Source organism: Schistocerca americana, unplaced genomic scaffold (assembly GCF_021461395.2).
Source record: "Schistocerca americana isolate TAMUIC-IGC-003095 unplaced genomic scaffold, iqSchAmer2.1 HiC_scaffold_15, whole genome shotgun sequence".
Classification (NCBI taxonomy): Eukaryota; Metazoa; Arthropoda; class Insecta; order Orthoptera; family Acrididae; genus Schistocerca; species Schistocerca americana.
The window spans coordinates 7201945-7274033 of NW_025725583.1; the positions used below are offsets into that span (position 1 = coordinate 7201945).

General features: G+C 40.4%; 4 non-coding genes across 4 annotated transcripts; all 4 read left to right on the plus strand.

Moving 5' to 3' along the window:
• Nucleotides 1–28127: 28127 nt before the first annotated feature.
• Trnat-ugu lies at nt 28128–28200 on the plus strand. The gene has a single exon. It is a non-coding gene; the product is annotated as a tRNA-Thr (tRNA).
• A 730-nt stretch (nt 28201–28930) lies between these two features.
• On the plus strand, nt 28931–29003 carry Trnat-ugu. Its single transcript has one exon. It is a non-coding gene; the product is annotated as a tRNA-Thr (tRNA).
• A 694-nt stretch (nt 29004–29697) lies between these two features.
• On the plus strand, nt 29698–29770 carry Trnat-ugu. Its single transcript has one exon. It is a non-coding gene; the product is annotated as a tRNA-Thr (tRNA).
• Nucleotides 29771–48050: 18280 nt separating this feature from the next.
• Nucleotides 48051–48123, plus strand: Trnat-ugu. The gene has a single exon. It is a non-coding gene; the product is annotated as a tRNA-Thr (tRNA).
• The last annotated feature ends 23966 nt before the right edge of the window (nt 48124–72089 follow it).

The following is a 72089-nucleotide window of genomic DNA, read 5'->3' on the forward strand; positions in this document are numbered from 1 at the left end:
AAAGGTGAGCGATTGCACAATAAAGAGCAACCAGCTCCACAGTCAAAACACTGTTCCCACAAGGGAGGGAATTCTGCTCAACGTAGTCGCCGTGGATGAAAGCAAACCCAGTGCATCCATCAACCACAGAACCATTGGTGTAGACTGTATCTGCACCGCGAAACGAGGCAAGAAGAGCCAGGAATTGTTGACGAAGACTGGCAGGTGGAACAGAGGACTTGGAGTCGCAGGACAAATCCAAGCAAAGCGCAAGTGAGGGAGGGGACCAAGGAGGGGTAGAAGAAGAGGGCCAGAAGGATGGAGGAAGGGGAAAGGACTCTGGTGACGAGGGAAGGGAACGAACGCGGACCGTGATCGGGAGACCCGACCTAGGCCGCCGTCGTGGGGAAGGGGAGCGCAGAAGATGGAAAAAGGAGCCTGCAGTTTGGTCGGTCGAGCGAGGCATGGACGTGGGCGATGTACGACGCAAGCAACTGTTGTTGGCGGAATCGTCGGGGAGGGATTCCACCTTCTACAAGAAGGCTACTCACCGGACTAGTGCCGAAGGCACCTGTCGCCAGTCTGACGCCACAATGGAGAATCGGGTCAAGGATCTGCAACGTTGAAGGTGCTGCTGAGTCTTACACCACAGTCCTGTAGTCGAGACAGGACTGGACTAAGGCCTTATAGAGCTGTAGGAGGGTTGTTCGTGCAGCCCCCAAAATGGTGTGGCTGAGGCAGCGAAGGATGTTGAGGTGCCGCCAGCACCATTGTTTAAGCTCACGAAGATGAGGTGTCCAAGTGAGCTGAGCATTAAACAGCATGCCAAGGAAGCAATGCGTCTCCTCAATACCAAGGAGTTCATTGGCAAGGTAGAGCTCCGGATGGGGGTAGACCGTTCGACGATGATAGAAATGCATCACTCAGGTCTTAGAGGCTGAAAACTGAAAACCATGGTTTGATGCCCAAAAATGTGCCTTACAGATAGCTCCCTGGAGCTGCCGTCCAGCGACTATGACGCTTGGGGAACTGTAATAAAGACATAAGTCATCGGCATATAGAGAGGAACAGACCGATGGACCCACCGCAGCCGCAAGACCATTAATTGCCACCAGAAAGAGGGAACACTGAGAACCAAGCCTTGCGGGACACCATTCTCCTGAATATGAGCAGAGCTAAAATATGTGCCAACTCTAACCCGAAAGGAGCGATTGGAGAGAAAATTCCGTAGATAAATCGGAAGTGGACCCCGTAAGCCCCATTCGTGAAGTGTAGCAAGGATATGATTGCGCCAGGTAGTACCATATGCCTTCTGAAGATCAAAGAAAACAGCAACTAGATGTACTCGCCGAGTAAAAGCTGTACGAATAGCCGACTCTATCGAGACTAAATTGTCGATCGCTGAGCGGCACTGACGGAAGCCCCCCTGTTGCTGGGCTAGGAGTCTCCAAGCTTCAAGGATCCCCATGAGCCGCCAACTCACCATCCATTCCAGGAGTTTGCACATAACTTTGGTAAGGCTGACAGGGCGATAGCTATCAACCACCAGCGGATCTGCACCAGGTTTCAGCACTGGGATTGTAATGCTATCCTGCCACCGAGTTGGGAAAACTCCCTCCATCCAGATGCGGTTAAACAGGGCGAATAATTCACCCTGACAGTGCGCCAAGACATGGCGAAGAAACTGGTTGTGAATTCGGTCTGGATGTGGAGATGTATCGGGGCAAGGTGTAAGGGCACTTTGGAACTCCCATTCACTAAACGGGGCGCTGCATCGTTCCCAACGGTGCATGTGAAATGGCAGCTGCGTATGCTCAGCCTGCTCTTTAATGGCGCGGAATTCAGTACAAAGCCTACTTTCGCAGAAATACGAGGGAAGTACTCTGCCAGATGTTCGGTGAGGGCGACTGGGGCAGTACAAAGTGTACCCCCAAAGAGAAAGGCAAGGGACAGACGCATGAGAGCGAAAGCCAAAAATGCGCCAAACCCGCGACCACACCTGACGTGGGGAGGTGCGAGAACTTATGGTGGCAACATATTGTTCCCAGCAGTCCTGTTTGCTCTGCAGGATTAACCGCCGAGCCCGGGCCCACAGCCGTTTAAAAGCAACCAGATTCTCTAGGGAAGGATGACGCCGGTGTCGTTGCAGGGCTCGCCAGCGGTCCCGGATAGCTTCTGCAATCTCTGGTGTCCACTAAGGGACTGACTTACGCCTTAAGGTACTTTAAGAGCGAGGGACAGTTGCCCCGGCAGCAGAAACAATGGCCATAGTGACCTCGTCCCCTGCCAAATCAATGTCACCAGGAAGCGGAGCAATGGCCATAGTAGCTGAGGTGTAGGCTGCCCAATCAGCTCCATGAAGAAACCATCGTGGCAGCTGGTCAGGGGATTGGGATTGAAGAAGAGAAACCAGGATAGGAAAGTGGTCGCTACCACAGAGGTCATCGTGGACCCTCCAACTGAGGTATGGAAGAAGACCTGGGCTACTAAGAGAGAGGTCAATGGCTGCGTATGTGCCGTGAGTCAAGCTAAAATATGTGGGAGCACCAGTGTTAAGCAGGCAAACGTCCTGCTGTGCCAAGAGAACCTCAACGTTCCTACCCTGGCCCAAGATCTGGGCCTCGCCCCATAAAGTGTGGTGGGCATTAGTCCCCCAAAAGGAAGAATGGCGAGAGAGGGGGGGGGGAGATCGCCCACTAGCAACTGTTCTACCTCAACAGCCATGCATCTCCTCAGCGCGCAGCACACCTTGCGATTGAGGTTTTTTTTTTTTTTTTTTTTTTTTTTAATAGAGGTTTATACCATCCTCGCGACCCAGGCAGTTAAACCAAGATACCCAGGCTCTGTACTGTTGTGCCATACGGTGGTCGTTGAAGCACACTCAGAGTTTACAGTATTGAGGACTGATGGCACTTCCCAGTCCCCAGTTCAGGCACCCCGGGGTCGCCAAGCCCGTACCCAGCAACTAAATGCTGAGCCCCCTGAGGGGAGGGGATAAGGTGTCAGTGTGTAACATGCAGTGTCTTTTAGTTACATACTATTCATATGAACACTCCATTCTTAGCTGTGGCATTCTTTGTTGGGGAACAAATGCACAAAATATCAACACAATTTTAAATCTCCAGAAAAGAGCCATAAGAATAATAACCAAAAGTAGTAGTTGAGCTGACTGCAAATATCTGTTTAAAACACTGGGGATTTTAACTCCTCCATGTGAATACATTTGCAAGTATATTGTACACATCAAAAATAAAATTCGTAATTACTGCACAGACAGCCCTGCCCACGACCATGGAACCACAGCTAGACTCAAATTTACCAAGAAATAGTAAATATAAAACTCAAAACAGCATTTTCTACCAAGGAATAAAACTGTTCAATAAATTACCAAAAGAGATTAAAGAAATTGCAAAAATACACTTATATAAAAAGGAAGCTGAAAAGTACCTGTTATGCAATACATTTTATACATTGCAGGAATACTCAGCTAAAACAGAGTAGGTGTTTGATAGAAGCAAGTTACACAAATGAATCATAATAGTGATTATAAAACACCCAACTCTCCATATAACATCTTCACACTATGTTTTTTCCTTCTTTTTTTCTTTTCTAGAAAATCTTACCCCCAAGCTATGCATAGCACAATACTAACACCTCTTCCTCTTTCTGAGCTCAACATCTCACTCATTGTAGAGGGACGCCAACTTAGTTTTTCAGGATAGCAAATGGGAAGTTGCAGTACAGAAAATGGCCCAGAGATAAACAATGTGTGTGTGTGTGTGTGTGTGTGTGTGTGTGTGTGTGTGTGTGTGTGTGTGTGTGTGTGTGTAGTAAGTGAAGAGTTATGAAACAATGTGTGTATAGTGTGTGCAGTGACTGATAGTGAGATATGAGTGAACAGTGTGCAGTGTGGCATTACATTACTTAATAAGTTATTTGTAAAAAAAAATATTGCATACTAGGAGTAAATCTAATGATTGTCTCAACTAGAAGTCTGTAAATATATGCGTATAAAAATTAGCTTATTTTAAACTGGTCTAAACTTGTAAATACTTTGACATGTCATATATCCTTGTAAAAAGGTATCTACAGACCAATAAAGCAGCAGCTACTACTACTACTACTACTACTACTGAAAATGATATGTATTTCATACAGTATTCACCTACATTTTCAAAGCATGGGATACAAGTGCTGCATTCCCTTTTTCCAGGTAAATAATAAATCCAAAAAAGGCAAGAAAGTGCACGTTTCAGTTTCCCAAATGTGTGATGTTGAGAAATCGCTGGATTGTAGCTGTTCTCAGACAGGAACTTGGGCCTACGCATCATTAGAGGGTAAGTAAATGATGAAAAATTTATAACGTGTTATTTGTTTCCATAGCACCACATTTATCAATTGTTTTTAGAAGCAGTTATGTATGATGTACCAGTATCATTTCTTTCTTAATTCTGAACTGTTGGTGCGAGGTTAATATCAATCTGGCTGTGAAATGTCTCTCATTAATGCAACTATTGTCACACAGAATAGTTATATTAATTAGTGCTGTGCTGATACAAATGTGACACAAACATTTCCAACCGGAAGTATTGTATGGACAGCAAACTGCTTTGATGAGAAGGCAGGATGGATTTTAACTGTATATATTGAATGACTGAGGATGAAAGGTGGATGCATTCCATCAATATTTCCTGGTTGTCCTTCATACCTGTCATTGCAACTGGCTTTCCGGTAATCACCTGATGAAAACTGGATGCGTCTGGAAGCAGCACAACTTCAGAAAGCAGTGAGCGAGAGTGTGAATCCTGCTGATCAATACAAAAGTGATAACAAAATTTGAACTATATCTCACTTAACAGGGCAGGGGGGCGGGGGCGCATAAAATCAACTTTTCTTCATTCTGGACTGTCATCAGCAAAACAAACAGTGAAATTAGGTACAGATCCAGTTGTCTCAATGTTAACAAAAATTAATATTACTCTTTAGTTATTAATGAACAGTTGGCAGTTTCAGTTTTTTATAAAGGAGTATCCACGAATAACTTCTAGAACAGATATGAGTTTCCTAGAAAAATAAATTATTTTCATGATATTGAAAATATACTGATATCTGTTAAAAAGAGTGCATCTCCAGATTATGATGATAAGAGCATCTATTAGAGATAAAAGTTCTCATGATAGAGGCTTTTTTCAGTTTGTGAAATCTCAACTGCAACTTGTGAGAAGCAGGCACAGACTAAGGTACAAACCAAAAGATTTCTTGTTTTTTTCCCTCTTTTACAAATTATTTCTCCAGCTGTCTATTGGTTCATGAGGGAATCCGGAAACCTGGTAATGCCCCATTAAAGCACAATAAGGAGACTTTGTTCTGCACTTAATGTTGGTCTTGAATTAGAAAAACTTCACAGCAATTTCTTATTTTACATTGAGAGTAAAGTTCCTCTTTTGCAGTCCCAGGATATGTTTGTAACTTTAATGGTTGATGAGATCCATATTAAGCAGTATCATGATTATAAACATGGTTATGTTATTGGAAGTGCTTTTGATTCTCTAGAGTTAGCTACTAGAGCACACACATTTATGATAAGTAGTATTGTATCTCCACTCATATGTTGTACACATTTTGCCTGTTCAGGCTATAACTGCTGAAACATTGCACAAACTTTTGAAGAAGGTAGTCCTTCGCTTGAAAGTGCTTGCAGTTGTATGTAATAATAATTGTGTAAACAGGAAGGCTATGACATATTTCTCAAACAAGCCCAAGCTGAGTATTCTGCATCCACGCCCTGCCCAAGGTCCCTCTTTTTTTGTAATTGATTCTGTGCACTTATTGAAGTGTGTCAAAAATAATTGGCTTAACCAGAAAACTGATTGGTATACTTTCAAATTTCCTCCATTTGATGGAAATTTAGATTCACTTTTGGAAGCTTCATTCTCAGATGTATGGACTCTGTACAGTTTTGAATTTGACAAATTATTGAAATATGGTTATGGGTTGTCACTGAAAGCACTATCCATCTTCCCTAGAAAAGCAAAATGTGAAATTAGCAGTCCAAATTTTCAATGATTGCATTGTGGAAGCAATAAAGACATTGGGTCCATGTAATAATTTGAACAGAGGTACAGCACAGTTCATCAAGAAAATTTTGAATGTTAAGACTCCTCACAAAGGCGTATTGAAGAGGGATCAAATGCAGGAACCTTTGACTAATTCAGATACAAATGAGCGGTACATGATATTAAATATTTTTTTAGCTTGGTTAGATAAGTGGGAAGAGTTGGCAAAATGTATATGAATCTCTACAAAAGAAACATTATTTGCTCTGAAGGTGTCTACACATTCTATTATTGAGATCACAAATTACTGTGTGGATGAATTTTCTTTAAAATACGTTTTGCCTGGAAAATTTCAAACTGACCTTCGTGAGGACAGGTTTGGAAAGTACAGGCTCGGAGCAGCACAATACCATGTGTAAATCAGGCATATTTTTGCAGTGGAGAAAAAACTGATTTTCTATAATTTTAAGGATTTCTTTAAAATCTGGAATAGGTGGACCAATCAAAGTAAATCATTTTGATGGTTTAGAACCATGGATGGAATACTATGCAGAACATACACCATTTTCACACAATTTTGCTTCTCTCTGTGTAATGGTCTCTGACATTACTGGAATTAGCAGGCTACTGTGCATACACAGTCACAAGAAAATTGAAGTGTGATGTTTGCAAGGAGAGTTTGGTTTTTCAAACAGTCATGCATTATGGGGAGGTCTTTCAGCTTATAAGAAACTTAGATCAAGGAGGTTTGGGGCCTGATCACCTTAGAAGTTAAGTCCAATAGTGCTCAGAGCCATCAAGGTGGTTTACTCTATCCATGCCCATTTGCTGTTAATGCTGTCATATAACAGTTATATCACTATTTCTAAGCTCCTTAGACCTGAAAATGAAAAACAATTCCTGTGCAAGCGAAACCAAAGGCTACAGGCTATCAGTCTGATACTACATAATTTGTCTTGAAATGTGGAGCAGTTTGATTTATGTGGCAGCCATATAACTGAAAACATTCTCAAAATGATTATATGCATTACAACAAATTCATTGTTGGGAAACTAATGCAATAAAAAATTAACAGAGTATATCTAGTCAAAAGGTGGGGAAGCGAAAGCTGAAAACACTAAAAAAGAGAGAGTTCTCTTGCATAATGTTCCAGAACCAGTGCTCTGTTGTCAGAGATGACAGACAGCTACAGCTGCTATAAAGTTAGCTGTGATGAGCATGGATTTGGGGGAGGAAGGGGGTTTCTTATTGGTTTTCTTGTAATGCTGTGTTTCATAAGTAATTCTCTGTGTGTTTATTGCTATTTTACTTATTCACTCATTGATACATCGTGTTTCATAGATCTTTTTGGTCTTCTGTGGATAGATATAATCAGATTTGGTTTTCATGGGCTGGAAGAACTCTTTAAATGCATAAGTTACTGCCATTTCTAATAATCCAGGCTGCCATCTACTGTTGACCGAGCTGTTTGAAAATTTGTACTTATTTATAACACTTTTTGTTAATACAAACAATGTTAGGAAACTTCTTTTTGCATAAAGTTCATAACCAGTAATCTGTTGTCAGAGATCACAGACAGCTACAGCTGCTTGAAAGCTTGCTATGATTATAATGGATTGAGAGGTTGGGATGATGGTTTCTAAGTGCTTTTCTTGTGTTTCTGTGTCTTATACTTAATTTTCTTTGTGCTTTTTGTTATTATACTTATTCACTCATTGATACACCATGTTTAGTAAATCTTAATTTGCCAAACAAGTCAAGACATACATTAACAGAAAGATGGAGCCACTGTATGCTATTCTTGTAAAGTACACAAATAACAAAAATAATGACAGAAGAAAGTAGTAGTTGTGAAGAAAAAAAAAGCCAAAACACCTGCTTTTGTGATATCTCATATCCAGTTGCTATTTGTGTCTACTAAGTTTTTGCCAATCATTTATGTAACCTTTCACATTATCATTCATCTATTCATTGGCACAATGACAAACTACTTAAGATGAGCATTAGTGTAAACTAGAAGCTACAAATCTGAGTCCAAATATTCTGATAAAATATGGGACAGCTAGTACAGTATCCTTTTAGGTTGTTGTGAGTAACTAAGTGCCTTGTATCTGCCAGTAACATCTTAGGCTTTTTAATGAAAGTATGCTACAAATTTTTTCTCTGCTTCCACTTTAATTATTTCTGGGTTATTTTAAAGGTAAACTGGATTCATAGCATTTTTTGTGATAAATTTCTCATTTGCTGTGTGTCCTTGGCAAACTTCTTCCCATTGTTGATATAAGCAATTCTCTCTGGATGGTGAGAATGAGTCACCAAACAAGCCATTTAATACAGAGTTCACATGTGTTTCATGGAAAACAGATTTAGAAATGAATTATCGATCACTGTTGGACTCTGTCCTCATTTCTTAGTTGGGAATACTACTGTGGGGAAGAAACCAAATTCATGCAGTTGTGCAATGAATCACTACTTTCAGCAGAGTCAGCACTGTCCTCATGAAATTAATATTGAATATGCACTTACAGAGACTTCCTGGTTACTTTTACTAAGTATTATTAGTACTCTAATTGTCTGGTGAAGTTTTTAAAAAAATTAAATGGAGGGTCTCTAAACTGTCAGGTGCAAAATAACTTAATTGAAGTACTCAATAATGACAGTGGCCTGCAATTTTTTTCCACTTTCTATGTAAGCTATATAATCACCTCACCTTTCTTTATATTATATCTATGATAATGTGATGCTATTATTCCTTTTGGATTCTTTGTTCAATTTCTATGACTTTCAGATGATGTACAAATCAGTTACCTATTGTTATATGAGAAGCCTATCTTTCTTATGTATCACGCTTATGTTTGGTGAAAAAGTCCAAATACGTTTCATTAAGGTGTTTGACAAAGTCAGAGTAAGCACAGTTTTATTTCAATGTAGTGTGAATTGTATTTTGTGCACAACTTACTTCAACTAGCAGTGAGCCTAACAATGAAATGTGTGTCAAGTTTTCCATATAACTTGCCTACATTGTGTGCTCATATCTGAATCTGACATTCCCACTTCCAGTACCAGTGTATATTTTGGGTGAGTTAAATTGTGTTTGATGTATGTCGAGTAATTTTCAACCAGGTGTGTGTTTCTAGTAATCAAGAAATAAAATACTTTGTCTTCATTTTAATTATGTTCTGATGCAAGGAAATAACTTTGCTTCTACAGCGAGAGAAACATCTGAGTATCTTGTACTGTATTGCTACATGTGTGTTATGTATCTGTCAGAATTTTTATGATGGTTTACTGATTCATACTGCATACAAGTTTTCTGTTTTTAAGAATAAATTTCTGTTCACTCTGTGGCTGGAAAATGTTTAGTATTCCTTTTCATTCCTACCAGAATGAGCTTCCAGCACTTTTATTTGAAAGAGCTAAAGAATCATTTTGTTCAGTTTCACCAATATGGCTGTTCAGAAATAATTTCGAATTTAAATAAATTACCTCAGAAATTTGCTTTAATGAATGCAGTGTTCTACAGATTAAGCAGTATGGAAAGCAGAATTTCGAGGTAAGTGTACTATGATTAAATTAATAGCACTCTGTGACACGAACTTCAGTCGAGGATATAGGCGAAACAATCTTTTCATGTTTAAGGTCCCTACAGTTCTGGAGAAACAGGGAAATAAAATATTTTTCATATTTTTGATTTATTAAACATTATGTCAAGAGGTGCTCCATTCCACCGAATGATTTGAGTTTCGTGAGAGTTCAGTAAATTTTGAAGTGGAGAGGAAAATTTACGAAAATAACCAGGGAAACAAATTATTATACTCTGTAGGAGCTCCATCTGCTTTATTTAAAACCTAAAAAGTCTGCTTGTTGTTGCATATTACAACTTTTTTACTGCAAGAAAACTTAGTTCTTTAGACAGAACTAAAAATTACAAGTTGTCTTCAAGCCTAGAAATGGGCATTTAAGGTAAATCGTCAAAACAATTTTACATGCTCATATAATATAGGGCAGTTTTCAGTTTTGTTCAGTTACTTTATGCAATGATATAAATACCCATACTTTCTTTACAAGGCTATGTAGAAGAGGAACGCTGCTACATAGCGGTCATCAGTATGTGACGTCACAAGTGTGCGCGCAGGCCTGTAGTCCAGGTAGTGTAGTTCCAGGTAGAAAATCCAATCATGTGACCTCCCGCGTCACCACAGAAAAAGCTTGCCGCTGCCGTGTGCCGCTGTCTGGCAAGAACCAGCCTGTACGTCCTCTCCTAATAGATCACGATGAATTAATCTGTGAAGATAAGAAATATGGGTTAAAAAGAATCATTTTGTAACGTAGTGCTTTTTTATGAAAACGTCACACTGTTGTATACAATTTCGTCAAAGACGTCCTTCCTGTCGCCAGCCCGTTACGCCCCGGGAAGGAATACATGTACGCCAACTTTATGTAGTGTTATTCATGTCAAAGTGAGTGAAAGTTCAAAATCTTAAACGTGGCTGCGGGTCAGCAACTGTATGAATCTTATGAGGTTGAAAAAAATCAGCCAACCTGTTGCAAAACAAGGGTTTATTAGCCCTTACCTAAGTTTTGATATTTCTATAAATATCTTCTTCAGAAGAAGTGGGTCTTGTTACATCACATGGTGGTACATTACATTATCTGAAGCCGAGCAGCTCTTGTCACATATAAAACTGACGTAAAAACAAGAATTATCACATGCCATGGCTTTAGATAGCACCCCTATTATATTTAGCGTACTTCAGAATAAATACCCACTGGCAGAATATCTTGTCAACATAGAATTATATAAAATTGTAACAGGAGTCACAGAATAAAATATTTGGATAATTTAAGTGTACATCCTGCCAAATAAAAAGGCCAATAAAAATAAATTTTGTAACTGGTTATATATTTTCCTAGGGCCCACTCCTTCTGGGGAAGATATTTTTAGAAATATCGAAACCTAGGTTAAGGGCTAATAAACTTTTGTTTTTCAACTGGTTGACTGGTTTCTTCAACCTCTTCAGATTTATACAGTTACTGATTTGCAGCCATGTTTAAGATTTTGAAATATGTGCTTGCCCAGGTATCAAAGACTCTCACCAAATATATGGACATTTAATTTTAAATTCTTGAAAACTAGTATGGACATTGATTTTAATAAGCAATGTAAAAAGTTTAACTTGATGCCAGACTATGTGAAAGCTTTCACTAACATTAAGCAGTGTGAGAAAACGCCTTCAATGTAGAAGAAATTAGTGCAACAAGTTTTAGCTGACTGAACAGTAGAGCTGTACAAGAAGAAAGGTAGGCTGAATGGAGAAGCTTAAGATTTATATCTGGTTTTAACTAAAGCTTAAAAAAAAATACATTGCAAATTGTTGTTACATGGAAAGATATCAACGATCCATTGTATAATCTTAAATGTGAAATTGAAATTAGACACGAAAAGAAATTGACAAAAATTAAGAACAAGACATCGATAAATAATGATAACGTTACAGTAAATAACATAGCATCATTTTTTTGAAAGAGCATTAAGTAAAACTCAAATTAAGGTTCCGGAGGAAGAAGGCCTAATTTTATATTTAAAAAAAGGTTTAAAGTACAATGTAGACAATCGGCTTAGTGACTCTACAGTAATAGATAATTTTATGGTTGAACATAACTGGTCTAGACAGTGCTACAGTACATAAGACCCAACAAGTTAGGATAGCTCATGTATGTAACATCATCCTAGAAAAAGAAATCGCAGGCAAGTATGAGTAGCATTTGCACTAAAGAATCAAAAGTGATTCATAACATTAATTGTAAATTGAAAATTATGAACCTGTAATAAATAAGACTGATAAAGGTAATACAGTTGTCGTTGCCTATAAAATGAGTATGTAGACAAAACGGTACAAATTTTTGAGGAAAATTATATCACCGAAATTAGTACAGATCCCATCGTTACCCTGTAGAAACAAATTCGGAACTGTTTAAATAATACAGGAAAGTTGTTCGGGAAATTTCAGAAAAAAATGGTTAGTGGCACGAATTCAAAGCGTCCCATTTTAAGAAACCAACTCAAGCTTCACGGGAATCAGTATCCGATGCACCCGATCGTAAATAGCATAGGGAGTGTGCACCACAAGTTAGCTAGACATTTATACGGCAAACTCAAGAAATCTTTTACTTTTCACAGTAATTTTTCCGTTAAAAATGAGCAAGAACTGATTAGTAAAATAAAAACATTCAAATGCACACTTAATACTAGATTGTTGTCCTTTGATATTACAAGTCTTTACACGAATATTCCGATTGACGTGACACGCGAAATCTTTGAAAAGAACCTATACTGCATAAAAAGTTAACTCAGATGCAAATTACAGAACTGATGTTGTTAAAGGTAGTGCTCAAACACAATTATTTTACTTTTAACGGTAAACTGTATGTTCAGTCCTTTGGCCTTGCGATGGGTAGGCCCTTAGTTGGCATCCTAACTGACATTTTCATTAACTCCCTTGAAGATTGTTTTAAAGAAGCCAAGTCAGAATTAATGAGTAAAATGCGATTTTATGAGCGTTATGTAGACAACTAAAGTTTTTTATTTGATGGAACTGGCCAAGAACTATATTATTTAACACCTTCAACGGCTTCCACGAGAAAATTAAACTGACGAAAGAAATTCAAAATGAGAACGGTGACCCACATTTTCTCGATCTAAAATAACGCACATAGGACAGCAGTGCCACTTTTGATATTCATCGAGGGACAACATACTCTGATAATATTATTCCTTCAGATTCTTCCCACCCACAGGCTCATAAAGATACGTTTTTCCATTCAGCAATAAATCGTGCTTTAACAATACCACTTTCCACATACGATTTTCAGAACGAAATTAATTTTATTAAGACTATTGCTAGCAATAAAGGTTATAAACAAGACGTAGTCGACCAGATACCTAGAAACAAAAGGGCAAATAAAAACTGTTCAACACTAGGTGACAACAAACCGAAGAGCAACGAGCAGGGAAATAGTGAGATCATTTCGATACTAGTTCTAGGTCTTGTGTCCTACAGGACTGGCCGTCTTCTGACGAGAAAATACGGTGGTAAAGTCACCTTCTCTGCTAACAACAGTTTGAAGAAAAATTTAGTACATACATTAAAAACTGAAAAATATCATTCCACAAATTCAGGCGTCTATGAGATCATCAGCAAAGATTTCCCTAGCTATTACATAGGGCAGACCGTTAGAGCTATTACAGCCAAATATAAGGAGAGCCTGTTTGGTACGAAACGGGGAAATGTGCATAATTTTTCATTTGCTGCACGTTCACTTATTTCAGGGGGAGGGAGTAGAAGGAACCGCAGTTTTACGTAAGGAAATAAAAGGCTTTTATTGGATTAGAAGAACTTTAAATTTATAAACATCTTGCTAAGTGAGACAGTAACATTTTGAACGATCAGTTACATCTCGCGAGTAAGCTCTTCATGGATTTAAACTGCTGCTCACTGTCACATAACCCGTGTTTAACCATCTCCAATTTTCCTTATCGTTGAAGCTTCCATAGTGTTAAGCGGAAGTTTTTTTTCTTTTTAGTAACGTCGTTTTAGCTTATATTTGCTCTTCTTTCCCCATGCATTTGTAAGAGCGGTTCTTTGTACATAGAATTCTAGCTTCTGTACGCTGAATTTATCTGCAGTATCACTATGTCAGCATATGTATGGGTAATTTTATACATTATGCATACCAGCAAATCTATTACATTTTTGGTAGCCTTTTAGAGGAAATTTCATTCTTACTTTAATGTGAAATGCTGTTATTTAACAAAGCCAAGGCGCAGTTCTTACGCACATGCATTTAGCACTCTCGGCAGCCCAATTATTCGTGGTCGCTTGAGCCTGTATATTCGAACAGTTGGCCTTTACCTCTGACGTGATGTATACTTAACGTATGAAAAAATTATCCTGTGGCTCCTGTTATAATTTTATATTGACAAGAGCCTCTGGCAATGGGCATTTATTCTAAAGTACGCTAAATGTTATGTGGCTGCTATCTAAAGCCATGACATGTGATTACTTTTTTATGTCAGTTTTACGTATGACAAGAGCCGCTCGGCGTCAGCTAATCTAATGTACACCATGTGCTGTAATATGTGAGCATGTTTACCTCACAAATATTTTTCTATTATTAATATTTTCTTATGTCTTTAAAAATAATTTTTGTAACCAGTTATATACATTTTTAGGGCCTAAACCTTCTGAAGAAGATATTTTTAAAAATATCGAAACTTAGGTCAAGAGCTAACAAACCTTTGTTTGGTAACTGGCTGACTAATTTTTTAACCTCTTGAGTGAAAGCTTTCTACATGTTTGTGAATTGTGAAACTGAGTTGGGACTTCGGTACCAGCCCAGTATTCATCTAGTGGGATGTGGAAATACGCTTAAAAACCACATCCAGGCTGGCCAGCACACCAGCCCACATCGTTAATCCGCCAGCCTATTCCATTCAGGGCCAGCACTCTTCCCATCCACGAAGCGGAGCTTCAACAAGCACAGCTATCTGGATAGGTTCGTTCTCTGTATAATGTTAATTGACACAGTAAGTGTACGATGTAACAGAGTTGTTTCCCGAGTCTAGTACAATTATTTAATTGATTGTCATTTTGCTCGTTTGCATCTACTCAGGAGCCAAGTCAGTTTATGCATCATGTCTTCAGCAAGTTTCAGGAAGTATACTACACTAAAGAAAGGAAAGAAAATTAGATCAAGATGATCATAGACTGTGCATAAGCTTGGACTGTTGCAGTGATGGGGAAGGAAACCGGTCGATCCCTTTCAAAGGAACCATCCTGGAATTTGCCTGGAGTAGTTTAGGGACACCACAGAAAACCTAAATCTCAATGCCCAGACGTGAATTTGAACCGCCATCCTCCCGAATGCCAGTTCAGTATATTAGCCATGGTATACTACACTAGGTGATCAACTCTTGCTCACACATTTTAAGGCTGAGCATAACATAGTTGCTTACCCGCGATTTTTGTGCTTGTGAAATACACATTGTTTCCAATCATGTACACACTTCCTGTATTGCCCATTGTCGATGTCTGTACGCTGTTGAAAATATCTTGATAAGCACAGGAGCGAAACAAACTTATTTCATCGATAGTGAACTTCATTCAGTTATTACGTAACATGATGAACTAAATGCGATATTCAAAACATTAAACTGGCAACTGCTTGGGAAGGTATCAGCTACAACAATTTTTATTAGTAAACACAGGTTATTTTGAACTAAAATAGGAATCTTGGACAATTTAGAAAGCAACAGCAAAATTTAAACTGGTACATTAAGACTCACAGTGTTTAAACAACTGAAAGACAGACATAAAATAAACGTATGATTTAATAGCATAAAGAAATGGTGTTATCCACCATCGCTGGAGATTTCATGCGCTAAATGAAGAGAGCTCTGCGTTGTTATGTTTACAGCTGTTTTAGATATGTTTAGTCAAACGCACCTGCTGCAAATATGTCATCTGCATTGGACCTTTAGCAGCGAAGCTGGAACTATCATCTAAACCCATGTAATCTAAGCCATTGACTAATAATTAATATAGCCTCTGTAGACTGTTTTGCAACAATACATAAACAGCCATTTGCTTCAGAAGCCTATTTCAACTACTGAATTTTCAATTTAATTTTTTATCTCAGGTTAGCAGTTTCTGTGACGTGTGTCGATGTGAAATAAGAGTACTACGTAACTTGAAATTACGGATAAAAGTAAGTAAATTATGGCAAAATACACTGCAAAAGGCGAAATTCTAGAAGAATGAGAAACATTTTAGCTGATATTAAAAACTCAGTAATGTAAAAAACAACTCATGGTTTCACATGTATTTATACTAATATTTCACTGGTGGTTTCGTAGCCTAAATCAAAGTTAACTCTAAGAATAAATAAACATACAGTTCAAAAATTCAGTAACAAATATAATTTTTACAACTGATGTCGCTGCTTTGGCAAAACCAACTACAGTGCAGTCTTCTTCACATCAGGGTCTGACAGTTTCTTCGCACCCTTCTTTCTGTGAAGGTTTCTTTTTTGTAGAAAAAAATATACCATTGAGGTTCAATTTTTTTGCTTCTGTATTCTTCACTACAAAATTCACAGGAGAAAGAATTTTTTGCAATGCTTGCAGTTCTTGATTAGTTTGAAATGAATCTGCAATTGTTAAATTTTCAACAGCGAGCATTTTTTCTGTTTGGAAATTAGTTTTGTGTTTTGACATACTACAGGACACACCATGTGCTTTAATTTTCTCCCTCTAAGTTTTTCTTGTTTAAGTGAGAAGACTTTTGGATCAGATGCACCACTGGTTTTCATGGGACTGACAAACAAGATGTTCCAAGCAAAATCTGCATCACTACAGGTGAAACTGAAAGTTTGTAAGCAAACACTACTTTTAATCACTCTAAGGTTACAGCTACAGTGACGCTTCTGCACTGCAAAAATATACAGTTCAGTTCACTTCTCTGACTTCACATTCCATTTACTACTATTTGCCTTGCAGGTGGAATCTTCAGACAGCTTCAGAGATAACTTATGCCTCAGTCTTAAAAAGTCAAATTAGTTTGCAACAATACATCTGTGAAGAACACAATCTGTCATGTAACTTATCCCTCAAGGATTTCATCAAAGTATGAATGCCTTTACCCACTCTCTCAGTCTTTTGACTTCAAATTTTTTGTAAATTTTCCAGAACATATTTGCCTTTATGACACCATGCAGTCTGTAAAAATGAGCCCATCTGGGGGTTCTAGAATAAACTTTTCAAGATATTTTGAAAAATTTTGTATCTGGTCAGTGGCATAAAGTCCATCCAGAAAATTTTTTTTGTCACGATTCTCAACAAAAAACGCTCTCTCACATATTCAAACTTTCATTTTTATACAAACCTCAACTGTTATGTCTTTTTATTTTACCTTATTTAAATTTTGTCTCCAAGCACGATGTCAGCTACTGAGGAACTCGTAAGGATCAAGGGAGATAGTAGGGAGGAGGGTGGTTGGGAGCTGGCAGCTGCTAGGAGGATAGGAAGAACGAGAACGTGATCTGACAGTTTTATCATCAACACCAAAAACAGGTATCTACCACTGCCAGAGTTACGTAGAGAAGAGCCTCAGGTAGAATGAGGAGCAGGAAATATGCAGCACACTTCAATTGAGGACAAGAAACCTAGGAATGAACTAAGTGTTAGGAAGAAGAAAGTGCTGCTGCTAGGTAGTAGCCATGGGCGAGGTGTAGGCCCTCAATTACAGCAAAGTTTAGGGGCAGTGTACCAGGCCCCAGTATCTTCAAGCTAAATGCATGGCTAAGTCATGTGATAGAGGACCTAGGGTCATTATGTAAGGACTTTACAAAAGAGCTCCATGTGGTGGTAGTGGGTGAGGTAGGAAACAGTTTGGACAGGGAAGGAGCATATGAAATAGACGGTGACCTGGACAAGATAGTTTCCCTGACTCATGGCACAAATGTACACTTTGTTGAGCTGTTCTGGCGTGAAGATCGACCACACCTTGATGGTGCTGTGAGGCAAATCAGTGTAGGGTTAGCAATGGCTTTGAGGGCAACCAACTTTGCTCATGTTTCTCCGGCGCCCGTTGGGACTATCAACAGATTGGGTTTCACTAGGCATGGCCTACACCTGAACAGGACTGGGAAGGGAAGATTGGTACAGCTGATTCATGAAAGTATAGGGGGTGGATCTTGGGCCACGCATGGTCAAATACCCGTTATGGGTAGGAAAATAAGTCTTTTTTTTTTTAGGATAAATCTAGACAACAAGTTCCCCTGCCTAAAGAGTATCGCCAGCAGTTTAAAAAATACTGAAACAATCACTCACTAGAGAGATTTTAAGACTCCAAATATCACACACACCAGGTGTCACATAGAAAAACAAACCATTGGAAAGAGTAACATGGGGCATTTCACAGACTTAACAACTTGCACAGGCAGTACGCTAACTGCGGCTCCTGGCTTAGCTGGGAGACATACACGCCCATCCGCTACGGGGTCTCGAAGCTACCTGCTCGGTTGTTACAACCGCTAATCTTACCTGCGTGCACAAAAGACCTAGGAGATCCACTTATGCGCGTAGGTTGCGAGGTCTCCAGACAGGCAGTAGACTATACGGACAATCCGACCTGCTCAGTCTGAAAGCTGCCACTAGATGACAGTTGGAGTAAGTAGCAGAGTCCAAACATACTCCCACTCTAAAAAGAGTTCTCATTTTACAAATAACCATAATTTTAACAAACATCAAAACCAAAACAAGGAAAACAATAAAAATATGACTAGGCACAATATCAATGCACATAAAACATTAATACACTAATATCTGGGATGCCCACACCCCCAAAACACGACTGTCACATTGCATGTGAAACACTATGGGTACTAACATGTAGGACACAAAACAAAGAATTAATATCATACTGCATAAAAACATGAAAATCAGTAGTAACAGCAGTTAGTCCACAAGAAACATCCACAGCTTCCCAAGCTGATCTTATGAATTACGAGGTTGTTCCAGTAAATGGAAATTTGCCAGTGGCCCTGCATCATATACCACTACACAGATCTGAGGGAACACTTAATTGATATACTGCTTAGGCAGGGGACACAATTTTTCTATAGGCATCTTAATCTGCCCATTAGCAGTTTTTTCCATCACCACACACACACACACACACACACACACACACACACTCACTTATCAGGACCGGGAAATGACACCCAGCCCCCACACCAAAGGAGGCAAGTTATCCTCCTTGACCAGCACATGATCGCCAATCTGGGGTTGCCATGCTGCTTCCGATGTCCATTGTCTGCATTGCTGCAGATCATGTATGTATTCTGTGGACCACCTCTTCCAAAAGAACTGATGCAACTGCTGTACAAGTTGCCATCTGCGCAACCTGTTAGCAGGGATCTCAAGGACAGAAGGTTTAGGATGAGCACAAAGGGGCTGTCCAATTAGGAAATGATCACGAGTGAGAGCAGCAGGAGAATCTAGGTCATCAGAGATAAGACAATGGCCTCGAACTCAAGCATGCTTCTATCTGGATTAACACAGTAGTCAGTTCTTCAAACGTCAGTATGGCATTTTTGATGATGTGTTTGAGATGCGACTTCATTCATTTGATTCCTGCCTCCCAGAGTCCACCAAAGTGAGGGGCACAAGGTGGAGTGAACCTCCAACTTATTCCCTCTGAGGTCGAAAAATTCACCACACCTTCAACAGTAGCATCATTAGAGAAAAAAGTTTAAGCTCATTGTCTGCACCTACAAATGTGGTGCCATTGTCACTGTACATGTGAGAAGGTTTCCCCTTTTTGCAATGAATCTCCTGAGGGCAGCCAAAAATAAACTTGCTACCAAGTCACTAACTAATTCTAAGTCGATGGCCTTGGTTGCCATGCGAAATGAATAAAGCAATATAATAAGCCTTGGTGGTAACTTTACTCCGTCTTCCACCGTGCTTTACAGCAATAGGGCCTGCATACTCTACTCCACAGTGCTGGAATGGATGAGACTGGTTTACTCTAGCTGCACGTAGCCATGAGTTGAACTGCTGTCTTGGACTTAAGCCTAAAGCATTTTAAACATTTCCTGGTAACTCCTTTGACTGTGTTACGCCCATTTCGGATAAAAAGACCTCATACATAACATAGCCAATAAAAGTTGTGACCCAGTGTGCAACAGATTTTCATGTTCATCTATTATGAGAATTTTTGTCAAATGATGATTAGGCGGTACAATAATAGGATGACGCTTATCATATGGTACACCAGCATTCATTAATCTCCCTCCCACTTGTAAAATACCTTCGGCATCAACAAATGGGTGCAAATCCCTTAATTTGCTATTATGTGGTATAGGGCAACTGGCCTTCAACAAAGCGATCTCATTACCATATTCACTACGTTGAGCTGCGTCAAATGCCCTTTTGATAGTGTTGTGGCATTCATGTGGAGCGAGTGGGCCAGATATCCTGTCTGAGTGCTGAAGCCTAGTGTTATTAGCAAACCTCAGTGCATAGACCAAAACTCTTAAGTTTTTTTGAATGACTAGTATTTACACAGCAGTTCCTCATCAAGTTTCATGACTGACGCCAAGGATACTTGTGCACACCTTCTGTTGGGCGCATCTTCTACACTAAGTGGATTGCAGGTGTTGCAGTCGAGGTCGCAAGAGGATAGCCATGACAGGCCAGACCACCACTGAACAAGTGAACTCAAGGCAATTGGATTAATACCACTTGGTAAGTGGTCAGCAGGATTATCCGCTGATTTGACATGTCTCCAGTTGGTAACTGAACTCAGTTCCTGGATTTCAGAGACTCTGTTGGCAACAAAGATTTTCCAGTGGCAAGTACTACGCTGCAGCCAACAGAACTATTGTGGAGTCCATCCACAAATGGATGTCGCCACTATCTATTATGTCTAAGGCATTGGTTACCTTGTGAATGAGTTGAGGAAGAAGCAGAGCACCACATAATTCTAGTCATGGAAGAGACCGTTGTTTTACAGGAGCAACCCGAGATTTGGCTGCAGCCAATGAGACCAACACACTGTTGTTGGGAAGAACACATCTGACATACACACATGCACCATATGCCAACTGTGAAGAATCACAAAAACCATGAATTTAATATACTGGGGGGCAAGGAATGCTCTTCCTGTTAATCAAAATACCATTTAGGGAAGGCAGTTGCACACAAACAAGATTCCATTCATCAGTGAGGTCGGATGGAAGAATTTCATCCCAATCAAGGCTTAGTTGCCACAAGCGCTGCAAGAACAATTTACATCTTATGACTGCTGGACCTAGAAGCCCCAGCGGGTCGTAGATTGATGCTGTTGTAGGCAGAATGTGTCAGAGGCAGGCTGCCATAATATCACTCACGTTTTTATGGCTTGTTCACCAGTAAGATGACAATGCAAAGATGTTTCTCTGTCCTGCACAGGATTTTTTTCCACGACCTTGATACTATTTGAACACCATTTCTTCAGTGTGGCCGACTGTAGGTAAGGCCAACAAAGCCTTAGCATGTGTGGTTGCAATATTTTTGGGTTATTATACCTCTGTGTAATAAGTCCCCAGGCTATCGATAGGTTTCCTGCCGTGGCAGGTATGTGTTTCACATCACAAAGACGAATTAAGGTAATTAAGTTTTTGAACATCATCAATCGAATTGTTATTCATAATGAGATTCAAAAATGTATCCTTGTATGATGACCACTTAAGGTAGTTACCTTCAAAATTTGGCAAGTTAATAGCGGGTAGTTTCAAAGAACTGACACTGCCTGACGGATTCGAGCCCAAAGGCTGCGAAAGCTGGGTGAACCTCTTCACTGAACCCTTGATAGTGGATTCAACAAAGTCCCACGAATCCTCGAATTCTGCCCTATCCTTACTATGATCTTCCGATTCGTCTTCAGTTGCCAGCCGTGTCTGAGACGACTGAAAATCAGTCTGAATCCGAGTCAATGACTTAATTTTGATTCCAACATTTCGATGCTGGCACTGTCTGCAGACTGCACAAAGCTCGCTAAACGCGCGAGAGCGCCCTTTGCTAAACATCTCTGCGTAACTAATTTTGTTTTCTCTGAGGGCTCCATTTTAGGACCGGGAAGATGATAGCAGGAAGCCAACAGTTGCACTTAGCAGGTTGCAGCGGCAATACGAGGCAGTACGGACTGGAACAGCAGAGGTGTCACGGGCACGGACAGCTGGCAGGCATTGCCGTCTCCGACGGCGCGAAGTTTCGGCGGGAGCAGGACGTGACGTCACCGATGATGCTGGCACCGACGCGTTTGAATTAGAGACTCATTAAACGTTCACAAATATGTTTCCGACCACCGTTGTTAAGGCTGTTATTGTCGTAGTCCCGAACTGATAAAGTGCGCAGGTCACACGTGGTTTTTTAAAAGTTCACAAATACCGGAAAATAAATCCGCGCGAACGTAAATTCCGCGTGATCACTGTATTCGGCCCGGAAGACCAAAAAATGTAAGCGCGAGCTCTTCCTCCCGTGGTGGCATATTGGAGTGTGAGTGTATAGTGCGAGAGTGTATAGTGCGAGAGTGTATAGTGCGAGAGTGTATAGTGCGAGAGTGTATAGTGCGAGAGTGTATAGTGCGAGAGTGTATAGTGCGAGAGTGTATAGTGCGAGAGTGTATAGTGCGAGAGGACTCACTGCCCTTTTGTTTCCACTCACACGAACTGGACGGAACAAGTTGTCTGGTATAAGTGTTTATTAGAATAAACTTTACAACTTGCACAGGCAGCGCGCCAGCTGCGGCTCCTGGCTTAGCTGGGAGACCTACACGCCCGTCCGCTACGGGATCTCGAAGCTACCTGCTCGGCCGTTACAACCGCTAATCTTACCTGCGCGCACAAAGGACCTGGGAGATCCACTTCTGCACGTAGGTTGCTACAAGTTGGTTTGAGGCGCGCACAAAGGACCTGGGAGATCCACTTCTGCGCATAGGTTGCAAGAGGTTCGCTTGAGCAGTTACCAGACAGCGCCAGACAACAGGCCGTACTGCGCATGCGCAGCTACGATGACGTCAGCAGCCCGTGCTTGGTGCTTGCTCTGCTCATACGCTTTTCTGTGTGGAACATATCTCACCCAGATAAAGGACGCTAATAAGGAAGCAGTTCTTGGCATAATATCATTTCAAAATTAGACTCCACAGCTCAAAGTACCATAACATTTTGCTATGGGGTGACTTTAACAGTCTTTTTAATTCGTACTCTGCAATATTATTGTGTAACATTATGTGTAGCATTACCAATCAGGTTTACATCTACAGAGCACTGCAAAAAGCTAGTAGGATGGAATACAAATTTCTTGCAAAATAAATAAATAAATGAAAGTTTCTTGTGTAGCTTACACCAGAATAAAGGACCATAAATTTCATGACTATTTCAAAATGCGTAAAAATTAACAAAGAAACTGTACAACTGACAGTTTATACTCTACTCTAGGAATAAATATAAACCCATGTGGGGAGTTAAAACGATAAAACACGGTATGCTGCCAGTCTACAATTTAGCATAGAATGGCAATCTATAAATTTAAGATGAAAACACAAATTAAGAAATAACTTCAGGCCTAGAAGAAGTACTAGACAAGTGCCTTGTGATCGAAAAACACCGTTTCACAGAAGACAGATTTGTAGAATTCTGCTCCAGCTGTCAATATATTTGAAACAAAGTATTTAGTTCAAAACTAGTGACCAAATTTGCCTACTGGTCAGCTTCAAGTCAATGTTTACATATGTTCGTACGTATATAGCATTAAGAGATCTCAGAGTGACATAAAAGGAACATAACATCAGAGACTACTCCAGCAGCGCCGGAGATTCATAAACCATACTAAAATGCTTCATTCCGCTCTAACTGCACATTTATATGTTCAGATGCACTCTGAAGTACCTGATATTAAGCTTTTCTATGACCAGTCTCAGGACTGAAGACCACAACAACAACATGTGGTTTTCGTGATACCGATTTTCTTGGAGGTCCAGTACTGTATTCTCATGTTTGGTTCTTTATTATAGTATGTCATTCGTCACAGAAAATGAAAATTTGGACTTGAAATAGAACGAAGTCGAAAGTAACCAATAGTGAGGAACGAAACACTTCGTTTCAAATAAACTAACTGCCTCAGCGGAAAAAAAATTAATAGAAGCAAATTTTTCAACAAAATAGACAGAAATAGCTTCATTAAAACATTAATGGTTGATTGCTAATAACGTGGAAATAATATAAAATCAGAAAATTGAAACTACTAACTTATTTTGGTCTTTCATGATTATGAGAATGTATATTAATTCACTTGATGGCTCCCGGCCACAGAAATCTGTTTTGTTTTCATTTGACATGAGAGCCATAAACGAAGAGACCAGCAATATCACGAAAAATATACACGGGTCACGTGGAGGACACCTCCCCCCCCCCCCCGTTAACTATAAGTCAGCTTGCTCCGCGCATGCACGAATCTGGCAGCTTGGGCGCGCCGGAAAAAATTTTCCGGGTAGCATCTGGCTACTTGCTGCTACTGCTCATACGGCAAACAGCCAGGCTTCAAGTAGCCAGATGTGGGAGGAAGGCACTGCTCATTCGCGAATTCAGCTCTGCGCATGCGCACGAGCCCGCTGGCAATTGTTCAAACAAACCTAAGGTCTCCCGACAGGGAGCAGACTATACTGGACAATCTGACCAGCCCAGTTTGAAAGCTGCCACTAGATGACGGTTGGCGTGAATAGCAGAGTCCAAACAACAATCCTCCATTAAAACATGCAATCAATAAAAAATAAAATACAACTATTACAAGCTGAGCTCCAATCTTTGAACTGCATGGTAGTTTGTGTTACTGAGCAATGGTGTAGACACACAGAAATCCAACGTGTAGTATTATGTATGAAAGGGCAGACTCTTACTGCAGAAATGCTTCAAGGGGTATGGAATCATGCATTTATATTAGAAAAGGAACACAGTTCAGTTAGGACATGACCTCAGCACAGTAAGTGAAGACAAACACTTTGAAATATCAGCGATTTAATTAGCCAAGAAATCAATCATTCTGTGTGTGTGTATAGATCTCACAGTAGTAGTGTGGATACGCTTTTCAATAAATTAACAGAAGTTCTAGATAAAGTCTCAAGTACAAAGGTCAACATAATTCTGTGTGGGGACATTAACATCAATACTAATATCATAAATGAATCCAGCAGCACTCAAATATCCTTCAAAGTTTTGACATGTCCCTTTTGGTCAATAGTGCAACAAAGGTTACCACAATGACTGCATCAGGAATTGAGCATATGGCCACAAATATGTACAGGGCAAATTGTCATGTAGCTGTAAACGATTTTGGCCTATCAGACCATCTCTGTCAAATAACAAGAGGAAAATAAGGCATCGAATCGTTCCCTAAACTACAAGCCTACAAACGACATCTATCAGAAATCACAATAAAATATTTTTCAGTAGAGCTAGCAAAACGAAACTGGCATCAAGTGTTCAAGGAAACCAACGTGAAAATGAAATTCTCTAAATTCTCCAAATTATTTAAACTGAACCTCGTAAAGGCATTTCCAAAAGCATGCATGCCTGTATCAACATCTCACAAAAACAGATGGATAACAGCAGGTATTAAGAAGTCCTCCCAAACACTTAAGTAATTCAGTTCCATGACAAAGGGTCACAATGATCCAGAATCCTTAAATTTCTATCATAGATCAAAAAGAACTATAGGAAGGTGCTGATTGCTGCAAAAAGTGATTTAATGAAAAAATATATTATGCAGAGAATAAAAGCAAAGTAGTCTGGGATGTTATAAAAAAAGGAAACAGGGAGTGGCAAACAAATGCAGAATAACATACTGCTAAGGGTGGTGGACAAAGTAATAAATGAGCCACAACACTTTTCAAACTATAAAAACGAGCATATTTCAAGTATTGCAGAGAAGTTACAGCAAAGATTCCCCAAAACAAATGTACCATCTGTAAATAATGTTGCACTAAATACAATGATGTTACTTCCAACCACAAAGAATAAAGTCAATAAAACTGTTCAAAAACTAAAAAATTAAAAGTCAGTAGACTTAGATGAAGTATCAGTGTGTGTACTGAAACAATGCATAGAGATTATACAAGGCCCTTTAACAAATACAATAAATGAATCCTCTAACTTCAGGGACATTTCCAGAGCAGTTAAATCAGGCAATAGTTGTACCTTTGCGTAAGAAAGGTAATGCAGAAGACATAGAAAATTACCAGCCCATTTCCCTGCTGTCACCATTCTCAAAGAAAAGACAAATTAATGAATTATCTGAATAAATACAATCTAAGCAAATCACAGTTTGGTTTCTGAAGTGGCAAAAATAATGAGTCAGCCACAATAGAATTAACGAAAGTTGTACTTCATGCTCTTGCCGAAGATGAGTGTGTCACAGGCATATTTTTGGATCTTCCTAATGCCTTTGATACAGTCGACTACAAGATTGTATTAAATAAATTAGAAGCATTAAGAATAAGACAGGTAGCTAATGACCGGTTTAGATCATACCTAGCAGATAGGGTACATAGAGTAGAGGTAACACATACTTCAAATAATTCTAAACACTTACTAAAACACTTATCAGAACCAAAATACATTAATATAGGGGTTCCACAAGGCACCATATTAGGACCAATACTATACCTGATATACATGAATGACTTTCCGAGTAGTGTTACTCATGTTGAAAAAATTCTCTTAGCTGATGACAGCAATATTATAGTCACTGAGATAACAAGAGAACTCCTTGCTGAGAAAGGAAATGAAATTCAAGGAAGTTTATGATTCGTCAATAAGCTATAAAGTGACATTGTCCATAAAGAAAACTAAGCCAAGCATTTCAGTTTGAAGAGGAAAAATGACAATGTTAAATTAAATTTAGATGGCACCTCTATAGACTGTAAGAAACGCAAAATTTCTAGAAATGAATATTGTGTCTGAGCTGAAGTTGTGTGAACACACAAAGGTACTTGCAAACAGAATGTCATCAGCATGTTATGCCCTTAGTATCCTATTATCAGTGTGTAACTTTCAGTGTCTTTTAGTTACATACTGTTCATATGTACATTCAGTTCTTAGCTATGGCATTCTTTTTGGGGGAAATTCACAAAATATGAGCACAATTGTGTAACTCCAGAAAAGATCTGTAAGAATAATAACTAAAAATACTAGTCGAGCTCACTGTAAAGATCTGTTCAAAACACTGGGAATTTTAACTGTTCAATGTGAATACATTTTCCAGTCAATTGTACACATCAAAAATAACATTGGTAATTACTGCACAAACAGTTCTGCCCATGACCATGGAACAACAGCTAGACTCGATTTACATTTACCAAGAAATAATAAACATTGAAGTCAAAACAGCATTTTCTACCAAGGAATACTTAGATAAAAGGGTGTAGGTGTTTGATAAAAGCAAGTTATACAAATAAATCGTAATAGTGATTATAAAACACCCAACATTCCACATAACATCTTCACACTATTTTTTTCCTTCTTTTTTTTCTTTTCTAGAAAATCTTACCCCCAAGCTATGCATAGCACAATACTAACACCTCTTCCTCTTTCTGAGCTCAACATCTCACTCATTGTAAAGGGATGCCAATTTAGTTTTTCACGATAGCAAATGGGAAGTTGCTGCACAGAAAATGACCTAGAGATAACCAATGTGTGTGTGTTTTTGCGTTTGTAATGAGTGAAGTGTTATGAAACAATGTGTGTATAGTGTGTGCAGTGACTGATAGTGAGATATGAGTGAACCGTGTGGCACTACATTACTGAATAAGTTATTTATAAAAAAAAAGTATTGCCTACTAGGAGTAAATCTAATGATTGTCTCAACTAGAAGTCTGTAAATGTAGGTGCATACGAATTGGCTTATTTTAAATTGGTCTAAACTTGTAAATACTTTTACATGTACTATATCCTTGTAAAAAGCGATATAGGTTGAATAAAGCTGCTGCTGCTGCTTCTACTACTACTACTACTACTACTACTACGATGAAGTTTATTATTTGTGGTGTATGATTGCAATGAGAGCCAAACATTGTAAAGACCTTCTGCCATGTCAGATCTAAACAGTTTGGTATTTAACTCAGAATATAGGGAGGAAATTATTGTCTCATAGCACAGGTCTGTAATTATTGTACCAGTTCAGTTCGAATCTACATGAAAGCACCTCACAACTGTACCCCATTTTCGCTTTAAGCTTACGTTTTGACAGACTCAAATACTCCGTGATTTAAGACATTCAGCCCACATTCTTCACACAGTTCATCTTGCGTGAAAGTAAAAGGAAATTTACTTGGAAAATAATCCTACTCACATCGCAACTCGCAATTTTTGTCCCGCAACTTCTGTTACAAATGTAGATAGCGCCTGTGTAGGCAGTTGTGACGTCGCTCTCATCCAAAGCTGTTCGTTCGTCTGCGGTATTACACAGCATAAGAATGCAGGTACCCCACAGAAGCCTCCATAGCTCAGTTGGCAGAGCATTGGTCTTGTAAACCAAGTGTCGGGAGTTCGAGTCTCTCTGGGGGCACACATTTTTACGTCTTTTTTCATCCGCCATGAACATTGACGTGCAGTAGCATGAATCGCCGTTGGTCCGTGGCTTTTCTGAACTGCGATTTTGTGCCGAGTCGAAGTACTGGGCTACGTCTCTCACCAATCTTTGAAGTATAGAGTGCAGAATGTTGTATTTGTGGTTGCGAATTATATGACCATTCGTGACTATCTGGCAATCGTATCCTTCACATACCTTGATACGCTTACATTTCAAATGTCTCCAGATTCTTACCTAATGTCCTACATAGAGTAGGATAATGAACACGCAACGCCGGAGTAATTGAGTGCGAAGCGTAATACTGATGTCCCAGTTACTGAGAACTTTCCTAAAAAGAACTTCCGGCTTCAGTTCTGCACCAAATTTCTTGAGAGAAGTTCCAAACGTCGTCGATTTCACACCCCAAATATTTATATTATCATTACGAAGTGTAAGAGTGCCCTGAATTTCATCTCCATTTCTGCTGATAACCATTTTATCTCCTAGACTTTTAAACGTATCATCATAGTACTGCTCTCCTCAGTAACAGTGTTTAGTAGTAGTTGCAGATCTTCCAGCCTGCTTGCAAGTAAGACAGTGTCATCAGTATGTCTGATGTGACAAATTTAGACAGCGCTTGTGTAGGCAGTTGTGATGTTACGCCCACCCAAAGCAGTTCGTTGTTCTGGGCTATTACACAGCTTAAGATTGTTGATTTTTCGCAGAAGCCTCTATAGCTCAGTTGGCAGAGCATTGGTCTTGTAAACCAAGGGTCGGGAGTTCGAGTCTCTCTGGGGGCATACATTTTTTGTCTTTTTTCATCCTCCATGAACATTGGCGTGCAGCAGCATGAATCGCTGTTGGTCCGTGGCTTTTCTGAACAGTGATTCTGTGCTGAGTCGAACTACTGGACTACGACTCCCATCGATCTGTCTTTGGAGTATTAAGTGCAGAATGTTGTATTTGTTGTTGCGCATTGTATGACCATTCTGGCCATGATATCTTCACATACTTTGATATGCTTAAATTTCAAATGCCTCCAGATTCTTACCTAATGTTGAGGTACGTGTTGATGACTCAACTCCATTGAGTACGATAATGAACACGCAATGCCGAAGTTATCGAGTGCGAAGTGAGAAATGAGAAGAGAGAACTTTTCTGGAAAGAAAAAATTTCTTGAGAGAAGTCCCAATTGTCGTTGATTTCATTACGAAGTGTACGAGTGCCCCGAATTTCATTTCCATTTCTGCTGACACCAATTTTATCTTCTTGACTTTTAATCGTAACATCATAGTACTGCTCTCCTCAGTAACAGTGTTTAGTAGTAGTTGCAGACCTTCCAGCCTGCTTCCAAGTAAGACAGTGTCATCAGCATGTCTAATGTTGCTACAAATTTACACAGCGCTTGGGTAGGCAGTTTTGACGCCGCGCTCATCCAAAGCAGTTCGTTGTTCTGCGGTATTACACAGCTTAAGAATATTTGTATTTGTAGACGCCTCTATAGCTCAGTTGGCAGAGCATTGGTCTTGTAAACCAAGTGTCGGGAGTTCGAGTCTCTCTGGGGGCATACATTTTTTTGTCTTTTTTCATCTACGTCCAGTAGCATGAATCGTCGTTGGTAACCTGCACTCCTTGATACATGGTAATCTCTTGTTTGGTGAAAGAGTGTGTTTTAGCCTAGGTGTAAAAAGTTTATATATATTCATCTGATGCATCACAGATTAGGGGATACACATGGATAACATTCAGCAGAATGGGTTTCACATTGAATTGCAAGAAAATGACCCTAGCGGACAGACGTGCGAATTTCTTGACTGTTGCATTGACAGCCGGGTGTGCTTTGAACTCCACTCCAACGGAATAGTGTGACTCGTTGTTGCCTGCATGTACTTGATAACGAATAACGTTACATTTTCTCAAATTAGGCCAGCGCATCTCATTGATTCCAAGAATGTTAGTTTTGAGTTTTTCCATCTCTGTTATGGGATTGTGAGTGTTTTTTTCTGCTTTGAAATAAGCTGCGGTCATTCCAAGTCGCTATCCTCCTTATGACTACCCTGCAGAGTCTGAACACCTCAAGTCCACTGGAGGGCTGCCTAGGACTGGGGGCCTTGGTTATAAATTTTCCAGTCATGCTAAGGATTTCTCTTGTACTTGCGAGGTGGTTTCGGACAGCCATCCTCGCACAATTTTGAGACCGCTTACGCCAATATCGCTACGTTTTGAAATGTGTGTCTCATCACTATATCAGGCGATACCTAGACTGGCGCCGATGTGCACCATTAACGAATCTGCTGTTCTCCGTCATTGTAGATTCCAGTGACATTTCCTCCATTATGGAACCACATCCCTGAAGAGAAGACTAGAAAATGAAACACACCCTCCGGCCTCACAACCTAATACTGTCGGCGTTGAAAAAGAAAGAGTTGGTCAAGAGAGGCCAATAGGAAAGGAAACAGAAGTAGTCCAACATAGTAAGTGGAAGCGATGTCAAACTTAGCCCATGTGATTGCCGCCCACATACTACCAAGGAGGGAGCCCCTTAGGGTGACTTCTCTGCGTCTTTTCTTTTACCTGCTGGACCAATCTGGAATGGGTGAAACTTACCAGGGGCATAGCTCCCGCCAGCACAACTCTGCGAATCACTGAGGCACAGAAATCTCCACATCGTGTTGAAAGGTGGTAGTAATCTGGCCATCTTGATTTAGGTTTTCCTTGGTTTCCCTCATACTTCAGGCAAGTAGTGGGATGGTTCCTACTATAGCCCAGCGTCCGACTACCTATCCTTGTCAAACTAATCGGTAAGTATGTAACTGACTGTCCATAAGAATTACGTTCTTTCTGCTGTTATTAAGTTGTAATACCGAAACATGTATAGTACCCAGATGATCTACAGATGAATAAAACTACAACAAAAACTACTACTATTACTACTACTACTACTACTACTACTACTACTACTACTACTACTACACATGCTGCTGTCGGTAGACGCTTTGTCACCACGACTTAACTGCTTCCGGAGTTTTCATCACAGCTCGAGAAATCTATGGTTCTGCCAGTGCCACCTAGAAACAAGGCCGTGACACTGTCTTTGGAGTCGCTCGTGACTTAAGCACTACGGGTCATAACAAACACAAAGGCACATGTGCTGTCTTGGTTGTTTCGCCTGTAGCCGTAGTGATTTGAATGAGTGGACCTGTGTCAAAAACTTGAATAGTGTGTATTTTCTTTTAATTAATGAAGTGCCAGTTTTGAAAGTTCTGTGTTATGTTACAGTTAACGCAAATCTCACTCTCACTGTCCATGTCAATGATTTACAGCTTGGTCAAATAGGGAACATGAAGTTTCCAGTAACTGTTCGTACCACAACACAGTTTGAAAATTTGTTAGTAAAGGAAAATTCTCAGGCAAACACATTTAGCCCTTAGACATGCCACTCTTGCATTGGTGAATCTGGCAAGGTATTGGTTCAATGAGAAAAAGAGGCAATACTTTTTAGCAGGCAAGGTTCAAACTGATGACCTGGAAAGCAGGTTTGGTAAATTTCGTCAGATGAGTGGTAGTAATTACCATGTGTCAATTAGACAGATCTTTGAGACAGAAAGTAAACTGAGGGTACGAAGCTATGTATCATTAATATTAAAGTCCCAGAAAAAATGGGTGGTGTTGTAATTTCCAAGGATGATATTTTTTCTAATGAAACATATAAATGACCTTCCAAAAGTGACATATAATGAAGAGTTAAATGTAATTGTGGAAAATATTGATGTACAGGAATTAGATTGGGATGTGTGGTCTGTACTTCATTACATAAGTGGTTACTGCTCATATGCGGTCATTAAGAAACTGAAATGTGATTATTGTAAAATGTATCTGACAGGAGATGATGAGAATGTGAAAGATAACAGAAATCATTTAACAACTGTGACCAGTAGAGTTGGTCTCTGCTATCCTAGTCAGTATGTTATAATATGTGTAGCATGTGTATATGTTACTGCACAGAAACTACTTACAGAAGAAGAAGAAGAAGAAGAAGAATTATTTCTTCAGGAAAGTGTCAAAGAAACGTATCATTTTGTGTATGTCACAGCAACTTGCCTGATGACATATTTGTTGGGTTTGCTTGCACTGCAAATCACTCTGTACATGAAATCATTGACAATATACTTCGTGCTGCTGTCAATATTCTTTTGAATAATTATACAAAGAGGGTCAATGACGCTGTAAATACAAATAATGTTACAACCCTCAAGAGAAAGAGAAAAATGGACTGAAAATTTGGCTCTGTTTATTTTCTTGTGCTTTTAGATAATAAACAAATATGGTAACTGCGTAAACATAAATACTAATTCATTGTTTATGGAATTCCCAAACCTTTCCTTGATTTCCGTAAACAGATATTTATACAGATAATTCTTGATTTCACTTAACTTCAAATTACTTAAGTTCAAAGGTGATTTTACGAAGAAAAGTTTATCGTAAAAAAATAAGGAAACATTATTTAAAGTATTAGAATTTCTTTTTATTTTAGATAAATGAATTATTTGATAAACGTAAAGTCCAATATACACTTGGAGCTACAAGTATCTCTCGATTCGTAGCGTAGTGGTATGACTCTTACGCTGACGTCACACACGCAGTGTAGCGGCTTTGTTCCTAGGTGGCACTGGTTCAGCTCGATCGCCCCACGAACTAGCGACTTTTGTTGGTACTATGTCTACGACGTGTCTTAGTGGTTTAATATATACTGTGGATTTTAATAATACAAATAACTGTGAAACACGGATGGCAATATCTTGTTGAGAGCAGGTCGCTTATAACAACACTGATTAGTAAATACATAACAAATCGCAACCACCAGTCAATACATCTCTCGAGTTTTCGCTCGTCACGCGATCTAGTAACGTCTGTTGGTACTATCATCACGACGGGTCCTCCCGCGGCAACTTACTCTCGCGAAAGCAATTACAGGGAATTTAATACGATTTATTTCATTTCTTAGGGATTTAATACTTGATTCGCTTTTTTCTTCTTTCGTCTGAATGTCATCGTCTTGTTTTCAACCTGATTAAAATCTCTTAACGTTTTTAAGGGTGTTTCTAAAATGTCAACAGGGCCCGAAGTATTCATTTTTAACTCACTTGGTAAATCAATACAGAAGCTCATAACCAAATAAAATATTGCACTGTGCTCAGAGTCAAGCAATATTTTTCGAATATTTTTCGCCTTAGACTGTTAGCTTCGCTAAAGAATCAGCATGAATGTTTGCACATCTATATATACCAGTCACAGTTATGAGGACTCGCTGAAAATTCTTGCAAATACAACATATTTTACGGAGGTAGGATTTAGTGCTATTTCCTCATGTGTTTTATGAAATTGTGGAATCTGAAGCAGAGTTATAGGTTGTCAAGGTTTGTTCATTTCTTCTAGCGTAACCCTCTCATTGGCGCCGCGCAATTCAGATGTTGCGTGATTGTTTGATCAGGTACAATACTGTGTCAAGAGCTGTGGCGTATCGGGAAATCTGGTAGCCGTTAAAATGCGAATATCATTTACCTGGCCCTACAACCACAAAGTTTAAACACACACACACACACACACACACACACACACACACACACACACACAGTGAAAGTGAAGTGTTTAAGTGAAATGTGCTGTCAGACGCCAGAAAAACTGAAATTCTGGCGTACGTTGGACAAGACCTAATTCCAGAACGACACATATGTGATAATAGGGACCAGATTTTCATGTGCATGCATATTTTTTTCTGTTATTTGGGAAGTATGCTCTTTGGATAACATGTTAGAATCACTTCTTTTCTTACGTTTTGGGTATGATTTCATAGTGTTTATAAATACATATTTTGCCTGTTTTGTGGGTAAGCATAGTGTTTTACAAAATTGTTAATTGCACTGCATATTTTGCGCGTTTTTTCATTAAAATACTAATGCTTTAAAAAATATAGACATTCTAAATTGTATGTTCACTTATTCGGTTGTTGTGAAAGTTGATGTTTATGTATTAATGATTTTCCTTTCTTCCCGATTCGCTGCTCGGAGTTAAAAGTTCGCACTTGGTCACGTGGTACGTGTCCTTGGTTGAGGGACTTCCCCGGCCTCCCTGTGGCGTTGCGTCTCCACGGTTTTTAAGGGATTAGTCGGAACTGTGACAGAGCTGCGTGCAACGTAATACCGAGCAACAGTTTTAACATTATTATTTAATTTGTATACAATGTTTTTAAATGTTTCGTTTCATAGTATTCATCACATTTAAATGTGACGAATGGCTCATTTTCGTAGTCTTCCTATCTTCCGTTGACTCCATGGTATGTCTTTTTCATATTTGTCGTGAACGGAGAATACTTGTTAGCGACATGGTGATGTGTTTTATGTTCTTCACAACGAAGTGCGATGTCAAAAGTGAAAAAAAAGTAATCAGTGCAGATTGCAACAGTATAAGTGTGAGTTCGATGAGGAGATTATACTACAGATGGCAAAATACTTTATTGCCGCGTGTATGAAAAAGCAGTTTAGTGAAAAAGTTTTCAAGTCGTTCAGCTTGTGGAGACCAATAACCACACAGAGAACGTAAAACGTAAATCCACGGAAAGTGCTCCTGTCCAAATGTTTTTTTAGGCGAATGTTTTAACAGTAAGTAATTTTTCGCAATTTTTTTTGATTTGTGCAAAGCTTTTTTCTCGACAGTTACACTGTGGATATTAACTAATCCTGTTATGCGACATTTCAGTGAGAAGCATGAAGAATGTAGTGTCAGACGAATTCACTGTATGTAAAAATTAAGCACAGTAGTGCAACGATTAAACAACTAAGAAAATGAGGGATTCGATTCAAAATAGTTTAATGAGTGTCAATCGACGAAACACTGAGGGACAGTTTATTTTATAATATTGTAATTTGGTCTCTTGACGAAAATGTGCTGTCTATTCCGTATCTACTTGCAATAGAGCAGATTCAAATCACAAACAGCTCCACAGTTGCCTCATTTTTTTATTCGTTAGCAAAGCTGGTACGGCTCTCAAAGTTCTACCGTATTTACCGAAGTGTAAGAAAGCTCCTTTTCTTTTAAGAGGCTTCCAGAGAAAATTTATTTTCCAACATATTCCAACTAGTCAAAAATTACAAACTTTTACTGACGTCAGGTATCCCACTAAAACGTTACCATTATACCTATTCTAAATTTACGCCATTATTGGTTATCTATGTTTTGATAATACAAGCGAAAAATAAACAAACAAAAAGTAATTGCTTACATGAATATTTGTCTTCACTGCCTCTTTTGTTTAGCCTGTCGTCTGTGGTACCACTATTCTTAATCATTATCGTCATCCTAAGCAGGGCGGCTGTGAAACTTAGACCTTCGTTGTCACAAATATTTGGTCGTTTCTTCCGTATGTGTTGCCGTTTTTATAAAACGCGTAACGGATTTCGCTTCTATACCCATGTGAGAATGTTACAATGTACATTATTTTGCTACAAAAACATACCATATGCCCGTCGCTCTCTCATTGGCATTTTAGAACCCGCAGCTGACCCCCGCCCTCCCCCTCCTTTTTTTGTTTGTGTGATGCCTCATGGTGAGCGTCGACAACATTGATGCACGAAACACGGACGTACGCCACTGGTCCCAGTCTAGATTTTTAGCGTCTCCTGCAGAAATGAATGCTATTTGGAGTATCTGTCCAATTTAGAAGTCAATTCGATTCCTAGCACAAATGGATTCAGGCAAACTGCAGGTTAAACATGGTAGATATACATAAAAATGCAAGTACACAGTACAGATTCCCAGTGTTGGCAGCATGACGAAATTTGCTGCCCGCTCACCTCTCTCCTCCTTTCACTCATAGTTTTCAGCTAAGCTTGTGCCATTGTTCCCCCTCCAAGACTTCGGCAGTGCTGTGCTTAAGCAACAGCGAAACACGAACTGCTGCAACTTCTATGGTGCAGGTCATAGGTAACAACAGCAGCAAACACATAAATAGAAGGTCGCAATCACGACTCATTCCAAGTATCGAACTTTCTCTCGCACCGCGATCTAGTGCACTTTGTTGGTACTACTCCACATGGGTCCTTCTGTAATTTATCTTCGCGACAACAATTGCAGTCAGTTTAACGTGATTTGTTTAGTTTCTTAAATTCTGGGTTAATTTTCTTTCTCGTTTAACCTGAAGATCACCATTTCGTTCTGTCACTGATTAAAATCTGGTAACGTTTTCCCCAATATTCTAATACAGAAACGGTTTTCGAATTTTCATTTGCAACGCACTTCGTAAATCATTTGTTTCTCATAACCAAATAAATTAATGACTTGGGTTCAGAATCATGTAATGGTTTTTAAGGGACAAGATTTTCGCCTTTGAATGTTATCTTTAGATAGAAAGCAGTATAAATGTATTTATACAGTATCCGTACACGTGTCAGAACTCTGGGTGAAAACGTATAAGAAAAAAAAAACAACTTTCTGAGTTGATACTTTTTCATGCTATTTACTACAGAGTTTCACTGAATTCTCAATTTTTTCAGTAGATCATTAGATTGTTGTAGTGCCTAATTCATGGTTTCTATTCTGTAGCAGCAGCAGCAGCTTTATTTATCCGTAGATCTCTTTTTACAAGGGTATAGGATATGTCAAAGTATTTACAAATTTAGATCAACTTAAAATAAGCTAATTCGTATACACATATATTTACAGACTTCTAGTTAGAGACCATCATTAGATTTATTTCTGGTATACAATACTTTTTTTTTTTTCAAATAACTTATTAAACAATGGAATGCCACACTATTCACTCATATCACACTATCAGTCACAGCACACACTATACACACATTGTTTCATAACACCCCCCCCCCCCTCCCACACCCCACCCTACCCACCCCCAACCCCCCCCCCCTCCACACACACACACACACACACACACACACACACACACACACACACACACACACACACACCAAGTGAAGGTGTTATGTGGAATGTTGGATATTTTATAATCATTATTATTATTATTATTTACTTTTAAAACATTTTTTATCAAACCCCTACTCTGTTTTAGCTAAGTAATCCTTCAATGTATAAAATGTATTGCATAACAGGTACTTTTTAGCTGCCTTTTTATATAAGTGAATTTTTGCAATTTCTGTAATCTCTTTTGGTAATTTATTGTACAGTTTTATTCCTTGGTAGAAAATACTGTTCTGAGTTTTATGTTTATTATTTTTTGGTAAATTTAAGTTGAGTCTAGCTGTTGTTATATGGTCATGGGCAGAACTGTTTGTGCAGTAATTATCAATGTTATTTTTGATGTGTACTAGTGGCTGGTAAATGTATTGATACGGAGAAGTTAAAATTCCCAGTGTTTTGAACAGATCTTTAAAATTTGCTCGACTAGTGTTTTTGGATATTACTCATGGATTTTTTCTGGAGTTATACAATTGTCTTCATATTTTCTGCATTTCCCCCAAAAAGAATGTCGTAGCTAAGAATTGAGTGTACATATGAACAGCATGTAACTAAAGGACACTGAATGTTATACACTGATGATCGGAATCGAAGGGCATAACATCATGATGACATTCTGTTTGCAAGTACCTTTGTGTGGTCACACCACTTCAACTGAGAATCAATACTCATTTCTAGAAATTTTGCATTTGTTACACAGTCTATGGAGGTGCCATCTATGTTTAATTTAACATTGTCATTTTTCCTCTTCAAACTGAAATTCATGGCATAGTTTTCTTTATGTTCACTGTCACTTTATTGCTAATTGAGCAATCAAACTTCCTTGAGAGTTTCATTTGCTTTCTCAGTGACTATAATATTGCTGTCATCAGCTAAGAGAATTTTTTCACCACGAGTAACACTACTGGGAAAGACATTTATGTAGATCAGGAACAGTATTAGTCGTAATATGTTATCTTGTGGATAGTAAATGTTAGATCTATTTGAAATGTGTGTTATCTCTACTCTTTGTACCCTGTCTGCTAGGTATGATCTAAACCAGTCATTAGCTATATCTCTTATTCCTAAAGCTTCTAATTTATTTAATAGTATCTTGTGGTTGACTGTATCAAAGTCATTAGGAAGATCCAAAAATATACCTGTGACACACTCATCTTCGTCAAGAGCATGAAGTAATTCTACTATGGCTGACTCCGTATTTTTGCCGGTTCAGAAACCAAACTGTGATTTGCTTAAGATTGTATTTATTTGAGTAATTCATTAATCTGGGTCAATCCAAATGAAGTGGTCCAATAAAAATTAAGTTGAAACTTCCTGGCAGATTAAAACTGTGTGCTGGACTGAAACTCGAACTCGGGACCTTTGCCTTTCCCAGGCAAGTGCTCTACCAACTGAGCTACCCAAGTTGGTAGAGCACTTGCCCGCGAAGGGCAAAGGTCCCGAGTTCGAGTCTCGGTCCGGCACACAGTTTTAATCTGCCAGGAAGTTTCATATCATTGCACACTCCGCTGCGGAGTGGAAATCTCATCCTGGAAACATCCCTCAGGCTGTGGCTAAGCCATGTCTCCGTGATATCATTTCTTTCAGGAGTGCTAGTTCTGCAAGGTTCACAGGAGAGCTTCTGGTAAGTTTGGAAAGTAGGAGAGGAGGTACTGGCAGAAGTAAAGTTGTGAGGACGGGGAGTGAGTTGTGCTTGGGTAGCTCAGATGGTAGAGCACTTGCCCGCGAATGGCAAAGGTCCAGAGTTCGAGTCTCGGTCTGGCACACAGTTTTAATCTGAAAGGAAGTTTCATATCAGCTCACACACCGCTGCAGAGTGGAAATCTCATTCTGGAAAAATTAAGTTGGTTGCTTGACCATTTTTAAATATTTTAATTTTTTATATGCGATTACCCCATAATTTTGAAGTTAAAAAAAGTCTTAAAAAATTTTTTACCTTTCACCTTTACTGAATGGCGGCCATTTTCGTTTGTAAGTCAACAATGTTTCAGTTTAGAGACGTTAGCAAAAATATGAATATCTCTGCACTGGGTTAAGTTACAACATTGCAATTGACACGATTGTTTTTAGAAAAGTGTCCTCTTCAACACTGTGTATTACACAAATTACCCTAAATTGAAAAATAGCCACTCAAAATGACCTCAAAAGTTTGGTATGCAAATTTTCAAAAATCCCATTTTTAGGACCTAAAATAGCAAACAAGGAGTGATTTATGAGTATTTTTTTCCTGTAGTTACATATCATGCACTACTAGAGGAAGCTACATGCACATATAGAGGAAGAACACTTACAAATGTTTGCTTAATTTTTTTATGAATTTTTGCAAACTTTCGTTGTTTGGAGTTAGTTATCTCAAGTGGGACTGAATATAAAAACATAATTTTTGCACAGTTTGTGCACCTGTATGATAGCAATGTACTGTAAAAATTTCAAATATCTAACTGAACAAAGATTTGAATTTTTGAAAGTGAGGAGATAATTCACATTACTCTACAACTGATCTTATGGCTGTTGCCTATTCATGTGTGACATTGACGGGATATAACCAGTTATTATTGAAGTAAGGTATTGAATTATATACAAAAAGTGGAAACATCACTTAAATTAACATTTATACAGGGTGTTACAAAAAGGTACAGCCAAACTTTCAGGAAACATTCCTCACACACAAATAAAGAAAAGATGTTATGTGGACATGTGTCCGGAAACGCTTAATTTCCATGTTAGAGCTCATTTTAGTTTCGTTAGTATGTACTGTACTTCCTCAATTCACCGCCATGATTTCATACAGGATACTCTACCTGTGCTGCTAGAACATGTGGCTTTACAAGTACGACACATGTGGTTCATGCACAATGGAGCTCCTGTACATTTCAGTCTAAGTGTTTGTACACTTCTCAACAACAGATTCGGTGACCGATGGATTCGTAGAGGCGGATCAATTCCATGGCCTCCACACTCTCCTGACCTCAACCCTCTTGACTTTCATTTATGGGGGCATTTGAAAGCTCTTGTCTACACAACCCCGGTACCAAATGTAGAGACTCTTCGTGCTCGTATTGTGGACGGCTGTGATACAATACGCCATTCTCCAGGGCTGCATCAGGGATTCCATGCGACGGAGGGTGGATGCATGTATCCTCACTAACGGAGGACATTTTGAACATTTCCTGTAACAAAGTGTTTGAAGTCACGCTGGTACGTTCTGTTGCTGTGTGTTTCCATTCCACGATTAATGTGATTTGAAGAGAAGTAATAAAATGATCTCTAACATTGAAAGTAAGCGTTTCCGGACACATGTCCACATAACATATTTTCTTTCTTTGCGTGTGAGGAATGTTTCCTGAAAGTTTGGCTGTACCTTTTTGTAACACGCTGTCTTATTTTGACATACTTGAAATAAATATTTTCAATAAACATCCTTCGATATGCGACTGTTCCTAAACCTTATTTCTTCATACAGTTTCTGTGATATAGAATAAGACCTCCCAGTTGCTGTGGTAAGTTCAAGCACTGAAAGTTTCCTTAAAACATTTTTCATTGGTATCCAAACTATGTCACTAGTAGATTTCTTGAATGATGTTCTTGGACCAGCAAGGTGGTAAAATTGCACATAAACATCATTGTTTTTCAAAATTATTCTTTAAACCACTGGAAGCCACCACTGTCCATCATACACACATGCCACTATGCCATTCAATGTTAAAGACATATGTAATTTTACTGACACAATGTTTCTCATAAATTTCAGTTTCTAATGTTACATAGCAAACTAAGTTTTCTGCAATGTCAAGGAATTTGTGGAATTGCCTTGTTACTTTTATTGCTATACAGTTTTCAAATCTGGTTTGAAGTGTTGTTTTCATATGCAGAATCACTTCTTCTTTCTTGATCAGAAAATCCATAATGAATTTAATATTATCCTTGCAAAAGACATAGATGTCCTGTACTGTGAGAATTTGGTCTGTGGTTGGTCTTTGTAGGCTGGCTTTACTTATTTCACATTTTGTTGTACCTCCTACTCCATCACATGCATTTTTACCATGGCAAGATGCAAAAAAGTGCCATTCAGCCTCCAACCCAAAGCCTGCTTTGTGGTTGCTCAGATTTGAAAAATACTTTTTGTTCTTATACTGACTAACACTTCCATTTGGAAAGTACAACAGCTTCTCAACCTTGGAAAAATTTTGTTTTATGTAATTTATTACATACTTTTGAAACACATGTACAGCCAAAGTGTTGTGCTCCAAGTAATCACTTAGAATGCACATTGAAGAACTGCAAACTGCATCTTTCTCATTTTTAAAGTAGAGAATAAATTGATGCACTGTTGCCTGAATCAAAAATGTAAAATTTTCTGCAAAATCAGCTATCACTATGCATTCAGTTTCATGAATTTACTTTGAATTTTAGAAACATATTGTTGACTTGTTTTTGTAAGTTATCAATTAAATATTCCAAGTACTCTTCCTGAGATTTAACCACTGTTATCATTTCTGCCCTGTCAGTTATGACTCACTGGTTGAAGGTAATACTGTCTGGCATTTCCTCATCATATTCCTGAAACAATTCAATAATGGTTTCCTTACCAGGACATTTATTACACAAACTCATCATGCAGCCATAACTAAGTGTCACAGACCATTAAATCTATTAACTCTTTGTAGTAAAGATCACAGTTTTGCACCCACAATCATCAGTTTGACATTTTGATAATATAAACAAACACATACAGAGTGTGTCCCTGAGGATCCAGCCAAAATGCACCACTTAGGACGGAGGTCACAAAATTTTGACCTTCAAATTTTGCATTCAGGATAAGTATTTTTGAAAGCTACATAAAGTTCATTTAAATTTGACAGCACTAGTCATTTGTGCTTTGTTACTTTAACTCCATTTATAACAACTCTTTTTGCTATCTTTGCAACCTGGGCACATTCTACTGTTTTTATCATCTTCATAAAACTGCTGGGTCTTTTTAATTGTTTCTTCACTTATACCTACCCCTTTCTTCTTTCCTAAAACTGGAAGAATGCCTTGCTCTTTCACTAATTTTTGGGTTAGTTTAACCAACTGATGAGAAACATTTAATTCATGAACTATATTTTTCTTGGCCATGAGTCAGGGAGCAAACTTAAAATTTTAACTTTTTCCTCTTTAGATGTCACTGAACATTTAATTTCTCTATTAGCTTCGATATTCAATGCCAGACGATGCTGGTGGTGGGTTTCTTCTTCTTTAGAAAAATGTTGATATATGTATTATTAAAGCATGATTCCAAGTCTTTTCTAATTTTGTCTGAAATTTGTTGTACCTTATTTTCAATAGCTGCTTTTCTTTTTCTGCTACTTAATTTTATTATTTTCGAAGCAGGAGATATGTCTAACTTATGACAAGCAAAATCCAATATGCTAACAGCTTCCTCATTAGAAATATAAATGTCATTAACAAGGTTACATGATTCTGGTTCTGGATTCACAACAAATATTTCTGAGTAACAATTTTGGCAGAGGGAATTTCCAGGAATCACATTACGTTTCACTTGGGAAGCTGTTTCACTCTCACATAACAAGGACAAATGTTCAAGTTTTATTTCCCTCAAACCTTTAGTAATAGGCTTTTTATGAACTTTATGTGGATCACAGCACTTTCTTCCAAATATGTGGTTGTACTTAACAATATATTTCTCCTCATGATACTCACACACTCATGTTCCAGAAGAACTTAGTCTAAATTTAAACAAAGTTTGTCTAACTTCATCAAAGTCACTGACTTTTTCAAGTTTTTTGAAACTGAACCATATACTGTTGTGTGACACACTTCACTTGCTATATGACCAACAGAGCACTGTTCATCCATGTTATTGCATACCAGTTAATCTCACAAAATTAATTACAAATTACACACAGAACAAAGCACATAACACATTTGACACACTAAGTATATACATCCACATTAACAGAAGTTTCAGAACAGGCTGGCTACAACAATGCCACACCCAGCAATAATGTACTTTTGTACTGACAATAAACCTAAATGTAAATGGGCATTTTTATTACCATAGAACAAAAGCAAAAGCTCATGTTGTTTAATGTTGCATTATTAAAAATAAATAAACTAAATGAATATTGGGTGATAGTGTTAAATAAATATATGTCACAAATATTATTACAATGAAACAATAAACCATTTAAATAGGCAACAGCCATAAGGTCAGTTGTAGAGTAATGTGAATTATTTCTTCATTTTCAAAAATTCGTATCTTTGTTCACAGGCCTATATCAATGTTGAAATTTTTACAGTATGTTGCTATCATATAGGTGTACAAACTATGCAAAAACCATATTTTTATATTCAGCTCCATGTGTGATAACTAACCCCAAACTTTACAAAAAAATGAAAATTTTCAAACTCCAAAAATTCATAAAAAATTAAGCAAACATTTGTAAGTGTTGTTGCTCTATATGAGGCTAGTAGTATATGATATCTAACTATAGGAAAAAGATAGACTCTCATAAATCACTCCTTGCTTGTTATTTTTGGGCCTAAGAAGTGGATTTTTTGAAAATTTGGATACCAAATTTTGAAGGTCATTTTGACTAGTTATTTTTGAATCTAGGCTACTTTGTGTAATAGACAATGTTGACGACGATACTTTTCTAAAAATAATCATGCCAATTGCCAGGTTTTAACTTAACCCAGTGCAGAGATATTCAAATTTTCGCTAATGTCTCCAGACTGAATAATCGTCGCGCACCTACAAATAAAAATATCCGCCATCCAGTAAAGGTGCAAGATAAATTATTTTTTAAAAACTGTTTTGAACTTCTCAAATATAGGACAATCACATATAAAAAAAATTAAAATATTTAAAAATGGTCAAGCAACCATCACTGGACCACTACTTATGGATTGACCCATCTATCTTTCTTAATTGCTTCTATTATTTCTGAGAATGGTGACAGCACAGAAATGAGCCGGTAATTTTCTGTGTCTTCTGCCTTACCTTTCATAAGCAGAGGTACAACGCTTGCCTCTTAACTGCTCTGGAAATGTCCCTGATGTGAAGGATTGCCGGCTGGGGTGGCCAAGCGGTTAAAGGCGCTACAGTCTGGAACCGCGAGACCGCTACGGTCGCAGGTTCGAATCCTGCCTCGGGCATGGATGTGTGTGATGTCCTTAGGTTAGTTAGGTTTAAGTAGTTCCGAGTTCTAGGGGACTGATGACCTTAGAAGTTAAGTCCCATAGTGCTCAGAGCCATTTTGTGAAGGATTCATTTATTGTATTTGTTAAGGGGCCTTGTTTAATTCTTATCTATTGTTTCAGTACACACATTGGTACTTCATCGATTCTGTATCGAGCGTGTCTGCGTTTCGGGAAATCTCCAGCCTATCCGAACGGGAGTAATGTTTACTAAGTTGTACCCTTCAGAACTCTTCAAAATAAATTTGTACCTCAACAGCCAAAGCTTCGCTGTAAATGATAGAGGACGCCTATATTAACCTATTGAACACAATGAAAACGTTTACCTCAGCAGAAATAGTTTAATCTGCGAATATAAGACGACCCAGTATTTTTCGAATGACGAATTTCGGAAAAATCCTCGTCTTATAATTGGGTAAATACGGCAATATGATACATCTAACTTGTCTTGCCCATGCGTTACAACGCGTTGCTGAAGTTATTCGTGCAAATTTTCATCTTGTTGGCAAGTTTACGTCTGCTGTGAAGGTGTTTATTAAAGCACCTTATGGAAAACAAGCCTTCAGGGAAGCAGCACGTGCCATTCTCGTGTCACCAAAAACCATCATAACGCGTTGGGGCACACGATTGTCTGCGGTGATTTACTACACCGAACACGTAGAAACTGTTACGAGCGTCGTTTCTACATTTGATCCTGAAAGTGCAGTCTCAACTGAAACTGTCCAAAATATTCTGAACACCCCAGAGACAGTAGGTAATCTTGCGTATGTATCGCTCATTTTTCTCGTCTCCCGGCGGCAATTGTTATGGAGACAAGCAGTTCTACTCTGTGTTTCATTGTATTCAAAACCACAGTCTCTAAATTTGATTCTGTCCCTATCAGATTTGGTGAAATATTGAAGGTTCGGTTCAGTTGTTTGAGGGATGAGACCAAACAGCGAGGTCATCGGTCTCATCGGATTAGGGAAGGAAGACGGCCGTGCCCTTTCAAAGGAACCATCCCGGCGTTTGCCTGGAGCGATTTAGGGAAATCACGGAAAACCTAAATCGGGATGGCGGGACGCGGGATTGAACCGTAGTCCTCCAGAATGAGAGTCCAGTGTAAATATTGAAGGAAAAAGTTCAGTGCATACTTCCAAAGAATCAGGAATACGAACAAATTTATGAAAAAAACCTGATGAAATTTTAACCAGTAAACGCAGTGACCTTCAGAGCGACACGTTGGTAACAGCGGAGCAAGTAGTCCGCTGTTATACGAGCATGATTAAGTTCCTGTAAAGTAAAGAGAAGGTTCTCCAGCTGTAAGCACCTTTTGCAGACAACAGGAGGCGGCTTACTTTCGAATGCTTGTAGTAATTGTAAATTGTAACAGAAGTAAAGTGGAAAACTAATTGTGAGTACAATAGCTTTCAGTTAATTAAGATAAATGTCTAGTCTTCTTGCATGTTTTGTGAACGTCTCTTTGTGAATCTTTCAGAGGTATTTACGTTATATCCTTTTTTGTGCTGAAACGATGTCAGTTCAGTTTCTATATTATTTTATGCGAACAGTTTACGGTCAAATTTTAAATTTTTTGGTGACTAAATGCCTACATATTTAAGGAATTATTACTGCATGAAAATCCTGTCCCTAGTGATAATAAGATATCAAAATCGTAAGCGGAAACAAACGATAAAAAAACATACCAAACTTACATTCTAAAAAGCTGTTTCTCACCTAACAGTTCGAGAGTAATGAGAAACACCGTAATATAGCTAGTAAACCTGAAAACATAATTATAAGACATCTATTATACACGCGCAACAAACCACTAAGGATGCTTCAAAAATGAAAGGAAGCGGAAAGGGTATAGCGTGAAAATAAACAGATTGTTCTTTAGTTACGTAGATCAGTGGTTCTCAATCATTCTAAAACCACTATCCCGGAGTGTAACCGGTATTAGCTAGTAAACCTCTCCCCTCCACCTCCGCCCCTTCCCTACTGCACGCGCGCACACACACACACACACACGCACACACACACACACACACACACACACACACACACACACACACACACACACCCCATCTTCGTCTAACTAAACTTTAGAATGAAAAATAATTTTCTTTGAACATTTCCATTCGTAAATTCACGAAAGATTGATGATATGTAGCATTTGCAAGTATTTTATTAAACCACGAACTACGAGTCAAAGGGACAATTGGTACTGCTTATTTCTACGAACTTTTTTTTTTAGAATGGCGAAGCAATTCTCAGTGCATCAGGAATGCTACCTACAACTCGTTAAAAAGACATAATTATCCACATTGAGGGTAGACATTTGCCACTAAACATACTTCATCTGCACCACTGCTCTGCCAAGCGAGACTTGCTTCACTCCTATTCCACACACCATTTAACACTGACCAAGTTAGGATTTGTGCACTATCCTTACTGTTTGGTAGCTTGAAGTGAGAAGTCCAGCAATTAAGTGATTTGCAATGGTTCGTGTCTGACCACTGTAACTAATAATAATAATAATAATAATAATAATAATAATAATAATGTGTAGGTCCTACAGCAATTTAGTTGCCATTACGTAGTTCCTGTTGTACTGTGCTGTTCCGAAGTGAGTAACGAAGCAATTTCTGCTCCACTGTGTGAATCACCTGCAACTCTTCCACTCCTCCCCCCATCACCTCCTCAATGGGACGGAATCTGTGTACACTATTTGCCTTCGTCTAGAGTAAATCTCATGAAAGTGGGAGAACGTTCTTCCCCGCTTTACCTAGCTGGGTGTGGGAAACAGAGTAGAAGCCACATCCAGGCCGCCCGTCTCATCAGCTCTCGTCGTTAATGCGTGGGCGTATTCGATCTTGGGCAGTCATACTTTTAGAGTAAATCCTTGCGTTAGTGCATGCTCGGTTGGTAATTGTATCCCTGCAGCAGTGGTGCGATCGTTATAGAATGTACAATAACCTTTTTTTTTTGTAGGAAACTTCAAAAACTGATTACTTATTTAAAACAACATTGGTGGAAAGTGCTTAGAGTTAACATGAGAAACTATCTTCAAATGACACCCAAATTAATTTTTAAAAAGCCACCTCGTCAAAGCGATGTGAGAAGCGCAGCGCATAGCTTCGTCACATACAGGTATTAGATACCAGAAGGCTACAAACTAAGCCTGCTGTGAAAGGTAATTTATTTATGTATTATGTACGTAGGATGCTCGACGGTTAGACTATTAGCTTCTGTAAATGCTAAGTAAAGTAACGTACTGTGACAATAATCCTCCTACAACAGTTCCAAAAATTTTAGAAAATGATGGAAACTGAAAAATGTTCTTTTTACCGTTCATTTCTTCACAGATGTATACTTTGCACACGATATCTGCAGAAGTATTACATTTAGTAAAAGTTTAATAGTAAACTAACCCCTCATCGGTGTGCGCTACATTTTCTGCACCAAATATGATTTCTGAAGCGAAAACAGGTTGCCAATAGGTAATTAATTCTTCGTTAATTCCGAAATGACAGAGCCGCCGGTAGTAAAACAATTTGCGAATGTTTATTGAAAGATAATTATTAATAAACTAATCGAAATAAGGTAGTGTAGAAATGACGAAGAGAAACAAGGCAGTAGGTAAATATCAAAGTTGACACGCTTGTTCCATCGAAGCCTCCATAGCTCAGCGGTTAGAGCACTGGTCTTGTAAACCAGGGGTCGGGAGTTCGATTCTCCCTGGGGGCTAACATTTTTAATTTGCATATTTGGTTAGGCATGTCGTCTAATTATTAGTTCTTTCGCCAAAATTACATTCACTGACATTAACTGGTGAGAAATAGGAAATCTCTCATAAAACGAATTACGTACTACCGTGGAATCGTCCAAACAGTTACTCATTTTCTAAGTTTACAGATATACACCACAAAAACATAACCACATACATGCACACAAAACTTGTATGCTGTGTGCTTCTGTGTCATATAATGTAAACAAAACTTTGTCTTAATTCCTTGGCTATCAAACAGTGCGTTAGCAATGTCGCCTACCACTGTTCCAGTATGAATTGCAGTGTTAAAACTACAATTGCTAGTCTAATTTCATACTGAGAAGCTGAAAAAAAAAAACTCGAAATATATAAGAGGAGTTAAAGCAGAAAAAGTGACATGGGATAATGCACACGACGCCAAATTTCTCCCATTGATATCGGAATACTAATGTGGGTCTGTGCTACATAATTTTATAGAAGTATCGTTTAAGAGTAATACAATATCCCCGATTCTGAGTCTTGAACTACTTCGGCGATGCCGGAGTAGCAAGTTAGACCGCTTGATTTTCGTTAACTTATTTTTGTCTTTTTTTATCATAGCGTGAGTTGGGTATTAAATTTTGGAATGTGGTTGTATCGCGAGTAAGTATAAGTGCTTGTAAATGGTCGTCCGATGCTAGCAATCGCTACTTCAGTTATTGTCGCAAATTCTATACATTCTTTGCGTCTAGCTTGGTGTGATTATGCGAATTTAACTTAGCGTTATGTTTACGTACAGGCACGTATTTTCAAAATTAGTAGTATATCAATATTTTATTTTTAACTTCTGTCGTTTAAAAATTTTGTTTCGGTTGCAATAATTATCGTTTGTTGAAGTAGTGTTTAAATCTGGATTAATACCGAAGTAAAGCTCGCGTATTAGTGTGACGTCAGAGGAGAATAAATTATTGAAGAATAGCGGTTTCTTTTTAATCGGTTTACTACTGAGAATATAGCGGTATAAAGTAATACTCTCCTCATCACTCCTTTGCGTAAAATTTTGCTTGGTGACAAATTATTTAATGACGATATACAGTACAATATTTGAAGTGTATTGCAGAATTCGACAAAAGTTTATGCCTTAATAATGAGCAACTTTTCGATTGAAGTCCCCTCGTTTGGTTAGGGACCAAGAAGAAACGTTTTACGTCAGTAGAGGACAATCGTCTTGCTGCATCTAACGATGGAGCGTGGCAAGTTTACATCGCAATTGCAGCTTCTGGACATCTTGTCTCCCAGCTTTAGCACTTTTCAACGCCAAAACCAACAACCGTTATATCTCTATACCCGTGATTTAAGACTACACAGCTGAAACAATGCAATAGTAAAAAATAAAAAAGGAATTATATTCTAAGTCACAGCGGTGATGTGATGTCAGGTTTATGTCATTCAAAAAGCTTTTCTAGAAGTTTTCAAATGCCGGTAAAAACGTATACGAAAACAAAATCACTATTGCTTCAATGTCTGAGTTAATGCTCCAGTTTGGAGTTAACTAATGACACGATTACCCACCACCATTGGTCAACTAACTTTTTTCGATACTGCAAGCCGTTCCATTGTAAAAGGGGTATTGTTTCTTGGCATATCACACTTTACAATGACGCAACAGCAAGATACAAATTGGGAATTGGCATAAGAGATGGGAAAACAAACCAGCAGTTCAGTGAACGGACTAGTTGTTGGGTTGTTTTGGGGGAACAGACCAAACTGCTAGGTTATCGGTCTCATCGGCTTAGGGAAGGACGGGGAAGGAAGTCGGCCGTGCCCTTTCAAAGGAACCATCCCGGCATTTGCCTGGAGCGATTTAGGAAAATCACGGAAAACCTAAATCAGGATGGCCGGACGTGGGATTGAACCGTCGTCCTCCCGAATGCGAGTCCAGTGTGCTAACCACTGCGCCACCTCGCTCGGTGAACAGACTAGTGGACAATGGAAGCTGTCCCCTTGTAGACAAAATGTTAACAGGTATGAAATTGGTATTTTTCTTATGATTAGTTCAAATGGCTCTGAGCACTATGGGACTTAACATCTGAGGTCATCAGTCCCTAGAACTTAGAACTACTTAAACCTAACTAACCTAAGGACATCACACACACCCTAGCCCGAGGCAGGATTCGAACCTCCGACCGTAGCGGTCGCGCGGTTCCAAACTGAAGTGCCTAGAACCACTCGGTCACACCGGCTGGCTATCTTATGATTCTTATTTTCTATGTTCTACTGGTATTTTCAGCGACTTGCTCGATCCTTATTACTATTTGGCAACTCCATCTGGTGGAAAAATGGTACAAGTAGTTTGACTGCTCTCTACCAGCTGTCACTCAAAGCACCGTATCTCCTTCCCCAATATGCAATATTGAAAAGGGAAAGAAAGTCTCAGTAGTAGGGCAACCTTCGTGTCACCTCAACTACCGTTATCCAAGATGGCGGTGCTGACGTCATCCAAGATGGCAGCTGTGACATCATCCACGATGGCGGATTTTGGCAGGAAGATAGGTTAGTGGAGGTAGCACAACTGACCTCACCCTCTCCCTCCCCCAACCACCAGAAAATGGCGGGAAGTTCAAATTCCAGAGGACAATGCAACATACCTCCACTAAACTAAGAAAATGGCAGGAAAATAGGTCTATTGGGCTACCTCTACTAACCTAAGCCATCCGACCGCCACCTCGTCCTAGGAATTGGCTGGAAAAGGACTTGACCTGTGTTGAACATAAGTCTTTATTTTGCATGCACTATTTATTTAAACAATTAGCGGCAGTACCGCCATCAAGTGTGTTCACTCCAATGTCCGGAGTCCAACTGACCTAGTACACAGTAGAGTCACCAGAGGGTGCTGTCGTCCATTCCCTGACGTAATCCAAGAGGGCGGTCTGGGGTGGGGGAAAATGGCGGGAAACAGTGTGGTCGCCATGGGGTCTGGAGTCCAACTGACCTAGTACACTGTACTGCCACCAAAGGGCACTGTCATTCGTCCTGTGACGTAACCCAAGATGGCTGTCTGGAGTGGAAAATGACTCAGCCTGCGCTGGGAAGGAGTGTACTTTATTTATTTTAGAACAATTTATTTAGGGGTGAATTTTAGATAGTATATTTATCACACTGATACAAAACACACGCTGTGATATGCTTGAGGTCATGCCACACAGCCTACAGATCTGTAAACTACTCAAATTACTGAAGTAACACTCTGCAGACATGCAAACAACTAAATTACCCAAATAATTTCAGTACACAGCACACAGACATGCAAACTCCTAAATAATTCAGTACACTGTACAGACTCGAAATCAACTCTTAGCTCTCCAAATAACACATAGCACAGCCTGCAGACCTGCTAGCAAAATAATGCAACAGACATGCAAACAACATGTGCAGCACCGACTATCGCCCCCTGTCCACTGGACTGCACAAGAAGCTACCGCACACACTCCCAGAAGTCGGGATGCACCGGCAGCTGCGAAGCCTCGCACAGGTGCCTGTTCAGGTCCCTCAGTCATGAGGCGGCAGCATCCCTTTAATACTTGACATCTGAGAAATTCCTCTCTAAATACGTCATCACCTAGGCACTGTTGCTGGCGCGACCAGACAGGAGCAAAGACCTATTTGTAGAGTGCAGACGCTCCAAGGGCATACACGCGTCGGCGCCGCTGACAGCCACTGCCACCGTTCTCACGCCGCTGCTGCCTACAGCGAGTAGGTGAAAGTTGGGTCTATTTTTGGATGTACAGTTAGAACGCTGAGTGTTATAATGACATAACAGAACTCCAAGGCATGCTCACGCTGGTCCCATATGCATGACGCCTCTGGGCAGCACATGTGTTTACCATAGCTGACACGATACATGCAGATGCTAACATCACAGAATAGCCCCGGGTGCAGTGTTCATAGCGAACGTAATGGGACATGTGAGCTGCAGCTAGACGTGCACGCGCACCCAGCGCAACTGACGCATCATGTGAAATGTTCGTCCTGCTATCAATATACACCTCAGAAACGTTAAACGTTGTCACCGCTAAAAGCTTGTGCACACTAGCAAAAACACCATTAATCAGAAAAGCATTCTTGTTGTTTCGAAAGGGAGTATTCTCTAAGCACATACGGAGGGAGGGAATCAGAAGAATTACGCAGACAAAATTCGAAGCACAGTCTTACATAAGAGAAAAAAAGGCTGGAATTTTCGGTATCTTACAGCTACAGGTGTGGACGTGTCCTAATGCCACAGTGTAGGATGAGTGACGGCATCCCCGCCAGAGATGGATGGTCTGCTTCGACTTGTCTTAACACTTGCTTTCTCAGAACTTTCCGTACATACCTTGCCTCCATCTTGTTCGAATCAGTTTGTAGATGCTCCTATGTCCCGGCACAAAGGATGTCTTGTGAATGAATACTGCACTATGATTGTATTTTGCACAAATCACCATATTGCACTGACAATTAAACCCTGCAAAGTGGCCTACAGATCGTCAAATGCGGAAAAACCCTTACTCAACTACACTGCTCTCCCACTGAGGGCAGGAGCTTGAATATCAGAGTGCGTAACAGATCTCCAATCCTGCAATATATCACCGTGTACCGTGTTGATGTAGTAAATATACATTCATATCCTGTGCCATACAAAATCAGTCTTTTACATCATTCGTACATATAATGCGAAGACAGAGCACCATATACACTCCAGAAAGTACTAGATATTTCCCTGTGACATCGGCAGTCATCCAACTCCAATGGGTGACCAGAGTGCCCTCAGCGGACCGAAGTCACTCTCAGAACTGTTCTACAAATTCGGGCTCGTTCCCCCTCACTGTTTCTGGTCTGGACCTGCTTGCACCCATCTCCAGACTCTGGGATTACAAGAACACAAGGTTTGCCAGAATATTATACCATTTTCACAGTACTTCTAGATATTAAGTAAACAGCAGTATCCTACCGATTGCTCGCACAACACAACTCCGAAGATATAGACTGTAAATTATTTCTCTAGAACCTCGAAACTTGAGCTAGGTGGGGAGTGCTGTAAACCACTAATTAGAAACTTGTCACGTCTGCGTAGACATTTACTCAGAAACTCTGAAAAAAAATAGAGAAAACTGGTATTTCCAGTTGCGAATACTGATGACGGTGATGTAACAGATCCCAGATTATCCCCATAATTTACAAGGTCAACTAAAATGTTTCTCATACCTAGAGAACTGGCAAACGTGTCTTCCACATTTTAGATGCACACACCACAATTCATCTTCTCTCAAGTAAATAAAAGCGCGAAATGCGCAGAAGCAGTCAATCGAACAATTTACATGGGAGGGAATAATGGTCCAGCGCAAACACACCTCTATGTTCAATTTTCTCAAATTTCCAAACGATCATGAAAGCTATCCAACCCATACTAAGTATTAGTTCGCTGTTCGGTCGTCTAGAGGACAACACGGTTAAGTCATCTACATTCCTACAGTCCAGCAGGCCTCTAATCGGACAGCTCCTACCAGTAACAGGAAACGTGAATCTTTCCTGCACAGGTCACTAGTACCGCATGCCAAGCATGCACAGGTAGAATCATCATACTAAGAAATCTGTCACATATATATTTTATCCCTGTACTTACAACTAAATGTTACGATCGTGGTCTCAGTTGAACGACATTAGACTGTGAGTGAAGTAACGGAAATACACCCTGTTGTGGCTCTGGAAATAGAAATATCAGTACCATTCTTATGACTTAACATACTCTTGTCTTTGCTTTCACAGTACTCTACATCAAATCCATACCTTCCTTATGAATGGACATAGTCATTTCTTTTGCACATGTCGGAACACGAACACATACTTTATAAGGTGAACCTATCAAGCACCCCCTACTACTAAGTATAATACTTAGTCAATAACTGATCGCTGGCGATATGAAATGATACTGACCGAAAATGAAAGATGGATGGACATGGCTCGTAAGTTTTTCTTGCAAGTGTTGGCACCAAGTCTTAGAAAGAGAGGTTTAATGGTTCAAATGGCTCTGAGCACTATGGGACTTAACATCTATGGTCATCAGTCCCCTAGAACTTAGAACTACTTAAACCTAACTAACCTAAGGACAGCACACAACACCCAGCCATCACGAGGCAGAGAAAATCCCTGACCCCGCCGGGAATCGAACCCGGGAACCCGGGCGTGGGAAGCGAGAACGCTACCGCACGACCACGAGATGCGGGCAGAGGTTTAATCTTCTTACAAACCTCTAGATGCTAAAAACCCGACCCCAACAACTATTGTATGTTACTAGTATCCATGTTAAAAGTTGCATCAGTTTTATAAATTCACGTATGCCATTACCTACGGTTCAAGTGGTTTTTCCAGACAAATACCGAGAGGGTGATCGTCGGAGTGTATACACTCCTGGAAATGGAAAAAAGAACACATTGACACCGGTGTGTCAGACCCACCATACTTGCTCCGGACACTGCGAGAGGGCTGTACAAGCAATGATCACACGCACGGCACAGCGGACACACCAGGAACCGCGATGTTGGCCGTCGAATGGCGCTAGCTGCGCAGCATTTGTGCACCGCCGCCGTCAGTGTCAGCCAGTTTGCCGTGGCATACGGAGCTCCATCGCAGTCTTTAACACTGGTAGCATGCCGCGACAGCGTGGACGTGAACCGTATGTGCAGTTGACGGACTTTGAGCGAGGGCGTATAGTGGGCATGCGGGAGGGCGTATAGTGGGCATGCGGGAGGCCGGGTGGACGTACCGCCGAATTGCTCAACACGTGGGGCGATGTTGTCGCCAGTGGTCGGCGGAAGGTGCACGTGCCCGTCGACCTGGGACCGGACCGCAGCGAGCACGGATGCACGCCAAGACCGTAGGATCCTACGCAGTGCCGTAGGGGACCGCACCGCCACTTCCCAGCAAATTAGGGACACTGTTGCTCCTGGGGTATCGGCGAGGACCATTCGCAACCGTCTCCATGAAGCTGGGCTACGGTCCCGCACACCGTTAGGCCGTCTTCCGCTCACGCCCCAACATCGTGCAGCCCGCCTCCAGTGGTGCCGCGACAGGCGTGAATGGAGGGACGAATGGAGACGTGTCGTCTTCAGCGATGACAGTCGCTTCTGCCTTGGTGCCAATGATGGTCGTATGCGTGTTTGGCGCCGTGCAGGTGAGCGCCACAATCAGGACTGCATACGACCGAGGCACACAGGGCCAACACCCGGCATCATGGTGTGGGGAGCGATCTCCTACACTGGACGTACACCACTGGTGGTCGTCGAGGGGACACTGAATAGTGCACGGTACATCCAAACCGTCATCGAACCCATCGTTCTACCATTCCTAGACCGGCAAGGGAACTTGCTGTTCCAACAGGACAATGCACGTCCGCATGTATCCCGTGCCACCCAACGTGCTCTAGAAGGTGTAAGTCAACTACCCTGGCCAGCAAGATCTCCAGATCTGTCCCCCATTGAGCATGTTTGGGACTGGATGAAGCGTCGTCTCACGCAGTCTGCACGTCCAGCACGAACGCTGGTCCAACTGAGGCGCCAGGTGGAAATGGCATGGCAAGCCGTTCCACAGGACTACATCCAGCATCTCTACGATCGTCTCCATGGGAGAATAGCAGCCTGCATTGCTGCGAAAGGTGGATATACACTGTACTAGTGCCGACATTGTGCATGCTCTGTTGCCTGTTTCTATGTGCCTGTGGTTCTGTCAGTGAGATCATGTGATGTATCTGACCCCAGGAATGTGTCAATAAAGTTTCCCCTTCCTGGGACAATGAATTCACGGTGTTCTTATTTCAATTTCCAGGAGTGTATTATCACACCAGTAGTACGGTTACACGTCGCCAACAGTGCGGACTCGTAATAAAATTACCGAATTTTGAAAGTGATTCGGCTAAGGAGCGTAGTATTAAACTTATTTGCAACCCCCTCACGCCGCCGCCAATGGATATTTCCCCAATATTTGTAACGTATTCTGTCTCGATACCGTGTCAGAGGTTCTGCAATATATTCACTAACTTACAGGAGATGAATGATTGAGAAGGATCACGAACAGTAGTAGATGGTGTGCTGATTGAGGTAATTTAATAAATGTACACTAGCTTTTCTGATCTCTAGTGCTACGCTATCTGCTAGAAATGATGTCTATGATTTGGAATCAAGTCTTTCCATTCAACCATGACCTGCATTGGATCCTGTGGAGAATACTTTTAATGATTACAGCCACAAGTGAATCATAATTCTGGCACTCTCATATCTCTAAATGAGTCACCTTTCTCGAACCCATCTGCTACAGTAATATTTCCGCCTTGTTTTAGGTAGCCCCTATGCATCCTGCAACTGCCCCCTCAGACTCTGCGCTACCATCCCTGCAGCTATGCGCACATTAAGTCTGAACTGAGTAGGTGTCGGAGGACAACTATATCTACCACCTTCTGCAACCGGTGTAGAGACAGGTGAAGCTGAGTTACTGCGACAGAACTGTGTTTTGACCATTCAGCAGAAACGAACCTGCTTCTGGAACACGAGGTAGTATAAAAGACAGTACGGGAACTGGGGGAAGGACGTGGATTTCGCTACTGCATTGTGGTGATTCTCCAAACTACAAACAGGTACTATAGATCCATGTCCCTCATGCCCCATTCACGTCTATGACCCCAACATTCTATCATCGTTATTCTATTCCATCCACCAGAGAAAAATTACGAACTATAAAAGCTCCACTAATTTCATCTGATATAGAACTCTTTAAGATTATTACCGCATCTCTCTCCACCTATATATCGGAAACAAATACCGCATGCATGCCTGCATCGAGCACATGTGACGATCCTATTAAATACAGTTATTGATCCACTACACAGGCCAGTTTAAAGTTTCATCACCTGTACTGTAGGAGGATGATCGCATCCCGCAGACCATACTGTAAGTTGCAAGAGACACTCCCTGTGACCCTGCGTCGTCGTTCTGCTGTAACATGCTTTGTTCACTACTACACATTCGGTTTTTCCGCCAGGATTTCAAGGTCTGTGTCGCCACGATTTCAAAGTCTGTGTCAGGTTCTAAACTGACATTAACACATTCTGATCCATTGCCTCTCGCAGAAAACTAGACTTCGCATGGTGTAAATCATCTTGTTACTTTGGCTACCATAACAAGCCACACACACTGGATGATTTTAGATACAAGACAGTTACAACATAAGGAAACTGGAAGAGTTTGGCGGCATTGTAGGGAGTTTCCAGACTGTTGTCCGAAAGTGATTGATGACCTCTACATTTAAACTCATCTGTCACAGTGACGGAATAGCTGATGGCGCCACGTTCCATTTAAACTGATTCTTCATATTGCAGTCATGTACGTGATCACTGTTTCGGTGCTATCCGTCCCCAGAAAGTGGTGTCCCTCCACCAAAACTCTTTCTTCGACTCAAGCAAGCGATGTCAGTCAGTCATTATAGCGTACCAGTGGGCGGATGAGATAGAAAAGACACCCCCAATGTACTGAAATAATAATTATTACAGCTGATTGAACAATTTTACCAATTTTACATTAATTTCAACACCGACCAATGATGTGACAGCATGTTTCCCAATTTCAGTATCATAGCTAAGTCACCCCCTCCCCATTTTGCAAGTATCATTGCGAATGTGGATAGATGACTGCAGTATGTCCATACATTGTTAATTCTCGAACACATCCATCATCGAAGTATATCAGACAGTGCACTACATATTTCTAACACTTCGAGCATGTGCTTAATTTATGATCTATCTCTATGCTGATGGGAGTCACCGAGCATTCTCGCAGTCTTAGGGTAAAATTAGAGAGTGAAAGACGCTCCTCACAATGACCACTGACCAACCCGCCCTGCAGCACTGTTACCGATTTAATCTGCAATCGACCAGAAGTATACCCCTACATTCTGTGTCTCGTGAATGAATGGAGCTTGTCGAGTCCTCGCCCATCCAAGTGCACAAGATTTCTCGAGATGCGGCCGTGTCGAGAAGGTTAGCACTCCTTATCGATGTATAGTAACAGATTTGAAAGTGTAGAAGAACAAGAAACGGGTGATTTTTATGCGCGATGGAGTTCCAGACGGATGGAGTTCGAAGCATTTTCACGTAAATCAACCAAGCTATCAATTTTAAAGCATTATTCCAGAGTCTAGGATCAGTACCTGGAAGATATTGGCAAGAGAGAACAAACACATGCACTCCTAAGGCTACAACGTTCCGAACTTAAAACAGGCTATGATGTTAGATCGCTTACGTTTCCGACCTATCAGTCGTATGGAATGTAGTGCTGTTAATATTCCAATGTAAGAAATATATTTTAAGCGCGTGACACACATCCTTCTTCCCGGTTTCTCTACGATAAACTATGTTATCAAACCGTAAAACGAGAAAACTACTTCCTTAAAACTTTGACTGTGTGATATGAGCACAGTATAGCTTTCCAGAGATGTATAGCGTCCAGTGTTCACATCCGATCATGCTTCACAAATTCTACTATGCCTGCATCAGCTCCATATAAAATTATAGTTAGTAACGGGGAATACCTCTTACAAGGAAACAGGTAAACGCATAGCAGCAGTGTCTGACATGTCAAAATTACAAGTCATTCCGCCACTAACTCTGCAAACAGCACATCTGTCATGCAAATGTATACGCGGGGATTGCAGTGCCTCACAAGCACCAATCGCTAACTTAGTTATGAAGCTGAAGCCTTGATTTTACATAGTGCGTGCATAGTTTGCAGATTTGCATCCATGCGTGACCGGTACCTTATGTATCTCTTACTACTAGTCTCATTTTAAGTTTATTTACTTACAGATGTTTCTTCTCTACATCACAAGGTGGGCAATAATATATTATGAATCATATTAATACCAAAATAAAAAAAAGTCAAGAAGCACAAGACACATCGAGAAGAACCACAGTTCTTCCCACAAACCTACAGTGAAAGTGACCTGTAGATGCAGCAACTGAGGCAGCGTATGCAGTTCACACCATAAAATACCATCAGAGCTTTAGCTCGATGGATTGTACCAATAAATTAGTTGGAAAGGCTTTCGATGACTCCGAAATTACTGGAAAGTTTTCTTGGCTAGAACGAAATGTGGAGCAATAGTCAGTAATGTCTTATCCCTGAGTGCCAAGGAGTTAATTTTCTTAGTGTTACTACTGGCGCAAGCAGCCAGTTCTTTTCTGTAGCCATGGGGGTACGTTCACTAAACTTATTCATATGCTAAATCTTCAGATCGAGATCTCAGACACTGTACTCAAGTATATAGTGGAAGTGCTTCAGAACAACAGTCTCTCACAAAATATGTCAAGTTTGGCGGATTAGAATGATCTAGTTCCAACAGTGTGTCCAGTAAAATGAAGAAAGAACTGGGGTAAAAATTAAAATCGAGTTTACAAATATATAGGCCTATATATAAAATGGTGGGTAAGAGATTTTTACTTAATAAATAGCCGAAAAGAAACTGAATTTTCATCAGCTACAATGTAACACATGCCAAAATCACTACTAGTCCCACCATAATTGGATGTTACTGACTTAGTATTACTACACGTAATAATAACTTTTTGTCTCCTTGGGCATCTCACTTAACATACATCTGAATGTGTTTTGCTCTGTGATTTGACTCACTTTTTAAGTGATAAACTGAAAACGGTATCCCTGAAAATCTACACAGTTAATCGCCCAGTTTCTGCATAATGTAATACTCGTTTGTTGTGGCCTGTTAACACAACACACAACTCATCCTTCCACATTTTATTCCTCACATTAGATGCAGCACTTCAGTGTGTTGTTTACACGAAATACTTTTACTATGTCACACCGCCTCTCCTCAAGTTAATGGCCAGATATGTATCCAATCTGAATGTAAGGAATGGCGAACTCACCCTCGCTCCCTTTGAAATCTACTAAAATTTCCACAAAACTGATGCGTTTACAAAATCGTACCATCCAAAAACAACCTAGAATCACTGTGGATTTTAGATACGGTACGACTAGAAATGGCTGCCTAATTGTTAGGATACATATTTGTATTGGCAGGTAAACTACCTTTCTGATCTTTTATTACCTTTGGCAGTTACATCTTTGGTACACAAGTCAGTCACTCGAAATGCAGGATCTTGCTTGTTTCTGCGTTTTTCTGTAAAAATGTTCACATATTAAATTTGCACTGCAACCTATTTCGTGGAGGATATCAATTAGCATGCCTCCTTCTGGTTCCTGTACGCTCCTATTATTTTTAGTGTATTTTCATATTAATGTTGAATGAAACTAGGTGTCAGATCGTTTTCTGGATCATTAGTCCTTTCGCCTACCATTTCATTTTGTCTGCTGATCTTTTGCTGATTCCTTCCTGGTGAATTTCTTTAAATCGTCCACAGTAGTAAGTGTTCAATGATGCTACACATGATAATCCTATCTATCTCTTTCCTCACTTTGCATTCGATATTTATTGGTATAGGGGAAGGTCGACGGTAAAATTTTGCGTTAGGTTTTATTTTTAAACTGCACTTTTCCAAAAAAAAAAGCAACCAAATAACTTCATTATCTCACATAATTGTTCTTTCTGTGGTGTCGTCAACACTGACGATTGCAAACAGATCAACTAAGCCGCTGAATTTATCTGACTTTGACTGGGTTCTTTCTGCAGCTACTTTCATTATTAACCTTTCCTAATGCTTCTTTATCTTGTATACATACCTTGCATACGCAGTCAGTATTGGGAGTTGAGCTTGATACACGATGTACATTAAATACGATTAGTTGTTCTTTACCATTGTGACTGACTGATCATTTGGTCCGCAAATAAAATATCAGCTTGTATGTCACAAACCTCCTAAAAGTATTAGGGCGTGCTGAAAAGTATACCTCCGAAATTTGTATGTGAAAACTCTAATGCTTCTCAAATCAAACAAACGTTATTAAGATTCTGCACCTTTATTCACGTCAACATAGCTGCAGCGCTCTGCCGCTAGAGGGCTCCAAATTTAGCGTGTAACATGGCAGTGTGTAACGTAACAATTTCGGCGCGTTAAAAACAGCGAGCTGTAATCGAGGTTAGATTTCGGAGCGTTTGTCCACACATGAAGCACTCTCTCATGCAGCGTGATTACGCCAACCTATATGAGCGCTGCGACATCTGCAACATCCGACGCCTTGGGTTCACTGTGATCTATCACCCTCCATACAAACCCAGACTTGTCCCCATCCGATCTTCATCTGTTACTAAAACTTAAATGAAACCTTGGAGTACTTCGATATGATGAAGCGGTTCAAGCTGAGCTTGTGGTTCCGTCAACAAGGTCAAACGTTCTACAGTGACAGTATCAACAAACTGGTATCTCGTTGGGAGAAATGTATTCGTCGCCAGGATGATTACGCTGAGGAACAAATATGTAAACAAGAAGAATGAAGATGCAGAATATTAATAAAGTTTGTTTTATACATTTTGCTATCATACTTCGACGCTGCTGTGCTCCATTATATCATAGCAAAATATGTAATGGCCTTATGTGACATATACGAAATAGCAGGCCCAGATGAGCACAAAAGGAAACTGTTTTACTTCAAAACCCTAAGAGTTTTCACACAAGTAATTCAGAAGCATTACTTTACAGCACGCCCTCGCATATTACCTTATAGTATAGGCCTTGTTTGAAGTTTAATCCTTGCACGTTGAAATCTATCACCACCTGTTTGTCTATCCCATTACATTTATTACCGACCACTCTTTCCAGGATAATGCCCTTGAATGCAAATCCTTATTTCTAGAATTTCTTCCCATAATTCTTTATTAACTACGCCAGCTACGACCTGAATGATCACTTCTTTCCCATCAACATTAGATTTCCGCATTCCCAATACTAATTTTCTCTCCTTTTCCTCTTCCCGTAATAGGATATCCTACATTTCCTCTATCCATAAATTTAACAAACGCGGACATATACTAGTCAGCAATTCCTGGATCATTGTCTAATTGTGTCCTAAATCTCCCTAATCGGTGTACTAAATTGTTGCTGCTCCATTAATGATACCTGTTTTGTTCAGCACTGAATACAAATTCAGGAATATTGTCAAAAATCGCCTGCCTGAAACCTGAATGTTAGGTATTGTATAGTTGACTTCTCTACTCGTTTCTTTTTTCTATTGTGAAACTTCTTTAAAATGAAACTGTCCTTTGTGATCTAGACAACTGTATTAACATTCCAAGTTATCACGGTTACGAGACTTTATGTAGAATGAAGAAACCACACAACCGTTGCTTAATCTACAATCTTTTATTGCACACAAGGCTGGTTTCGGAACACTTAAAGTTCCATCATCTGTTGTAAACTGTAATACTGAAAATATTGTGTTGCATGACAATGAGAGGGTGTACTCAGGTCTGAAATGTCAGATAAGAGACTACGTGACTAAAATCTGTAAAATGAATTAAAATAAATTAAAAAGAGAGAACAGGACGTTACTTACAAACAAAATCACTTGACCACATGAGGTCATCCTCACCCCAATGCTGTGTTAAAAAGGACAAAAGGTACCTAGAAAAATCCGAAAAAACGGACATCGCGACCGGACACCAAAAGTCATCAGATCTTGAAACATGTAAAATGCAATAAAGGAAGGAAGAGGGAAATTTCATAATGCGTGGAATTACTTACATGAAGTCCATGAAGACTGTTCCCCCGTGCTGCACGACAAGAAACAAAAATGCGAAAGCTACTATATGTAATAGTAAACACAAGCTGTTGAGTGCTGAAGCTGCACACAACCCATAACGCAGGCGTGGTATGAAACATACGTGATTCGTGAACTGTTGAACTGGAGAAACGGGAAGTAACAGCACACAGGAGACAAAGCCATCGCAACATTACGAGCGAAGAGGTCCTGTACATTAAAGAAAAGTGATAAAAAGAATAATTGGGACAAATATTACGTAATATGGACGCCTTAGCCCATCTGAATAATGTAATTAGCTAAAACAGGTCAGTGATTGTATCGACAGGACGGAAATGAAGACTTCTTAAGGTTTCAATTTCTTCCAGCACACTGAGTATCCGACATTTCTTCGCACTGTGTAAGGTAGTTAAGTTATCGCGAACCCTCTGCAGCTGATACTAATTGTCGGTCAAATGCATTGTCAGAGATGACCTGAAATAGGCCGGGTCTTTTGTTCTTTTAAATCTCGTATAAAAATTCGTGTATGTCTGGCCAACGTATCTGCAGCACGCAGGTGCGGTTTTTATGGACTTCATGCAATTCCATGCAGTGTGTAACTTCTGCCTCTGCCCTTGCTCCCACCCCCACTTTTATTGCATTTTACATGTTTCAGGATCTAGTGACTGTGTCCGGTCGTGATGTCCGATTTTTTTAGGTCCCTTTTATCCTTATGACGCAGAACCTTTGGTTCCATGACAGCATTGGGGTGAGGATAACCCCAGATGGTTAACTGATTTTATTTGTAAGTAACGCCTTGTTCTCTCTTTTAATTTATTTTTATTCAGTTCACACATTTTGGCCGCATAGTTCCTTATCTGACATTTCAGACTTGCAGATCTGCTCCTACTGTCGTGTAGCACAATATTTTCAGTATTACAGTTCAACTGCTGTGCGGTTTATTGAGTTCACAAAAATGGTCTTACACAGTTGCGGCTGCCCCATAAGAACAACTCGCTGTGATTACCGGAATGTCTGCGGCGGTTTTCTTTAGATACAACGTGTCCATAGTTAAGGTCATTCTTGCTTGCCCATCGCATGCCTTACACTGGGCGGCTGAGGTGCTCATTCCTATTTACCATGTGTCCTTTAATGTTGGATATTCAAGTGATCAAGTTGATCTACATATCAAATAAGGTTCTGGCATCCTGACCATAGTTCAAATCTATGAGGGCGTGCTGAAAAATGCCTCCGAATTAGTTATGTGAAAACTTAAAGATTTTTAAATAAAACAAACGTTACTGCCATTCTACATCTTTATTCTTCGTGTCTACATATTTATTCCTCAACACAGTCACCCTGGCGAAGAACACATTTTTTCCAACGAGAGACCAGTTTTCTCATACGGGCACTGTTGAAGATCTGACTTCGTTGACGGAGTCACAACCTTACCTCTTCTTGCATCACTTCATCACTATCGAAGTGACTGTAGGAGGATACAAGATGACTTGGACAGGATTTGTGATTGGTGTAAAGAACGGCAGCTAACTCTAAATATAGATAAATGTAAATTAATGCAGATGAATAGGAAAAAGAATCCTGTAATGTTTGAATACTCAATTAGTAGTGTAGCGCTTTACACAGTCACGTCGATTAAATATTTGGGCGTAACATTGCAGAGCGATATGAAGTGGGACAAGCATGTAATCGCAGTTGTGGGAAAGGCGGATGGTCGTCTTCGGTTCATTGGTAGAATTTTGGGAAGATGTGGTTCAGCTGTAAAGGAGACCGCTTATAAAACACTAATACGACCTATTCTTGAGTACTGCTCGAGCGTTTGGGATCCCGATCAAGTCGGATTGAGGCAGGACATAGAAGCAATTCAGAGGCGGGCTGCTAGATTTGTTACTGGTAGGTTTGATCATCACGCAAGTGTTACGGAAATGCTTCAGGAACTCGGGTGGGAGTCTCTGGAGGAAAGGAGGCGTTCTTTTCGTGAAAAGCTCCTAAGGAAATTTAGAGAACCAGCATTTGAGGCTGACTGCAGTACAATTTTACTGCCGCCAACTTACGTTTCGCGGAAAGACCACAAAGATAAGATAAGAGAGATTAGGGCTCGTACAGAGGCATGTAGGCAGTCATTTTTCCCTCGTTCTTTTTGGGAGTGGAACAGGGAGAGAAGATGCTAGTTGTGGTACGAGGTACCCTCCGCCACGCACCGTATGGTGGATTGCGGAGCATGTATGTAGATGTAGAAGGCCTCGAAGGTGTTCTTGAAGTTTTGGGAACCGATGAAAATCGGATGGGGCCAAGTCTGGTTTGTATGGAGGATGATCGAGAAAAGTGAACCCAAGGCGTGGGACTGTAGCAGCTGTCGCGGCGCTCGGGTGCTGTCCGGCATTGTCATGCTGAAGGAGAGGCTGCTCCATGCGTGGACGAACTCTTCGAATTCAAAACTCGATTGCAACACAGTTACGTTACACATCGCCATGTTATACGCTAGCGGCAGAGGGCTGCAAATACGTGGACATGAAGACTAAAGATGTAGAATATCAATAATATTTGTTAAGAGCTTTTTCCTAAAAAATTCAGAGGTATTACTTTTCAGTACTCTACCATAAGTTCTGTCTACATGCTGCAGGCAAACAGTGTATTAAAAGTTCCACCAGGCGTTCCTCAGTTACGGGATCGTCCAACAGTTTGGACTGATCGACGTATTTTTCAATAAAGTCTCTGAGACTGGTTCAACTGTTAGATTATAGTTTTGGTCATAGTAATTTTAGTCTCAACTTTCTCTGCCCCTCGGGACCAAAACTTGGAGTTCAAACATTGTTCGAAATGTTGAAGTCAGTGGAAACTATTCAAGCTCAGTAGTCCTGAAGAGCAAAAATTTCTAAATGGTTTACTGTAAATCGCATTTTTTGTACTTGTCCCACGAACTTTGGAGAGAATTTACGAAAAAAAAGCACTCCGTCTGTAGGCCACGAGTGGCCTACCGGGACCATCCGACCTCCGTGTCATCGTCAGAGGAGGATGCGGATAGGAGGGACGTGGGGTCAGCATACCGCTCTCCCGGTCGATATGATGGTATTCTTGACCGAAGCCGCTACTATTCGGTCGAGTAGCTCCTCAATTGGCATCACGAGGCTGAGTGTACCCAGAAAAATGGCAACAGCGCATGGCGGCCAGGATGGTCACCATCCATAAGCGCCGGCCACGCCCGACAGCGCTTAACTCCGGTGATCTCACGGGAACCGGTGTATCCACTGCGGCAAGGCAGAGCTTTTACGAAGCCTTTCAAAAATATTACTGGGTGAATTTTGCCTCTGGAATTTTGGAAATTTCTGTAACATTTCTTATTTTAAATGGAAAGTCCTTCCGACACTGTCTAGCACTTCTGACATTCACAAAATAACTATTATGGTCTATTTAATTATGATTTATTGTAATCATTATTCCTATGTCCCTCTATTTGACTATGGCAAACATAAATATCTATTCTATTGAATTTTTCTTGTACTGGTATTTTATTTTCCTCATAGGCCTATATGGTGTCTGTTTATCATTACTGCAGGTGTCTTGCTTGTTATGAGCTTTCAATTTCTCCAGAATTTCAAAATTCTGAACACTGACACTGTCAACATTTAAATGACAGTCGCGAATTTTCTGCACTACCCATCCCTGGACATCAGAAATAGCTTGTACACACTTCACATCAACTGCTAGCAATCCTTCAGACAACTGTTGGTTTTTATTTTTAACTTCGTCACAGATCTCTCAAGTTTTTCTGTGTCGAACGTCTGTTCACTGACGATCTCATTAATATTCTCTAAACCAACTTGTACTGTCCGAAACTGATCTTTAAGCTGTTTTTCCATTACATTATTGAAGTCATTTAGTTGTTGCTAACTGCTGCATTAAAAGCCTCTTCATCATCTCTTTCCTCTACCCGATCTGACAATAACTCCTGTTGTCTCCTTTCTTCCTCTACCAAACGTTCGTTACTTTAACGTTTCTTGTCAGCTAAATATTCTTGTTCAGTTAACAGTTCCTGTTCTTTATGTTGTTTCTCAGCCTTTTTTGTAACTTACTTCGAAAGATCATTAACCTTCTCTACAGTACACATTCTCGTTTATGTAAACAGTGAAAATAATAACTTCCAAATTAAATATCTGTTCGTGATTTCTTCAGTTAAGCCCCTTTCACTTCAGTTCGTTCAAAATCAAAGTAAAACTTTAACGTTACTCAGAACTAGCACAGAGTGAACACAAATTTCCTTCAGTCTTTCGGCCGGTTATTATTAAGGCTTTTAGTTCACACTAGTTACCTTTACTGTCACAATAGTTATCCGTATTGAAATGTGTTAAGCAAATGAAACACGCACAGTTACCTACAGTACAAGTCAAAACCTCTGATTATTACTAGCAAAATTCAATCCTCCAGGCAATCAACAGAAGATAACATACTTTGGCCCATTATTGGAATCCACACACAAAGAAATTTTAGTTTTACTTTTCTTCACTGCGTGGGTTATGTCGTCTGTAATGTCACTGGCTCTTTATATTGTCTGGACTGCATACTGACAGCACGCTGACATCTCGCGGTGCTAGTTATAACAGTGACTATTGCTACCCGTTTGATTTTCCAGCTGTAAATACGATAAACTCGGCTGCACGTATACAGAAGCCAATACCTGTTGTAATTGTCAACCAAGCAGAAGCAAAATAACTGTTATAATTGTCAATAAAGAAATAAAGAACCATGGCAGACGTTCGTACTTTATCCAAAAAAAGTGTTTCAAAAAATTATTTGTTGCTGGGTACGTGGACAGAAACCAATATTAACTGTGTCTGCTGTCGCCAGTTTTTGTCGGGACCCATGCTCATAAATTCCAAACAGTAATTAGAAACTTGTCAGAATGAGCCGGACAACTTTTTCTATATACTTTTTTTTTATTAAGAACAGTGCTGAACTACTATAGTTTGGCCGTGAGTGCTATTTTCAAAGAAGTTTGGTTAATTCCTGGCCTATCAATGGAACTGCATAGCTGCATCAAACCAGGACTCGACTTGCTAACCTTGTGCAATTTACAGGCACTGCTGGGAACACAAAATTGTCAAGGTGTAAAATTCCAGCCGGACGCTGTGAACGAGCGGTTCTAGGCGCTTCAATCCGGAACCGCGCTGCTGCTATGGTCGCAGGTTCGATTCCTGCCTCGGGCATGGATGTTTTTTTTTTGTTTTAGGGCGCAAAACTACTATGGTCATTAGCGCCCGGTCCGTGACTTAGGAAACAGTAAAAAACCGAAATTGAAAACCAGCAGCAATGGGAACGAAACTCAAAAAATTGGAGAAACTAAAAGCAGAAGGAAGGCTTAAAAATCCACTACAGATAGGGGTTGGTTGTCCCCCCCCCAAAAAAAAGCTTCAAATGACTGACGTCATTTCACTGGCACTAATAAACTTGAGCACGCGGTCGGCTGAGCGCGTGTCATCTGCTAAAATCGACGATATATCAGGCGATAGCTGTAGACGGGAGCCTAACGGATTAAAATAGGGGCACTGAATTAAAAGGTGTCTTACCGTCCACAGCTGAGAGCAGTGGGGACAGAGTGGGGGAGGATCGCCGCTTAAAAGATGTCGATGGCTAAAAAGACAGTGCCCTATCCGGAGTCTAGTTAAAATTACCTCCTCCCGACGACGCGTTCGGGAGGAAGAGGTCCAAGCACAAGGAAGAGCTTTCACGTCCCGCAATTTATTATGGGTAAGTGTCGACCAATGCGTGTGCCATAAATGAACAACACGTCGACATAAAACGCTCCGTAGATCGGCGAAGGGAATCGATTGAATAGCTGGCCGAGGAAGAGAGACTGCAGCCTTGGCTGCAATATCGGCCGCCTCATTTCCACAGATACCAACGTGTCCCGGGAACCAGAGGAACGCCACCGAGACGCCCCCCAGGTGGAGCAAGCGCAGACAGTCCTGAATCCGGTGGACCAGAGGGTGCACAGGATAAAGAGCTTGGAGACTGAGGAGAGAGCTGAGAGAATCTGAGCAGATAACGTACTGTATCCGCTGATGGCGGTGGATGTAGTGGACAGCCTGGAGAACAGCGTAAAGCTCCGCAGTATAAACCGAACACTGGTCGGGAAGCCGAAAGTGATTTTGGGTGTCGCCAACAATATAGGCACTCCCTACACCTAACGATGTTTTCGAGCCGTCGGTGTAAATAAATGTGGCGTCCATCATTTGTGCACATAGAGCAGCAAATGCCCGACGATAAACAAGTGAAAGGGTGCCATCCTTGGGAAATCGACAAAGGTCACGGAGCAGGCAGATCCGGGGACGGAGCCAAGGCGGTGCTGTACCCCAAGTTGTCAAGAAGGTTTTAGGAAAGCGCAAGGAAAGAGAATGGAGCAGTTGACGGAAGCGGACTCCCGGTGGTAGTAGGGAGGAGGGGCGGACTGCATACCCTACATCAAAAGAGGCGTCGATAAAAATGTCATGGGCTGGATTAGCAGGCATGGAATGCAGATGGCTAGCATAACGACTCAAAAGGACTGCTCGCCGATTGGACAGCGGAGGTTCAGCAGTCTCAGCATAAAGGCTTTCCACAGGGCTGGTGTAGAAAGCTCCAGACACTAAACGTAATCCACGGTGGAGGATACAGTCGAGACGCCGAAGAATAGACGGCCGGGCAGAGGAGTAGACTATGTTTCCATAGTCCAATTTCGAGCGCACTAAGGCGCGATAGAGGCGGAGAAGGACCACTCGGTCCGTTCCCCAGGAGGTACCATTCAGGACACGGAGGGTGTTGAGGGATCGCAGACAGCGAGCCGAAAGATAGGAAACGTGGGAGGACCAGCACAGTTTTCTGTCAAACATAAGGCCCAAGAATTTAGCGACGTTGGAAAACGGAAGGTTGACAGGACCTAGATGTAAGGAGGGCGGAAGAAACTCCTTACGTCGCCAAAAATTAACACAAACGGTCTTACTGGGAGAAAAACGGAAGCCGGTTTCGATGCTCCAAGAGTGGAGGCGATCGAGACATCCTTGAAGACGTCGTTCAAGAAGGCTGGTCCGTTGAGAGCTGTAGTAGATCGCAAAATCGTCCACAAAGAGGGAGCCCGAGACAGCAGGAAGGAGACAATCCATAATTGGATTTATGGCAATGGCAAACAGTACAACACTCAGCACGGAGCCCTGGGGTACCCCGTTTTCTTGGGAGAAAGTACGGGAGAGAGTAGTGTTCACCTGCACCCTAAATGTGCGCTCTGCCATAAATTCGCGAAGAAAAAGGGGCAGCCGACCTCGAAAGCCCCAAGAGAACAGTGTGCGGGGGATGCGTGTCCTCCAACAGGTATCGTATGCTCTCTCCAGATCAAAAAATATTGCTACTGTTTGGCGTTTCCGGAGAAAATTGTTCATGATATAAGTGGAGAGAGCAACAAGATGGTCAACTGAAGAACGATGCTTTCGGAATCCGCATTGGGCAGGTGTTAAAAGACTGCGGGACTCGAGCCACCAAGCTAAACGGCAATTCACCATACGCTCCAAAACCTTACATACACTATTCGCGAGAGAAATGGGGCGATAGCTAGAGGGGAGATGTTTGCCCTTTCCAGGTTTCGGAACAGGAACGACGATAGCTTCCCGCCTTCGTCTGGGAAAAGTACTGTCAGTCCAAATTCGATTATAAAGGCGAAGGAGGTAACGCAGACTATGGGTTGATAAATGCAGCAACATTTGGACGTGGATACCATCCGGTCCTGGGGCGGAGGAGCGAGAAGAAGAGAGTGCATGTTGGAGTTCCCGCATGGAGAAAACAATATTGTAGCTTTCGCGATTTTGAGAGGAGAAAGCAAGAAGGCGCACTTCCGCTGCACGTTTCTTCGGGAGAAACGCTGGCGGGTAATTTGAAGAGCTCGAAATCTCAGCAAAGTGCTGACCCAACGAGTTAGAAATTGCGACGGGGTCCACTAATGTGTCATGCGCGACAGTGAGCCCAGAGACCGGGGAGAAACTAGGCGCGCCTGAGAACCGTCGAAGCCGACTCCAAACTTCTGAGAAGGGAGTGAAAGTGTTAAATGAGCTGATAAAGAATTTCCAGCTTGCCTTCTGCCTGCAACCACCTCAGTGTCCTCCTGCCTACACACCTGGAAGAACATGTGGTGACATGAACTGCCGTGAGTCTGCTGAAATCTAGCGAAAAGGCACTGGAAGTGGCAAGTTATAGGCGAAATCTAGATTTGCAAGAATAATACAAACTAATAGGATTGCGATTGATTGCTGTGTGCCTCTCCTTCCTTATGGTAATATAATTGAGAACATAGACACTGGTACATTTTCGTATGAATTCAAGCCGATAGATACGATTCTGTTTTTGCATGGTTCATCAGAAGAAACACCCGTAGATGCTGCGTGTATGCCTTACCGAAAGGAAACTCGACAGAGAACTCAAAACACCCGAACATTCAGACGCTCAGTATAGAAGATATGCGTGTGGTCTTTCTGCCTAATGACCGGGCCCAGCAACGTATGGGCGGGGAAAGCCCCGGACTCGGCGCAGATGCAATACTGACGTCTAACAACGATATTTGAAATGATTAAACTTAAAAAAACTCACAAGAAAACACCAGTACACTAAGTCGCATAGTGCACGGGCCACGGACACAGTATTGGTGTCCGTGAACTATGCATATTGACAACCGGCAGACGCAGTGGCAACAGCCGGCAAACGCGCCGCGCGATCCGCGGACCCCTCCCGGGCGTGTAATGATTATTAAAGGAAGTTTCCAGACCGATTTTTTTACTCTTCAGCGGAGTGTGCGCTGAGGTGGTCGGGACTCGAACCAGAAACCTTTGCCTGCAGAGTGTAAACTTCTTTCTAGAAACATCCCCAGGCTGTGGCCAAGTCTCCGAAATCTCCTTTCTTCCAGGAGTATTTCTGTGATGTTTGGAAGGTAGGAGTTAGGGTACTGGCGGAAAGTACAGCTGTGAGAACGGGTAGTGAATCGTGTTTGGGTAGCTCAGTTAGCAAAGCAATTGCTTGCAAAAGGCAGGTGTCCCGGATTCGAGACCTGGTGCGGCACACAGTTTTAACCTACCAGGAAGTTTCAAAGAAATTGTTTATTATAACAGAACTCCGTACTTGCAGCACAAATCATTTTTAAAGACGTTTGGTTGCACGTGTTCTACATCTACATGGATACTCTGCAAATCACATTCAAGTGC